This window comes from Vicia villosa, unplaced genomic scaffold, assembly GCF_029867415.1.
Source record: "Vicia villosa cultivar HV-30 ecotype Madison, WI unplaced genomic scaffold, Vvil1.0 ctg.000625F_1_1, whole genome shotgun sequence".
In the NCBI taxonomy this organism is placed as follows: Eukaryota; Viridiplantae; Streptophyta; class Magnoliopsida; order Fabales; family Fabaceae; genus Vicia; species Vicia villosa.
Window position 1 is genome coordinate 650,702 of NW_026705281.1, and position 72,089 is coordinate 722,790.

A 72,089-nucleotide genomic window follows, 5' to 3' on the forward strand; every position below is an offset into this window, starting at 1 on the left:
TGTGGACAAGAACTACCTTTGTATTTCTCAAAGTCAGGGACCTTGAACTTAGCCGGTATTTGTACACTGGGAACCAAACATAGCTCCTGGGCATTCTTTCCAAACAAATCTTTGCCACGAATAGCTTTGACTTCCAGCTGAATCTTGTTAAACTGTTCTTGGAGATCTTCCACAAGATTACGCTGATTTGTGCTATCACCTTGATCATGATAAATCTCATTGCCATCATAAGGAACAGTGTGAACCGTAGGGGTCGGAACTGTCATAGTGGGTTGAGAAAGTGCCATAGTGATTTGGGAAAAAGTTACCCCTGAGTGTGGAATAAATGCTGAACCTTGTGCAGCAGGTGCTTCAGTTGTAGCTGTTTGAACCCCAGAGAAATTATGGCGGAAACCTGTACCAAAACTGAAAGGCGGGCCCCAACCTTCTGGCATAGAGAAAGATGGAATACCGAATGCAACTGTAGAAACTGGAGTAGTGACTTCAGATGTTACCGTTGCTTGACTGTTAGGTGGCGGCGGCTGATTCTGTGCGGCCATTAAAGAGTCAACCAGAGTAGTGAGACTTTCCAACTTTTCCTGAAGGGTGGTCACTGTACCACGGAGCTCAATATTCTCTTGTTCAGAGTGTTCCATTACTCTTCTTCTGCTTGAACGAGTATTGTATCTGTGATCTGATTGCGAGCGCGGTCGAGAAACTTTGAGACGCGACAGCTTGACGATCTAATGGAGAAAGATCCAAAAGATGAGACTCTATACAACAGACTCAATATGCAGAATGATGTATGCAAAAAGAAATTTATGATTTTTCCAATTATTTTAAAGATTATTTCCTTGCAAACATTGGAACACAAACAAATCTTTTATTTATTATTTTTTTTTTTTTGCAATAACTGGAAATGTTACAACATTGGAGCGTAGCTCCTCACAAAAGCAAATAATAAATAAAAAAGCTAAACAAATCCTAAACATCTTCATCAGACGAAGAACCAAATGCATTGTGTAGCTTGAGCTTCATGATTTCTTTCCCATAGTAAGCTTTCAACTCGGCCTTTTCAGCCCTCAGCTTGTCAACAACATTCTTCCAATTGTCAGGCATCGGAGCGTTGCTTGTCGAGGCTTCAGGATTCTTCTTGCTTTCTTTGATGTATCTTCTGATTGCAGCATCTTTCTGACGGATCTTCTCATCTTTACTCATGAGCCAACCATCTTGATAATAGAGAGTTTCTTCGTGATCTTTCACCCTTTTCTTCAATTTTCTATTTTCCTCATCAGTTTTACGAAACTTTTCTTCCCAAGCGTCTTTTTCTAACCTCATCTTGGCTAAAATCTCTTGGTATTCTTCCGTAGTGTCAATGGGAATGTTGGGTAGTCGAGACACCACAGGGAACATGGGTTTTTCATAATCATAAGGCATTTGAAACTCCTTTGCTCTTTTCTTCACCCAGCAGGTATAGGCGTTTGTAGCAATGCAGTTTCTTTCCCCACCTTTTTCTTTTCTTCGAACGTCGTACCAAGCTCTCACCATTCTTGTCTTCAACCTTTGAGGATCCTCCCCTTCTCGGTAAAAGTAGCATTCCACTGCGAGACCCATTGGTTTAACTGAATTTGCATACCCGAGTTGTCGTCGGGCTAGGACCGGATTATAGTTAATTCCTCCTTGTGTGCCAATGAGAGGTACGTTGGCGAACTCTCCACAACTATCAATGGTTTCTGTACCACAGCGAGCCAAGGTATACCAATGAATATCATTATTAGTAAGTGACATAAGTCTTCGAGGCCAACGTAAGCCTTCTCGGTTTTCCGTGAAAGTAGGAGACTTAGGTAAGTGTGAAACAATCCATTTGTACAAAAGAGGTGCACAACATACAATGATTCCACCGCCTTGGCGATTCCTATGATGGATAGAGAAATACGTGTCACCAAGCAAAGTCGGAACAGGATTTCCAATCAGAAAGATCTTTATGGCGTTGATATCAACAAAGTCGTTGACATTGGGAAACAGAATCAACCCATAAATGAGCAAGGCTAATACAGCTTCAAAAGCTATCATGCTACCAGTGTCAATGAAATCAAAGGCTTTCTTTATTAGAAACTGCGAAGTTAAACCCGGAAAGTTTCCTTTAGTAGTCCAATTACTTTCTATTTCAGATTTCTTCAAGTGGATACTTGCTGCAATGGCTGGTGACTTAGGAATGGCTTCCAAACCATTGAAAGGTATTTTGTCAGACACAGGAATACCCAAAAGATCGGCATATTCTTCCAAGGTTGGTACCAACTGATAGTCTGGAAAGGTAAAACACCGGTAGACGGGATCATAAAACTGAACCAGAGTTTTGAGAAGTCCTTCATCAACATGAGTGTTCAAGATAGGCAAAAGCTTTCCATGGCTTTTCCTAAAATCCGAAGGATCTTGTACAGAAGATGCTAACTCTTTCAGCCTTTCCACATTAGGCATTTTGAAATCGTACTTTTTGGTATGCCTTTTTACCCACTCCATAACTTAATCCTATAATGTTTGCAAAGAAAATTCTCTAAATTTTTTTTGGAAAAATCATGCTTTTATGGGAAAAGATGGATTTTTTTTTTGAATGTATGAATGCATGGATGCGTGGATGCCACATATTCAAACATGGTAAAGCAAACATGGTAGTTCAAACATGGTAACGCAAACATGGTACATGGTAATTCAAACATAGTACACATAGGTTCAAAGGTCCAGCGTCACGAGCATGAGGTCAGAGAACCAAACATGGGATAGTACTAGGGTTTATCACCTGCAAAACATGTTCTACTGATACGTCAGAGTCTACATTTTTCTTTCGGATATTACCGGCTTGCACAACTGAACTTGTGAGCTAGAAATATTCTCAAGAAAAACTCGTCTGAGTGTGGTTCTCCGCATGACAACTATCCAAGTCTTCACCTGGATCGTTTCTGCACCACGTCCTAATAAGGCCAGGATGGGTTGGGGTTCTACAGCCAACTCAGCTTCTACAGTTCAATGAAAGCAATAATGTCTTCGCAACTGAACTTGCTAAACATATACTACAAACAAGGAACCTCCACTGAGCGGAAGGATTCTCATGCTGACTTTTTAAGGACTGACTCCTTGTATGCCATACATGACTATACCCTCCACCTAATTCTTATGTGTACTTAATCCGGGTTAGGATTTGTCCATAATGTATCACTTGTAACAGAATCACCCAAGTAACAGAACCAAGGAACCACACATGTAACAAGAATAAAATAAAAACATAACAAATAGAAATAACCCTTTCTTTGGAAACAATAAAAAGTTTTATCCCCAGTGAAGTCGCCATTTTTCTGTCGCGGGCGAAAAATCGTTTTGTTCCTCTTTTTTTGTGGATGAGACACCTGATGCCTTCTTTGGGCTCGAGTGCTCAAAAAAATGATTTTTCTTTTGTACCGACCAAACTTTTTATTATTTCCAAAGTAGGAAAAGGAAAAAAGCTGCAATAACCTAAAAAGTGGGGGAGAGATTCCGGGTAAGAGGGTTGGTTATACGAAGGGAAGGTATTAGCACCCAACGTATCTATAGTACTCTATAGGTTTCTTTGTTTTGTTTATTCCATTCTTGTTGTGGTGGAGGTTCTTGTGAGAAAGAGGTGGGACCTAAGGTGTTTGTTTGATTATGCTCGCAAAGATCATCGCGATCCTCTGCATACATATCCCTTAGAGGGAATCAGAGCATCTGTAGCTCGGGTCTACGGGTGCTAAGGTTTGAATGGTTTTTTTGTTTTGTTTTGCTCGCCAAGGATCGACCTTGTGCCTACGTATTCTCAAAGGGATGTTGAGAAAGTCAGAGCAATCGTAGTTCCCACTTATGCTAGTGGAAGCAAAGGAAAATAGACAAATGTCGTCTAAATGCTAGATGTATCTAATCTATATCATCACATACATCTGTTTGTTTTTTTTTGTTTTGTTTGTTTAACCAGCCTTGTGGCAAAAACTTTCAATGAAGTCAGCCTTGTGACAAAAAGTTTTGATTAATCAGCCAGCCTCGTGGCAAAAGTTTCAATGAAGTCAGCCTTGTGACAAAAACTTTGATTAATCATCCAGTACGGTGGCAAAACGGTTTGATTGATTAGCCAGCCTTGTGGCAAAAGAAGATTGATTGATTAGCCAGACTTGTGGCAAAAAAGTTTGATTGATTGATTGTTTGTGATGATATATAAGAGATACTCCTAGCATAGAGATGAAAAATGTCTAATCTCCTAGGGTATTTGATTTGGATATTGGGGATGCTTATAAGAAGCCCGTGGGTCCTTGTACGAAGCCCAAGAGGAGGCTATCCGAGGGTCCTTGCATTGTAAGCCCAAGAGGAGGCTATGGGAGGGACTATCCAGGGTCCTTGCATTGTAAGCCCAAGAGGAGGCTATGGGAGGGACACTCGTTTGTACAAAGCCCAAGGGGAGGCATGGTATAGTTGGTTTGAGCTCTTAGAGCGATTTCACCAGGAAACCATACTCTATGTCCTAACCTAAACTAGGGAGATTCTTTGCACGAAGCCCAATAGGAGGCTATGGGGAACCTAGTGTTGTACTAAGTTGAACAAGTATATAACACAATCACAAGTATGAACAAGTACGAACAAATATGAACAAGTACATGAACAGATATGAACAGTTATACATATATGACAAAGTGTGTGTATATAATGGAGTTTATGAAGGAAATATACCTGTAAGCATGATCCATTTGTATACAAAGGGTTCGGGACTCACACTCGGGGAGAAGTCCACTTGAGTTTATTCAAAGCTATGTAAACAGGTATTTACAAAAGGGGCTTGGGACTTATACCTACATGGAGGCCCATGGTATATTTTTGGGAAGATTTAAAGAAACCTTCATTTTTGGTTTGTTATTCAAAGTTTAAAAAACGCATTGATTGAGATATGTACAAAAGGCGTACAATGAAATACCTAATTTCATGTACTGGAATGGGTATGTACAAAAGGGGCTTGGGACTTATACCTACGTGGAGGCCCGTGTTTTATTTTTATAAAACATGGTTGATTATTTATTTACAGACGCGTCGTTTGAAAAACTGTTTGAAAGTTATTGTTTTGAAAGAGTTTTCTGTATAAAGAAAAACTGTATAAAAGAAAAAAAAGAGTGGGTCTTATACTCTCTAATATTCGAGAGGCCCCACATCGTTTTGAAAACCAATTGATCAATTAAAAGATTTAATCAAAAGTTTCAAAAAGAAATGGTTTATTGTTTTTGAAAAGAATCGCGAGCGCTCGTTTTAAAACGATTTGAATTTTGAAAGAAGTCAATTTAATCAAAAGATCATCCTCAATTAACACTTAGATAATTAGGATTTGCTTCAAAAAATATTTACAAGTTACTAAGTTTGAAAATCAAATGAAAAATAGTATTTAAAAGTATTAAAATTACTTAAAAACAAGTCATTTTAAAACTATTTAAAAATGTATCAAATAAATATTTTTTGATGATTTTTTTTTGATATTCTTAAAATATATATATTAAATGAGAGGTGTGTAAAAAATGAATGAAAAATGAATTGATTTGGTTAGTTAAATAATTAATTGAAGTTTGTTAAAAAATGAAAGAAAAATAGTTGTAAAAAAAATGGTTTTGGTCCCTAGAGGTGTTGAACCCACGCCCTTGTGTTTACCAGCCAAAACACTTGCCAACCCAGCTGCGCGCGCAGCTTGTCATTATAACAACTTCGTTTAATTATATTTGAAAACTGATATTTGAAATTTATGAACAGAAAATGGCGCCAAGAACACCATCCCCATTTGATTTTGAAAATTCTTGAAACTGAACCAAATTGATCAAGTGAAGGGTCTATCTTGCTCGGTTTTGGACGAGGAACATGATGATAGCATTTAATTTCATTTATTTTCACTCTAAGACTATCAATTTTCTGATGAACACGAAGAACCCTAGAACTGAAATTCAATGTGAAATCGTGTATGATCATGTTATGATGCAATTGATTGAGGGTTAATGATCCTCATAGGTGCAGAAACAAGATGGTATGCTCATATTTCATTTATGATGCGTGCAAGTATGAGTTTGAAGTTCAAGTGCACTTACCTCAAAAACGGCCAAACTGAGAATTGGATTTTGATCTGGAGATGTTACAGATGCTTTGTATCAATCTGAATAGCTTCAATGATGATTATGGAAGGTGTCTGGATGCTTGGAACCATATGAATTCATCTGTGCTAAGCTGTGGTACCCGATCTGCATAACCTTGGAGTGTGAATTGAATCTGAAGATTATGAGGTTACAGATCATATGTGAGTGTTTGGATAGTTCATATGTGATATATGTGAGGTGTTAGAAGTGTTACTTTGGACAGAAATGATCTTAAATGGATTTTGGCATGATAAGGCTTAGATTATGCATATTTGAGAAGTGAGGTAGTGATTTTGAGTTTGAGATGTTTTTGGAGTGTGTGAGTGGATCAAACACATCCCATATGATGTTTGTGGTTTGTGGGAAGCATCACTTTGGTCAGAAATTCAAAGGTTTAGAGGTTGAGCATTTTACCTCTTTGAAACTTAAGAAACTTGCATTCTAAGAAAGAAAGAGAAAGCCTATAATTTGTGTGACTTTGGTGTGAATTGAAGAGTGGAAATGACCTCTATTTATAGGCCATGAGTTCTGAATGCAGATCTTTGCAACTTGCTCAAGAATTGGTGATTTGGCATTTGGAGATAAAGTGGAATCTTTACATTTAATGCAAATGGTTAAAGTAACTAAACCATGGTTATTTTGGCCAAGCTTCTTATCCTCTTCCATTCTGATCTCAAATCAGAAAATATCTCCCAATTATTGCTTCTATGCATCATTGCTTGGATTATAGGTCATGTAGTATAGAAACTTAGTGAAAAATGGTGCAAATCCAAGTGAAAATGATCACTAATGTCAAAATTCAAAACCATGGCTACACTCCATATTTTTTCATGCTCTTGGACATTTTGGAAAGCTCATATTACACACTTCAAAACCCTAGTTGAAATTTTCTTCAAGACCTTTAAGGAAATGGGTGAAAAAGATCCATGAACTTTGAAGAAAATGAAGTTTTAAGTGAAATTTTCAAAAGATACCAACTTTGAAGCTTCATATCTCTTAAATGGTTGATCTTATGGAAAAAAAATTATATGTGTCAAAGTTGTTTATTGGATCAAAATCTACAACTTTCATGTTGGAAGTTTTTTTCAGTTTGTAGGTGAAATTTTGAGTTATTCCCTTTCAAAGTTTGGAAAAAACCATGAAAAACACTTAGAAAAATTTTCTAAGTATGAAAGTCAAACTTTTGACTTTTTGATTCTTGATTGATTTTCTTGATTTTTCTTGATCAAATGACTTCATATATCATATATTGATGATTCAAAACTTCAAAAGTCATGGTTGACCAAAATTCCCCAAAAGTCAATGGCAATCTTGTACAGTTGACTTTTTCAGACGAATCGCGTTTCTGGAGATTTCAAATGAAACAGGCTATCCTCACCATATGGATGGTATGAATGGATCATATTGAAGCATTAGAGGATATTGAGCCATGGTTTGAGTTGTGGCACCATGTCCTGATTAAAAAGTCAATGGTTTAGTGAATTAGGTCAAAAAACCCTAATTGTCGACCTGATGAAATTGATGACTGTGGATCTTGAATTGAGATGTAATTTCCATTGGATATTGTCATAGGGATTATTTGAGGATGATTGAAACCTTTGATTGACTTCCTGGGGTTTTTAGGGTTCCCCAAATGTGATCCCTGATTTTCAGTCCCTGATAGTTCAAAACCCTGATCTGAGGATTTGTCTGATCAATCTTTGTGTAGGAGATGTTATGAGCCAATGGATTAGGTCAAAATGATGTACTTGGGGTATTGAGGTCATGTCCCAAGGCATTAGGTCAAATTCTGAGCAAAAGTCAGGAGTGTGATGTCTTCAGTCAAAACCCTAATTCAGTCGATTCAAAGCTGTTGAGCTTGTTGAAATGAATCTCTGAGGACCAAATGTTGATTATTGATGAAGATGATTCATTTGAGATGAAGGGAGAACAAAACCCTAGTTGATTGTTGCTTGTACTGATGAGTGATTTCCAGATTAAATCCTGCTGAGTCACAAGTAGCAAACACAAACTATGCAATTTGTTAGAGATGCAAATGATGCATATGCAATGATATGAGGTGGTATCTTAGGTCAAAAATTGGGGTATGACACTTAGAACCCAAATAGGACACATCCACCCAAGAGGAATTATTCCCGGTGAAACCTCTTACCCATTTGCTTAGAGCCAAAATAAGTTCAAAGCCACATAGCTTTCTCTTGTGCTATAACAAGGACCCTCGATTAGCCTCCTCTTTGACTTTGTACAAGGACCCACAGGCTTCTTAAAAGCATTCCCAACTTCCTCTTGAGCTTGTATACAAGGACCCATTAGGTTTCTTATAAACATAGGAACAGGTCTTTAGTCACCTTTTAGCCTACCCTGGTGATTTTCTTCTACTCTTCAAACCAGACTTTAAGCAAGCTAAGAATGTTTCAATCTCATATTGGGTTCACCTTTTGGAATGAGAGACATGGAGAATCTCTGTCACCTTTACCTTCCAATCTTCAACATAATTTTCCTTAGCAGAGTCTAGGTTCCATATCTGTCTATCCTTAGTCAGTGTCAGCCTTAATCTTGGGCTTTAAACAAGAAGTCTCAATTAGCTAATCATTCTTCCATCATCAAAATCCCCTAGAAAGGGTTAGCCTCCAACATTCCTTCATTTTAACAAAATTCCCTGGAAAGGGTTAGCTTCCAAAAATTGAACTTTCAAAAGATAAACTCTCCAGCAGAGTAAAACCCCTGGAAAGGGTTAGCCTCCAAAATCAGTCCTCTAAGGTCATAATTCCCTGGAAAGGGTTAGCTTCCAAAAATTCAACTTTTTAAAGATAAATCTCACTTAAGTTCAGTCTCAGTCAATAAAAACGAATTCCCTGGTAGAGTCTACATTAGGTTAATCATCCAGACAAATTCCCCAGTAGAGTCCATCTTCAAACCTGGGTCTTTCATTCATCAATTCCTGTTTAACAAAAGCACAATCCTCAGTAGAGTCAACCTTTAGGATAATCCTCAACAGAGACAAAAACCCCCTCTGAGTCAAAAGATCCCACACTGGTAGATCTTTCTTCATTTTAAAAGTCAGCCTCAACCTTGGACTTTGTACAAGGCACATACTCCTCTTAAAGTCAAAATTGTACTCATAGGTATTCCCCTATCCAGAGTCAGCCACAACCTTGGGCTTTATACAAGGCATATAATGGAGTCTCCCCAGTGAATTCTTCACCATCAAGTAGCCACAACCTTGGGCTTTGTACAAGGCAGATAAAACCACATTTTCCTGTGTCAAAAGATTCCTAACCTTCAAGATCTTTTCCCATAAAGTCATCCATACTCAGTTTCCTCAACAGTCAGCCACAACCTTGGGCTTCATACAAGGCACAAAATAGAGTCTTCCCTAGCAAGAGTCAGCCACAACCTTGGGCTTCATACAAGGCACAAAATAGAGTCTCCCTAGGTAGAGCCAGCCAGAATTATGGGCTTTGTACACAACACTAAATAAACCTCTCAATCATAAAACAAAATAAAACACTTTCTAACTAAAGTCAGCCTCAATTCTGGGCTTCATACAGAACACAAATCATCCAAAAGTCAATTCCCAGTGGAGTTATCTCCCAGAGTCATTAAAAACAATCAAAAGCCTCAAGCTTGGGCATCATACAAGTCAACTAAAATCAAATCTTTCAAACAGTAGATAGACATAGCTTATCTTTATAGGGAGATATTTCTCCTATCTCACCGCAAACAAACAATCATTTCAAACAAATAATCATTTCAAACATTCTCCCATTTAGGACTCGTGAAAGGCATGCTCTGGCTACATCCCAGACTTGTACAACTTTCCCTAATTTGGTCGAGAATTTTTCATTCAAGAGACACGTGACTGTCATACTTGGTCAACCAAGTAGGGTCTCTCTCTTAATGAAACAAACTCAGCTTTTCTGTCACTTTTAAATGTTTGTGGTGGAATAGTAGAAATACCTCTCTGTAAAGATGATTTCATGTCTCTTTACTGTAAACAGAGATTTAATTCAAGCTTCAACCTTGAGCTTTAAGAAAGACACCAAAAATAATTAATTTCCCTAATTAGTTCTTCGAACTACAAAAAGCTCTGACTTCCATTAGGGATATGTAGGCATGAGGTTCACAAGGAATCTCAGGGAGCTAATAAAATACCAAAAATAGTCAGTCTATCTTTCAATTCAATTCAATTCAATTCAATTTTCCTCTCCTAACACAAAGGAGAAACTTTCCCAATAATTAGCAACAAACACAAACACATAGACACAGAGAAGGTTCATGTAGAGTACTACGGATATGTAGGGTGCTTAAAACCTTCCCTATGTATAGCCGACCTCCCGGACTCCAGAATTTCTAGTCTAGGTGAATCCCCACACTTAGCAAACTCCTAGGGTTTATTTGAGATCTTTTTCCCCTTTCTTCCTCGTAGGATAATTAAAAAGTTCGTGTGTTATCGTAGGAAGAGCTGAAATAAAATTCATCCCGCAACGGCCGCATTCTCCTTCCAAATTCCGCGTGAAGAGTCTAGCGTGCCGTCCTCCCAAGTGAAACGAGTAGGTGAAAAAACGACACCACAGGGTCCTAGGGGTAAAAAGAGAAAGGAGGAAAGAGGGATTCATTCTGTACGATCAAAGTTTTGAGAAGAGGCAGAGGAGAGAGCTAGGGCACGAAGAACATGGAGGAATACATAGAGAGAACGTGAAGAGAAATTGAATCCAACCGTGAATTAAGGTGAGGGGGGACTCTTCCTTTTAGTATCTCTTATGTGGTCTTAGGTAATAAGTAGATTGATGTATGGTTTGATTCAATTAGATATTGGAATTGTTAGGTTAGGGTGTTATGATTTGGATTGAATTGATGAAATTATAAGATTGATGGTTATAATGCGTTATTTTTTAGGTATGATGATGTATGATGATAAATTCGATGTTTGTGTACCTGTATATGATGTCTGGAATCGTTTTTGGGTGAAAAGGGTGTGAAATCGCAGGTCAGTCGCAAACCTGAGAATTGGTAAGATCGCAGGTCCGTTGAGCGGAGGACCCGACCTGGTTAGCTTCTGTCTAACGTCGCTAGAGGTCCGCTGAGCGAAGGTCTAAAGGAATTCGCTTCTGCCTTGCGTCGCTAAGCGAACCTTGTTGTGCGGGAATTTTTCTAAAACTTTAAAATGGTGTATCTTTTGATCCGTGAATCTTTTCTTAGTGTCGTTTTGGGCGTTGTGCAAGTAATTAATTGTTTTATATGATGAATGATGAATATGGGCATTAGCCAACTTTATTTCTTTAAAACTCGATTTAATTACTTGATGAGAAGTGAACATTGTGTGCATATGAGATAGGTGTGACAATGTGTTTGATGTGATGATGAATTGGTTGTGATTAATATTATGATTGTGATGAATGCATGACTATTTGAATGATGTTGAAAACATGTACATACTTATTCGGTGATGTGGTGTTGAGATGAGTTGTTCATCGTGATTCGGTGATGTTTTAAGTATGTTATGTGTGTTTCATTCATTCATATGCATTTGATGATGGATCCTGGTGATGTTTGGATCGTTAGTGGACATATTTCCCATTGTGCGTAAATTGTGTCGGTGGTCCGTATCTCGATGAGGCGTAGATCGGTTAGGTGGATTGATTCCACGGTTTATTGGTACCACATGCATAGTGTCAGTTGTGTCATATGCATTTTGTCATAACATGGTTGTATGGATTTGTGTTGTGTGTTGTAATCTATTATTGTGTGAATTGATGAATGATAAATGTGAATCTGAATATGTATAATTGGGTGAACGGTATATTATGATGCTTGTTGCTTATGAATTGCATAATATTTACTAATTGCGAATGAGACTCACCCTTACATGTTGTCATTTTCAGATTGAGGAGTAGCGGCATTAGTGCTCGGTGAGGATGACTCGTAGAGTTTATCCGTTTATGTTGGGTCGTGTCGGTCATGCTCTGATCTTGTAACACTGGGGGATGATAGTTATAGAATTTTATGATATTACTCTATTTTATTTGGTGTTGAATTATATTTCCATTTGGTTATATTGACGATGTTTCTTATTCCGCTGTGATAAACATAATTGTGTTTTGGTAAATCGTTTCCTAATGAAGCATGACTTGACCATGATTAGTTTATTTATTTTAAATAATTGTGGCACCCTTGTGTTTATGTTTTTACTCTGATATATTTATTTAAATTGCCGCGGGGTTTAGAAGGGTGTTACACTTAGAGCCGATTTGCTAAGATTCAATCGGTATAACATCCTTGTTTTCAATTGTATATCATTGCCGATTTTTTATTTGAATCTTGATGACTTTCTTTTAACCTTGAATCGTTACAATGAAATATGGTTAGGATTGATTCCTTTTTGCCTTAGAATATGGAGCATTCTTAATTATGTGATTGTGATATTCAAGTTGGGGAGAATAAAAAGATGTATTGGTGTGGAGAAGAAAAAAATAATTGATTGCTCAAGAGTGAAAAAGAAAAAAAAAGAAGAAAAGAAAAGAAAAAAAGAGAATAAAAGCTAAGAGCTTTGTGTATATCATTAGCAAGTTACTTTGAAAATAAAAGGTTGGCCTCTTGAGCAAGAAAAGAATGAAATTGGTTGGTAAGGATGTGTGGACATAATTGTGAAATTGAATGGTCTCTTAGGTTTTGATACTTTCTTTTCAATGGCCGTGAGATATGACACTTCCTTGTTAACCAAGCCAAGCTACAACCTTAAAAGTCCTTTGAGATTCATGCTTTTACGCTTTTTGTATAATTGTTGTTTAGATGAATGCATAATTAATTCTGGATGTTAGCGTCATTGTTGTGTGAGTGTTAGGATCCTCAATTTTGTTCTCTTACCAGAGAAGTGTGTAGGTTGTGATTCATTCTTGAACTTATTTTGCTTTAGGAATTGTTGACGTAGAATTTGTATATAGGATTGGTATCTTAATCATGGTGTTATTATGGTAATGGTAAGATGTTACTTTTGTGTACTTTTGGAATTTGAACCACCCATTTGTTCTTGGTTAAACTTGTGATCTTGTGGTTGTTTCATGTTCCTTGTAATTTACCATTGTTTTTGTTTGAGGACAAACAATATTTTAAGTTGGGGAGAGTTGTTAGGTGCAAAATTGTGTTAATATTTAGTCTTGTATTCGGTACCTTTCGACTATTTTATCGCGTATTCTTGTGATCCCCGTTTATTTTGAAGTAAATAATAGTAGTTTAGTTAATTAAGCTTTTGTTTTCTGTTAATCTCTTTTCTAGTTGATTTTTTTGTACAGGTTTTCTCTTTTAGGTTGAACTTGAGGTTTGAAAAGATGAAAGAACTGAAAAGAAGAAATGTCAAAGTCACCCTCACGGGCGCGTCGCGAGCAAGTGCGCGCACCGCGCGCTGAAAAGAAATTGTTGGATCAAATTCCAAGGGCTTGCACACACCGCGCGCAAAGGAGCGCGTGATGCGCGCTTTAGGGCGGTTTGATCATTAATGAGGATAGAGCGACGCGGGCAGGAGCGCGCGATGCGCGCTTGACAGAATCTGATTTTTTGTATAAATAGATCAGTTCTGTTTTTGAGAGAGGTTACACTATTTTGAGAGCCAAGGAACCCTAATACCACTGTAGCAACATAGAATCGGATAATCGGAGCATTGATCGTCGAGAAATCACCATTGATGCTTGCTTATCTTCATTCCTTCCTTCTTGTACAAGCTACCATGTTTATGGATAGCTAAAACCTTTTAGTGTCAAGGCTTTGATGTAATCTTCCTTACCTTTTGTATATTTTTCTTGTGAATATTGTGTATGAACAAGTTATTAATCAATATAGATGATCTAGTTTGTTTACTCTTGAATTTCTATGATTTAAATGTTTGTGAAATACAATATTTCAATCTTGATCTAACTCTATCATCTATCAAACATTAAGTCTAGACATGGAATTAATTGTTTATAATCACTTTGTATTGGTTTTTAAATGTTATTTGTATTGTTCAATGGGTTGAGAAATCGTTGCTTGAACAATACGATAAATCTTGCTATAACGTTGCGGAAACGAACGGTATAGACGAACGATACATGAAGTATTGGTTGATAACGAATTCATACGCATGTTCGTAGGAAGACATACAATATTAGGTCGATTAAATCAAGTCTTGATACTTTTCTTTAACCTTAAAACTTTCCAAATTTTAATCTTTGCTACTAAACTTGTGAATGATCTTTTACCAAACCAAACCCAAAGTAACTTTAACTCAAGACAATATAAGCTATAGAACGTCGGTGATATCGCACCAATCCCTGTGGAAATGATAAACTAAAAGTACTCTAATATACTTTCAACAACGTTGCACCGAGTCGGGCTAACAATTAATTGCGTTGTTTATTTTTTTCTGCAATTTACATTCTGCATAATCTCTTGTTTTAGCAGTATTTTGTGCCAGTAATGATGTCATAACATATGTTTTGACATCTGAATTGCAAGTGCCAGAACCTTGAATGAACCTACTTTCTTTCCATAGTACCTTGAATCCACCAAAACTCCCTTTGAAATGAAATGACACTTCTATTTAAAGGTCCTAATATGAGGTCTTCGTTAGGCGCCCCACCCAATTGCACTTAGTCCGCCTACTTTCTTCTTTGTTAAATAATGTCACCTCACCTGCAACTTGCCCTAACCTTTTTATATTGCTAGGAACACCGTCCATCCTCGTCTGGCACCCAAACTCTTTCTTCCTCTTGAAGTAACTTAGTCTTGAAGTCATGAACCGTCTTTGCTCGCTAAGTGTGCTTGTGCTTTAAGCTTAATGAGGATGATCACTTAACCTTAAAGTTGCTTATCCATGCAGTCATTTAATTATTTCATTAAATCTGATCACACTCTATCTCTAATTTTTTAATATTAATTAAATTAAATAATTAATAAATAATTTTAATTAAATCTCTACTCTCCCCGATTAACCGAATAAATCATATATATCAGTCAAATAAAAAAAATAAAAATATATATAAATTTAATAAAAAAGAAATAACTAAATTTAGGTATTACAACATAAGTTGTGAAAGTGTGTTACATTCAAAAAGCAGTCAAGAGATTTCTCTACCAAGTCATTACTTGTTCAACTATTTTACATCCTATTGCTCAAGTTGAAAATGATAGATACATACCAACCTTTTGTGGAGGATATTGAAGCATGAATCGAAGAAAGTTGGATTAAAATTCTTTTGAGTTAATTGAAAGTTAGTTAGTGTAGACTTGTAGTTGCTTATTTCTCATGTAACAATGTAGCAAAGCACATACATCGTAGCCTATCGTGCAAGTCATGTAAAAGCTATATCATGTGACCATATAGCTTATCGTGCAAGTCGTGTAGTTCTAATCAATGATAACTGCACTTCATTAATACTTAATTGTTAGTTCATAATAAATGCCAATATTTTTTCTATTTTTCTTTCTTTCTATATTACACATTTATTACATGTTTATGTGACTATAGATACAAAATTATATTAATGGAAGCTCCTTATTTCAACCTCTCTTTAAAGAGCAGCAGGAATTAAAATAACTTTTTTTTTTAGATTTGAATTCCTTTTATACTTATTATCTGTATTTCTTAATTTCAATTTCTTTTTTCTAAAAAACCAAAAATGAAAGAAATAATAAAAAACAATGTAGAGAAGAGTTAATAAGATTATTCAATATTTTTTTAGTTTAGTAGACTTCTAAACAAACTTTGTCCTGTTTATGATTTTTTTTTTTTTTTATCTAACATTGATTTAGTTGAGTTATATGTTTTCCATTTGATAAATATGTTTACCGAGAGATTGACGCAATAAATATAATAATATTAATATATTTATTCTATCTATCTTTCCCCAAATAAAAATATCTATTGAAAACTTATTTAGTTAAGATTCTTATAAGGAATAATCTTCGATTGCTTCGTGTTTGTTTTTTTCCTCCACTTTAAACTGTATTAGAGTTTGACCTAATTCATCCTTATAAAATTGGTTGGTAAGGTGAGGAGTGTCCTTCTATATACTCTTTCAATGCTATATCTCCAACTAATGTGGGACTTACTTTAGGATCTTCCTAATACACCTCCTCGCGCCTATCACTCTTTTTTTGGGCTTGGTGCGTGGATATTAATGGTGAGCGGCTCATGGTCCGATCGATAGGCTCTGATACCATATTAGAATTTGACCAAACTCATCCTTACAAAACCGGTTGGTAACGTCAGGAGTGTCCCTCTATATATACTCTTTCAATGCTCTCTCTCCAACCAATGTGAGACTTACTTTAAGATCTTCCTAATATTTAAAAACTTGAAGCACGTCATCTTTGATCTTAATCAAATAAACTCATGTCAAATAACTCTGTAAAAGAAAAATTGCTTCTCCATACTTCTTGGAAAACATTGTTAGCCTAACTATTCTATCTTCTTCATTCTTCTACAATCAACAATGACTTCTAACCTTCCTCATGAAAGAATAATGTGCAATAGACTTCCATTGCAAAATGGGCACTAACTTCACTCGAAAAAGACTTCTATGAGTTTGCCTTCTCAAGCCTTAAGGATAAGCAAAAGGTCATATCTCTTAACTTATGGAATCTAATGGTATCCTTAAACTTTTTTTATGGTCGAAAGACTTTGTTCCTTCCAATGTCAACCACACTTCTGCTCGAGTATGGGTCAAAATACATGGGTTATCTCAAGAATGCTGGAGACTAAAAATTATCTTTGCTATTGCGAGTAGTTGATGCACACTAGTTTGCACTGATTCCTCTTCAAGTAAACCTGTTTTTGATAGACCTTTTGGTCACTTCTTGAGAGTACTACTAGACATTTATTTACTTAAGGATCTAAGATATAAAATTCTTGTTGAGAGAGTAGGTTTTGCTTTCTTTGAGGATATAGAGTATGAAAAACTGCCTAAATTATGTAACCATTGCAAAGCATTGGTCACTCCTTAGGGATATGCAAGAAAAGAAATGCAAACTTAGAGGAAGCCAATAAATCCAAAACAATAAATGACACTTAGAAAATTTATATTCTTTTGACAAACAAAGGTAAGAAGCAAAATGAGGGAGAGAAAAACAAGACCAAAATGGAGACATTGCTAAAGAATTTGACACAATCACTTCGGAATTTCTAATATATGTCCTCATAAGGTTTGGCTTCAATTGTAATTTCTATAATTAGATCCAAGCAATTCTTGCCTCAACTTTCCTTTCAGTTTCAATTAATGGAAATGTTCACGGCTTCTTCAATTTTAGTAGAGGGGTCAGGCAAGGAGACCATTTATCTCCTTTGTTGTTTTTGGTCTAAGATCATCTAGAAATTGGCTTCTTGGAAAGGATCCACTCTCTGAATGGCTGGAAGGGTCATGTTAGTTAATATTTTCATACAAAGTATGCTAACGCATATTATTTATTGCTACTTCTTTCTTGTTTCTTTATTGAGGTCCATTGAGAAAGCAATTATAAACTTCATCTATAGTGGAGAAACTAATAAAAAGGAGCTGGTAGTGGTTGGTTGGAAGAAAATGTGCAAGTTCTTGACACATGGAGGTTTAGGACTGAGATCCCTTCTAAGATTGAATGAAGTTGCAAATTTGAAGCTTTGTTGGGATCTGATTACTACAAAGAATACTGGATATCCTTCTAAAAGGCTGGGTCCTCAAGTCATATGGCACTATTAGACATCATATTTTCTCCTCCTTGTGATCCATAACTAAACATGAGCTTTACACTCTTAATCAACATTCCATCTGGTCCTTGAGAAAAAGGAATGCAATTATTTTTTAGCATGATGTTTTGTGTGGTACTCCCTTCATCCTTGAAACAAGCAATGAATTCCTAAAATCTCATGACATCCCCCTATACACCAAAGTTGGACACTTCATTTCCAATGATGATTGGAAGTTCCTAGATGGCTAGAACTCCCTTTTCCCTTCCCTTAAGCATAGACTGCACGACAACCTTATGTGTAACACCAATTAGGAAGACTCTTTCATCCGACCCTGAATCACATGGGGGTCCTCACTTTGAAGGATACTTATAAATTCAAAGCTCCATCAATTAACTATGACTGGGCTAAAATTATCTGGTTCAAGGATATCCCTCCTTCCATATCTACTGTCATTTGGAAACTGGTGATTGATAAGTTGCCTACTGATGATAATCTCGGGTTCAGAGGTTGCTACAGCAGTTCTATGTGTAGCCTTTGCAAGAGGAATATTGAAACCTTTAAGCATTTGTTTTTTGAATGCTCTTTCACGAACAAATTTTGAATATGGTTCTACAACATTATCTACATATCCAACTCGCCTTAGCTTTTGGAAGATTGGTGGATGGCTTGTGGCACTAACATGTCAAGAAAATGTTCCTTAGCTGTAAAAGCTTCAATCACATACATTATAAGCAACCTGTGGAAGGTGAGGAATTTCGATAGGTTTAGAGGCAAACCTCCTAATGTCTTCCACATAAGAAACAAAATCAAAAATCACATTATGTTGAATGGAATAAACTTAACTACTACAACTTCATATCTAGTGGATGATTTTCAAATCATCAAAGCCTTCAAGCTTGTTGTTAGGCCTCCTCGTGCTCCTCAAATCAAAGAGGTCTCGTGGCACCCTCCCATTCTCGATTGGTTAAAATGTAATTGTGATGGAATTTACCATCATGATCCTCTCTCTGCCGGTTGTGTTGGGATCTTTTGAAATAATCATGGGAATCTTGTGCTTTCTTTTGGTGCATGAAAAGGTTGAATGGTCCTTCTCTTACTTGACTGAATTATGTGCAATCATCTTCGCCATAAAGATAACAACGGAAAGAGATTGGTGCAAGCTTTGAAACTGATTCAATTAATGTCGTGCAAGCTTTCCAAAATCAATCTTTGTTGTCATTGTAGTTAAGAAATCATTGGTTTAGTTGCTTAACTTTTTTTGCACATAAACACTTGTTCATTTCACACATTTATAGGAAATGAAACACTTGTGTCGATTACATGGCCAATGTGGGTCTCAGTTGCAACTCTCATCATTTTTTTATTTCATTCCTATTAGCTTTAAGAAGGACTTTGTACAAAATAGGTTAGGTATGTCTTCTTTTAAATTTTTCTCCTATTGATGGCTTCTTAGATGTCCCTTTTTGGTAGTGTTTCTTTTTTACCGTATGAGATTTTATTAAAAAAAATTAAGATTCTTATAAATCAAGTTGATATAAATAATTTAAAAATTAGACAATGAGGTAATTCAAATATATATACTTCCTCCGTTCTATATTATAAGCAAATTTCACTTTTTAGATTTATTGAATAATTAATATATTAAGCAAATTTCACTTTTTAAGTTAAATTTCACTTAAAAGTAAACTTTACTTATAGTATAATATGAGAGGGAGTCTTACTTAAGCTATATGATTCTTGGTTCAAAGTTTAATTCATGACAACAGATTTTTTAATATACTTTATTAATAAATTAATGTAAATAAATTATTTATAATTATAAATTAATATTTAAAAATTATTTAAAAAGTAAACTATATGTGCCAACTTAAGTTTTATTTTATATATTTTATACAAATTAAAAAATATAGTTAATTATATATGAATATAACATCCTTCATTAAGAGACATTAATAAAAAAATTTACATACATTTATTTTTTCCTACTTTTTTAATTAAAAACATTTTTTCCATAAATTAACCAAAATAACTATTTTAATTTTAACTTAAAAAATTAAATTTTAATAAAAAATAATTTCTAAATAAAACTTACTCACCGACATAATTAAAATATTAAAAATAATCTTTTATAGAAATATCAAACATTTAAAACTTTATGAGAATCTAATCCTCAATTTATGATGAAAAGCGAGATGACAAGATCCATTAATAAAGGACAATACTTGCCTACTTACCACGCCAATTTCATTTTCTTTAATTATTAGTTTATTATAAATCTTAATATATTACTCACATGAGACTTGTCAAGATAATAAAAAAAATGGTTTAATTTGGGTTGTTTCATAAATAAAGAAAATCGATTCCAACAACCAAAATTAGAATTTTTTTGTTTTTTTTTTTTTTGAGGAAGGATGGGTTTAGGAACATGGTTCAGACACAAATTCACAGATCCTGTTCTCTTGGTTCTTCGAGGGTACTATGTTTATGAACTCTACTATGTTCTTGTTTTGTCTATTTTAATTTTTTTTTTCTCTAGTGAAACCTTTTTTTGAAGTTGTTTAGTTAATTGTATTTTATGGAAGGTTTTTGTTTATTAATTTCTGTGTTTTTTTTTTTGTTCAGGGGTGCTGAACCGAAGCAGGTATCTTTCTCTGCTGCTCTTGGGATTACTCTTGGAGTGTTTCCTATTTGTGGTAAGTTGTTGATTGATTGGGATTTTAGTTTTGAATATCATTTATCATACTATCTCTTTGGATACCTTTATTGGAGTTTTTTCTATTTGTGGCAAGTTGTAAGAAAAGTTTGTTAAAGTTGGTTGGAAGAAAGTTAGTTTGTTGATGGTATTGAATTTGTTGATTCTATGCGATTTCTATATATATAGAGTCTCTCGTGTATTTCTTAGAATTGCGGCGGGGTCTGACACATTCTTACAAAACTCGTTTGTAAGGTTCGTTTATAAGGTGAAGATTGTCTCTGCTTATAAACATATATATGTTGACCATATATTGTCTGATGGGCGACTCTTAACACACCTCTTCATGCCAACACTATTGAGCTTGGTGTGTGGATATAAATTGTGGGTGGTTTGATGGTGGATACCTAATAACATGTGGCCCAACGGATCTTGAAATAGGCTCTGATACCATCTTAGGATTGTAGTTGCTTTGTCACAGTTGAACTATAACTAACCTATACAATACCTTGAAAAATTTGAGACGGCTCTGGACTCTGGTTATTGGCAAGGAAAAAGTCAAGATATTGTCTCTTTTATGAGTGCTCTATTGAACCTATTAAGTGTATTTGTAGGAACTAGTCCTTGATAATGCTTTGTCAGGATAGTTCAGTAGTTTTACATTTCAATTTGGGTCATCTTTTTTGTTGTGATGATCTATCTAATAAAAATTATATCCAAAATTAAAGACTGTTTTAAAGGATTCTTTTGAAACAGGTGTCACTGTGTTACTCTGCGGTATTGCTATATCGTTACTTGGATCGTTTGTTAACGCTCCCATTCTGTTGCTTGCAAACTTCTTTGCTACTCCTATTGAGTTGAGGTAACTTGATTTAACAAGCTGCTATTGTTTTGCGGTGCGATCCACAATCGACAGCATTGTTCTATGGCTGTTTTCATTAGAAACCTTAACCCCATTGATGTTGAAGTCCTAATTAAATTATTTGTTTGACATATTTTAGTTTGATTATACCGTTTCTGCGCCTCGGTGAATTTATCACTGGCACACCTCATTTCACTTTATCATCTGATGTTTTAAAGAAAGTTCTTACGGGTCAAGCTTCAAAGCAAGTCCTACTAAGCATTGCCAATGCGGTAAGTAGCTGATGCCATAAAATTAATTTGCATGATGCGATAGTGATTGATGTTCTAAGTTTACCTTATGCGTGACGTGATCACAATCACATTTGAAATAATTTGCTTATCGGTATTTTTTGCAGTTATTAGGATGGCTAGCGGGATCGCCTTTAATTTTGGCAAGTCTTTACATATTACTGTTACCGTGCTTCAAGTTTCTAATTCGGAAACTCAGCAGTCCTCCTTCGAGTCCAAGGATGCCGCTCCAACCACTGATAGATATTGGGTCTAAGACAAGGGATGTTTGACAGATAATCACTTCATCTGCATTCATAGGGAGTGATCAGTCATTCACATGTTGTCTTGTTGAATTGTTTCATAGCGAAACAGGATATATATGTTTGCAAAAAGACTAGTCACTCATTCACATGTTGTCTTGTTGGATTGTTTCGAAGCGAAACAATATATATACATATGCAAAAATACTAGTCGCTGACAGTGTAAAATAGTTGTGAACGAATACTTGATATGAATTAGTCACTTCTCTTAAGTGGTTGATTTGTTTGTAAATGTACATAACTGTCTCATGACCAAGAATACATCGTTCTGTTATGTTTATGATTTGCTCTATAGTATGTATTTATTTCTCTGCTTAGTTACAGTTCTTTTTCAAAAAATCTAAAATCAGCTTAAAATAGAAAGCTATTTTGAATAATTTCTTTTGAAAATCAGTTTTAGTCAATGATGATTATATCTTAGTAAACAAACACAATAACTTTCAATTTCATTAAAAAAATCCTTATAAATATAATCTTTAAATTATCAAATGTTGAAATTATTTTTCGTATAATCGGTAAGAAAACAGGCTCAAATCACCAAGATTTAATATTAAGATCAAATGAACAGAAAATTTTAATTTAAATATGTTGATAAATGATACATAACTCTCATATAAGCACAATGCTACAATGTATCAAAGATTTCGCCGTGATGATGATGATGTTGTTGACGGTTTGATCCAATCTTCCACAAAATTACCAAATCGAAGATGCTTGCACTGAGATGAACAAGAATCTCTCGTATCTTCATGTTCCTATTGGTTGTTTCATACGTTTTGCTCTTGAACATCGATGCGCGGGTGAGTGTTGATCCCAACTTCTCCAGAGACATTTTCAATGAAAGTGGTTTCTCGGTGACTGGAAGATACCGAGTCAGAGAATTCCATGGCTGGCGTTTCGTCATTTCTCCGTTGCATCTCCAGTTCTTCGTTGCTTGTGGCCTCCATCAGAGAGTTTCATTTGTCAGTATATCTGCCATGAACGATAAATAATCTAAACACTAGTATACGTAGACGCGTTGATACAAAATGATGGAAATTACTATTATCTACCTGCATATTAGATGTTTCGGTCGATGATTTAGCGGTAGGTAGTAGCGACAGACGGCAGAGAGGGCAGGTGCTGTGGCTAGCAAGCCAAAGATCAATGCAATTCATATGAAATGTATGGCCGCATACCGGAATCTGTTGAAGTCTGTCATCTGGTTGGTAGTCCAGAAGACATACCGAGCATCTGCAACAATCTTTTAAAATGAGGAAAGCGAAAGATAACACAGATTTTGATTTTGATCCAATAACAAAACGAAATAGGGATTAAAAGATAGAATCAAAAACCGAAATTATGAACAAGGGAAATAGCAATAAAAGTGAAGTAAACTCACAGTGTATCTTTGACAGAGAAGCTTTCATTGTACACAATAATAGGCAACATCTCTCTCAACTCTTTCTTCAACCCCAAATCAGACTGCAGAAGTTAAAATTATCAGTTTGAAACTCGTTTGCACTATATAGGACTAATACTTCTGATAGAAGGAGTGTAAGTTACACATAGGGTCTGCTAGGATTGACTTATTTGAGCTTAACTTATACCATAATTTTCGTGACACTGTTTAAAATAGCTTATTAAAACAGCTTATAACATTACTCAAACTTTTTTTTGAGCTTATTTTTACAAGTTCTTAAAGATAACTGATGAAAACAATTAATATCACATATAAAAATAATTTAAATTTATTTTATAATTTGTTAGAAAAATAGCTTATGCAAGCTTTTTCGTAAGTGCTTATTTTGATAAGCACTTGTGCTATAAACTCCAAATAAGCTGTTTATCCAAACAGCCCCATAGTCAATGTCAGACACCATGACACAAATATGCACGATTACATATCGTGTATGTTTGGTTACTATTTTAAAAGCGTCAAAATCAATTCTAAAAGTGTAAAATTGTTTTTGACGTGTTTGGTTAATCTAAAATAAAAGTGAGTCAACACACCTCTACATGAATATATCTAAGGGTTTGTTTGGTTCTGGGGTGAAGAGAATTGGATAAATTCCTTCAATATTGAATAGTAAATTTCAGTGTAAAAATAACGTTATACTCAAAAACTACAAATCATAGCTTCTAAGTATAATGAATTATGAAAAGCATAATCAATTCTACTCGACAATAACCAAACATATCAAAATCAATTCTACGCATTCGGAAGCAATTCTGAGTAATCCAAACATGAAACCAAGCAAACATACACTAAACATAAATCATTTTTCCTTCAATTCAGATTACACTCAAAATCAATTTTTAACACGGTAAAACATAATAGAATCAAATGTAGATTAGGGTAAGAACAACTTACAGTGGAGATATCGTTGTTGTGATTATGATGTTGTAAAACAGAAACAGACCTCATTCTGATAGAAGACCAATCAACCCTCCGAGGTTTCAAATAGAAAACATAGAAAAGAAAAACAAGAATCAAAGTGAAGAAAATAGGCACAGAGAATATGAAAGCCCTATACAGTTTCAACTCAGCTGCTGCTGCAGCATCAGATCTGCTACTACTACTGCTGGAACAACAACCTGAATCGTTATTATCAATGTCTGAATCAGTAGTAGAAGAAGAAGGAGCTTGAGATTTGTTGGTACTAGTTTCCATGTAAGAAAATGAAGTAACTCAATTCAATTTTTGTGTTCATAAACAAGTTCAATGATATTAGTTCTAGAAATTAGAATAGATGTGGAGAGGGGATACCGACAAGACAACAAATAAGGTAAGAACAAATGTTTAATTTCTTTTTTGAAATTATAGTACGTGTAGTGACAATTGTTTTAAAATTAAAAAATATATATTGTATTGAAATAATTTGGGTTTTTTTATTAGATTAAGGGGGATCAACTACCTAACTAAAAATAACACAGGTCACTAAACATCATAAATTACCTTTAATAAAAAAAAATTGTCCTTAGGAAAATCTATTTTTGTAATTTACTAAATCAAAATTTTATTCCCACCAATCACATTTAACCATTCCTCCAAGTGCCACACATGTTTCCCACTTTTCCCTTTCTCCGTCCATCTCATTTGGAAAGACTCATTTTTCCTCAATTTTCTCTTTCTTCCTCCCCCTCTCTCCTGAAACCCTATAAGTTCAGAATATTATCTCCTCCCTTCAACATCCTCCTTTCTCTCACATCAGCTTTGTTCCCTTCGTCGGAGGTGTTGTTTTGCACCGTCGGTCCTGTTGTTATGAGCCGCCAGTCGTCTTAATGTGTGAAGCCATCGAAAGGGTTGTTGTGTGCCGCCTCTCAACTGATTCACCTTCATTGTCTAAGGTAATGTCTTTGTTACTCTGATTTCTTGATTTCATGTATGTTCTCGATTTCTACTTCATTTTTCTGTTAAAGAGATCTTCATTCATCTCCATTGTTGATTTTTTCAGCTGATTTTGCAGCTGATTTTGTTCATATGGAAATGGATAATGAAGAAGTTGGAAGGCTTGTTGCAGATTATTTTGGATATCATAATATGCTCTTAATGGTACTAACACAGGCTATGTGATTTGCTTTCATAGTTTAATGATTTTAATTAAATTTGGGATTGGATTGATTGCTGGGTGTTATATTGTTTTGGGAGCTCAACCGACAAAACAATTCTTAGCTTCAGAGTTCTTGAAGTGGAAATGTGAGATAAGTAATTCATGTTACCAAGGTCTGGTTCGTTAGTTAATTGAGGCTATTATATGGGTATTTTTATAAGTAGGAGAATACAATATAGAGTTGATTATTATTGAATATTATAAATCATTTGTGAATCGATTATGGATAATAATCTTTTGGTTGTCACTGAAGTTGTTTGTTTTTTTTTTGGTTAAATAGGTTGGAATGGAAAGTTCCTTGGACACATTATGTGGACAATCATATGGTGCAAAGGAGTTTTGCATCTTAAACGTAAACATGCAAAAAGCAATGTTAATTCTCATGATCGTCGCAATTCCACTAGCGGTTATTTGGGCAAACACAAGATCCATTCTCATTTTACTTGGTTAAGACCCTAAAATATCTGCATAAGTTATCAGCTATGCTAAGCTAATGGTTTCTTGTCTTTTTGCAAATGATCTTCTACAAAACCTCAATAGAATCTTACAAACACAAAATATTGTATTTCCAATGATGTTTAGCTATGCGGTTACAACATTACTACACCTTCTTGTATGTTAGTTTATGGTATATAAGTCTGAGTTAGATAGTAGAGGGTCTGCCATATCAAATTCTATATCCTATTGCAAAATTGTGAGCGACCCCATTTGTTTTCCTTTTAGAGAGCTCGAGTTGAGAGTTTTCAAAATAAATTCTAAGCAAAATTTTACGGTCTTCTATAATGACTGCATAACATATTATAATAGAACTTATCTAATATTTTGTACCTACTTGGTTTCAACTCATATTTGGTTTATTCGTAAATTGCAACATCGATGTAGATAAAGTTGGAGTGAATGGGGAAGTCGAAGTGGAACTGGAGGAAGCATATATCATCGCAGAGGTAAAATACAGGGAGTCCTCACTAATAATGTATGTGATAGTTAGGGATTTAAGTATGAATGTGGTGAAATAATTTAGGGTTAAATAAGATTTTGGTCCCTCTAAATATTTCAAACTCCGTTTTTAGTCCCTCAAAAAATTTCCTTCAAAGAATGGTCCTCATAAAATTTTCCGTCCATACTTTTGGTCCCTCATGTCTAACACCGTTAACAGAAGCTGACATGGCATGTCACATGGCAATGCCAGGGTGACAAGTTGTTGACGTGTCATGCCACGTGGTCAAGATCAACATCACACTTGAACTCATAAAATTTCGTAGCTAATCGGTCACTAAAATCCTAGCTAATCTGTAGCAAATTTATTTTAAAATTTTTTATTTTAAAAAAATGCTGCATGTTTGTGTTGATAAACCCTAATATATTTATGGGTTAAATATATAAATCCCCCTGTAATGTTAGCGAGTTTTGATTTTAGCTCCTGTAAAAAAATTTTTTGCAATCAGCCCCTTGTAATTTCTAGATTCCCTCAAGGACCCCCCTGACTGCCACATAGCAAAAAAGATTATCTCTTGCTGCCTACGTGGAATATATATATATATATATATATATATATATATATATATATATATATATATATATATATATATATATATATATATATATTTTAAAGAAAATTTATTTATTTTTTAACTTTTTTTTTAAATTTATTTTTTAATAATTTTATTACTGTTTTTATTATGAATACCCCCTATAATATTAGCGAATTTTTATTTACCCCCTCATAATAAAAGCAGTAACAAAATTATTAAAAAAATTAAAAAAATTAAAAAAAATATTTACTCCACATGGAATTATAAAATAATTAAAAAATATAAAAATCCACGTGGACTGCCACGTAGGCAGCAAAAGAGAATCTTTGCTGCAATGTGGCAGTCAGGAGGGTCCCTTGAGGGAATCTAGAAATTACAAGGGGGGATTGCACAAAAAACTTTACCAAGGGTTAAAAACAAAACTCGCTAACATTACAGGGGTTTTATATATTTAACCCTATATTTATTGACAAAATGTCAAATTAACTCCATTTGCATGTCTCTGAAATGCTTATAAGAATAATGAGTCCTCCAATGTTTTGTTGTAAATAAATGTTGCATTCAAAAGAATAAAAAAGAAACACACATTTTGCTTTTAATTTATTTATTAGCACACAAACGTCTTTGTTGATCGTGGAAGTTCTCAGCCATGCATGTGAAACATACAGAGTGAAAGTCATAAATAATGCCACTCCATTGTAGAGTGAATTTGAAATATTTAAAAACAAAATTAAAATAGAGGGAAAATAGTAGAAATGAGGCTAACTCAAAAATCTCAAGCATCTAAAAAAATTGTAAGGGTATTCACTCACTATATGAGTATATAAGCTTAGATATTGTCCCTTTTTCCATCTACTTTGTTTACTTTGGTGTGCTGTCATTTGTCTTTCACACAAAAAAACACATACACTCACTAAACCAACAGTAAGCTGCAACAAATCCAACAACATCATCAAAAAAAATATAATCTAAGGTTTCTACTTTTCTCTTTTTGTTTTCTTAATTTTCTCATAAAAAAATCCATTCTTCTTATTCAACATTGCAGGGGAAAAACCACAAGTTAGAATTCTGATGACCAATTTTTTTCATTAAACTTCGTTTATAATCCAAAAGGAGTAAGACTCACCAATTGAAAGAGGCCTCCGTAGCAGATGCCAACGCCACTCCACCTGCAATAGGCAAAAGGAAACAACCAGCCATGATGTAGGCATCTATAAAAAAGGTTAAGGAATTAAAATTGGAAAAATCAATTAACAGTGTATTGAATTTTGAGTTTATATGATCAAAAAACTCTTATAAGCATTTGATAGATATGCAAATGAAATTAATTTGTCATTTGTCAACAAAGAAATTATGGTTTATCAACATAAACATACTACATTTTTTTAAAACCAAACATTTTAAAATTAGTTTGCTACAAATTAGCTACGATTTTAGCTACAGATTAGCTACGAAATTTTATGGGTTCAAGTGTGATGTTGACCTTGGCCACGTGGCATGACACGTCAGCATCTTGCCACTCTAGCATTGCCACGTGGCATGCCACGTTAGCTTCTGTTAACGATGTTAGACATGAGGGACCAAAAGTGTGGACAGAAAACTTTATGAGGACCATTCTTTGAAGGAAATTTTTTGAGGGACTAAAAACGAAGTTTGAAATATTTAGAGGGACCATAAACTTATTTAACCCAATAATTTATAATTCAAAAATAGAATTATGTGAAATTACCAGACTTATTTTATAATGAGGAGGGTTATTTTATCATGACATTTCATTCGTTTGCTAAGAAGGAGGCTATCCATATGAAGGGCCCATATACGATCCAGAAAATGGTAATGTTACTTTGGGATTGGAAGCCTGATTTCAGTTTAAAGAGGGATATGCTGAGAACTGTACCTTTGTGGATAAAGCTCCCCCAACTTCCTCTCTATATGTGGGGTGCAAGGAGTCTGAGCAAAATAGGCAGTGCTATAGGGAGGCCTCTTGTCACAGATGAATGCACAGCTCAAAAACTGAGGGTGTCCTATACTATAATATTAGTTAAGATGGACATAACCCAAGACATGCCAACTGAAATAACCATACGGGACACAGAAGGGAACAAGATGAAACAACAGATAGAACTTGAATGGAAGCCTGTTTATTGTGCCAAGTGCAAAAAGTATGGGCATAAATGTCAAGACCTGCCTATGAAGCAGTGGCAGCCTAAACCTCAACCACAGAAAAACAAAAACAGCAGGAAACTGATAGCAGTGCACCAAGTGCAGACAAGAGTGCAGCAAAGGAGGCACCAAATGAGAAAGAAAACACAGGGGAATGGACTCAAGTGCGGAATATTTGTGGCTTGTAATCAGATGATTCTTGGTCGGGAGCTCGATTGATCGTGTCTGACACTGCGAGATATTTGTGTCTCACAACCTTCACAACAAAGAGTTGAAAGTTCTCATCTTAGAGCTAATGTATCATCTCATTTACCTAACCAAACATCCTCACAACCTTCACAACAAAGAGCTGAAAGTTCTCATCTTAGAGATAATGTATCATCTCATTTACCTAACTAAACATCATCACTACCATCACAACAAAGACCTGAAAGTTCTAGACATAGAGGCGGTCGAGCATTTACCCATTATTGGCTTGTAGATGCACAAGGTATAATATGTTGAAATTTTGAATCTAGTGGTGTGTTGTATTTTTTATTATATATTTTTTGGTTTTACTAACTTAATATTTTATATCTTGCAGATAAAGAGCATGGTACAATTCAAAAATTGCGTTTGACTTGTAAGGATGTCAATGACATGCCAAGTAATTTGCGTATTATTGTGGAGTTTGATGAAGTTCATTCACCTATTGGAGAGGTTGCCGGTTTGCGTGCGGGAGTATGTGGAATAGTAGCAACGAACATTCTCTTTTTTCCTATAGGTTTTGATAAGTGGTCAGACATACCTGAGGATTATTTTGATGAACAATGGACAACCCTTCTTAAGGTAAATTAATTTTAATTTTATATATTTATTGAGAGCTTGCATATGTAATATTGTATGTGACTAACATTCTTTTTATTTGGAAGCCTCAATTTTGTTATAAGGTACATGAAGATTTAGCTAAAAGGTATATTGATGCTTCGATTGGAAAAAGTGGAAGGAATATAGGGGTAATCTTTGGAAAGCTAAATATAACCCACTTTTGAGCAAAAGTGAAATCATCAAAAATAGACCTGAGGACGTCCCTCTAGACCATTGGGCGTTATTTGTTGAGTATCGCTCAAGACCGGAAACAGTGGTATGCTATTTTCATTTTTTCATTGTATATTGAATAGCTTTATATACTTAATATTTTTGTTATGTTAAGTAATAAGTTTTCACTTTTAGGATCTTTGTAAGAGAAACCAATAAATAAGGAAGAAACAACTCTTTTCTCATACGTGTGGTGCTAAGTCTTTGGCAAGGAGAAGACATGAGCTTGTATTTTTAAAACTATCTTTATCTAAACTATTACTAATGTCATTGGTGTATAATTTAGACACACTAAGCAATTATTAGATGAATGGAAAGCTGTTTGAAAGTGTTTTGATTTATATGCTGATAATTAGTACCGATAGTTATTATTAAGTAACAATTAGCAAGTGGAAGGCAACCCTTATTTCTAAAGGTTTAGGAGGTGTTTTTATGCCTTTATAAGGTCTATATTTTTTGGAACTATCATAAACAAAAAGGTAACTAAGATGAATGTTGGGATACATATTAGTGTATTGGTGTTGGCTGAAAAACATGTTGGTCATAGAAAACTATTATTAGTCATTGTTTATAAAAATTGATCTTGAAAAACTATTTCTAGTATCCACTTTATGTCAATGATAGTATATGCCCCTATTTGAACTTAACATGATTAATAGTTTATGCATATGGAAATGATTGAATATTACTAATGACATTGCATTTTAATTTTTTAGACTATTGAGACCGGTAAGATCATTGGTCGAGGTCTAATATGGAATATGACCCACAAAAAGAATGATGGAAGCTATCTGAGTCATTGGTTTGTATTTTATGTAGGAAAAAATTGACAGTCATTTAAATCAAAACCCTGAGACTTCTTATGAAATTTCTTCAAATGATGCTGTTGGAAAGGTATTAGGAAGAGAGCATGCTGGCCGTGTTCGAGCAATTGGCATGGGAGTGGTTCCTACCACTGCTTTTAAACATACCAATGTAAGACTTAGTGGTATGGATCTTGGTTCTTCAAGTGGTAGTACTTCAAATGGTAATTCTTCATTAGTGGAACAAAGACTTGCATCTGTGACTGCTCTATTGAAAGCCGTTGTTTGCTACATTAGTAATAAAGAAGGAGGTACACTCCCTGCAGAGTTAGCTGCCGTACTTGCAAATCAAACACAACAGGTATATTATTGATTTCTCGATTTTTGGCTGTTTAGTAGTAAGAGGACTTTCAATTGGTATGTTAAAATTGTTGATTCTCTTGCATTTAATAGAGACATAAAAGTATCCAAATAGATCTGAAAATTATGACTTCATTGATCTTTAACTTTCTAAGTTTCCACTTCTGCACTCTCTCATCTGAGGGTAAGCTTCTGAGTTATCTTTTTCCTGCATTTAAGTAACATTGTTAGTTTTCTATTTGGATATAAGGAAATTGATATTAGTGGTATACATAGTGAAAAATTTTGTCAATTTTCGTTGTTATTTATTATTTCAGTAAATTAAAATTAATTAAGTAAGACTTTATCTAATCACATGGCTCACCTTTGGGTTAGAACCCTTACGCAAGTTGACCATCTATCTATGAGTTCTGTCTAAAAAGGAAACTAGTCAAATCAAATTATTCAGGTTAATATATTTTAGTAACATATAAACCTTCCTTAGTATAGTCAAAAAAGAATAAATAATCTTCCTTAATTAGCAGTTACCACCTCCAACAAGGTTTGAAATAGATCTATAAAAGGCCATATTTTATATTCATATGATATAAATATAGTAAGAATTTTTGTATGGTTTATCAAATACTATACTAGTCTTCAGATAGTACTACTAGTTTTTAGATCAACTTTTTGTCTTGTTAATAAATTATTATTATCCACTGATCCAATAATTGATGTGTATGATAACCTTTCTTTTCATAGTTGATATAGGTTATTATTAATTTTCATTTCCTCATACATACACACACACACACATATATATATATATATATATATATATATATATATATATATATATATATATATATATATATATATATATATATATATATTATCTTATCTTATCATCTATAGCTTAGCTTTAGCACTTTAATACTTCTAAAAGTTAACCTTTGTTCTTCCAATGTTGTTTGTAGAATTTCCACTAGTTCTGCTTGTAAAACTAGTCGCTCTAGCTGATTGCAAATAAAAGAGATAATAGTGAATGAATGCAGCATTTTCCATTTCAAATATGATTTTTGTTTGTGATTAGTGATGTTACTATATATACCAAATAAATTTATTTGTTTTGACTATATTGAAGTATATTGGGTTTTATTTTATATTTTAATTTGACAGATTAATCACATCAACTCTTAGCATTTTCTTTACACGGGATATTGGTTATATGTAATAATAATTGTTATGTTTTTCGTAGGCTTCTGAAGCAAGAAGTGAACCTTCATCACCTGACATAAGAAGATCATCAGATGCAAGCAATACACATGAGGAAAATCACCAGAGTCCTTCAAGGGACATATGATGCACTTTTATGTTCTAAAACTTTTTAACTTTGAGAACAACTTGAAGATGAGGAATACAAAAATTGTTTGTTATTTTTATGTTATAATATTTTGAGAATAGATTATCATACTTATATCAAACATATAAAGTTCCTATGCACTTTTCTAAATTTTAAGCAATTGCACCGCTTTATATATTCAATATTTTGTACATTTTTATGTTTTTTAATTTCTTTTCAAAAATGCATATATGTAAATTTATAATAGGTATTTTTATTTGTTTTTAGTGTTGGTGTTGATTTGTGCCAAAATTTTTTTTTTTTTTAGAATATTTCAAAAATATATTTATCAAATTAATTTAACAATATTTGCTCTGCCTGGTATTGGAAATAATAATTTTATAAATGTAAATTACAATGGTTTTATAAATGTATATTACGACGGTTTCCTAAATTAATTTGTAAATATTAGCATATTCATAAATGAATATCACGGCGATTTTATAAATGCATATTATGGCAGTTTAACTAATGTATATTACGACGATTTTCTAAATATGTATTACGACGGTTTTAAAAATAAATATGAAATTGGTAATGTAAATTACGGCAGTTGAAACTGTCATTATGTTCAACCGTAAAACGCCACTTTAAACTGTGAAAGTTACGGCGGTTTGCACGGCCTTTAGTACTAAACCGCCACTACTTTCCTTGCAGCAGCCAAATTTACGTCGTTTTAAAAAAGGTCGTATTATTAAATTACGACGGTTGAAACCGCCATAATTTTCTTGAAACAACTGCCGCACTTTACGCGTTTTTTTGTAGTGCTCCTCTTTTCTTCTCTTTACTTTGCTCTAATGTTGGGGTTTGTTTGTAAGTATACTTTTTTTTATATGTATATTGCTTATTCATGGTGTTGTGTGATTCTTGCTTTACAAATTATGATTGGTGATTGCTTACTCTATTTGGATTTGAGTTGCTATAGACATGTACAACTTAGATTCAGATTTAGTTTGAACACCTATTGGGTTTTAACTCTAGAGATAGATTAAGGCTTAATAATCATGTGTGTATCGACTCTTAATGCCTTCGTGTTGTTTTAGTTGCGCGAGACATCCCTGACAAAGAATGAAACAATTGATTTCTCACTCTGTGTTAGAGATAACCTCTGTGTGAGTGGTATCATGTGCTGATTCTGACAAATGATTTAGGATGAGTACGACTGGGTAAGTAGTTTAAGTATTTATAGTGTATATGAAATTCAATCCTGAGAGTTCTATCATTTCCAAAGAATGAAATTCTTTGATGTTCATAAGTTTAAATCCCACATTTTACTTTAAACCCATTTTATCCCAAACTTAAGAACGCGAGACTGGTCGAACGGTGATTCAATAATCACGAATCCCTGTGGAGACGATATGATAAATCTAAATAAATACTTATTTTATGTTGCCGTTTTACCGCTTCAACATCCTACACTATGTATCAATGTTCCCTAGTGAAAAACTCCTCCCAACAAAGTATTGGTACGAGGATTTTTTGCATTGAAAAGGTTACCTCTGTTGTGAATTTTAGAGACTACTCCTACAAAAGCTCTTCTCAACATTATCATCAAGAGGCACAAGGAGCTAGACAAAAATATCAACATTCTAGCTCGTATGCTCTCACATAATGGATCTGAATTGCCTCCTGGAGTATTCAATGATGATGATGATGATGAGGGTTCAGAATAATTATTGCTTAGTTGTTTTTGTCTATCTATTGCTTTTTTTTTATTTTTTCTCCGTTGTTGTATTAGAATTCCTCGTTCTTAATTAATGTAGTATTTGGATTATTATATGCTTTTTTACTTACTATAACGTAATATACATGCTTGAATATCTTTCCATATGTGTTTATTGTTTTTCCCATCATTTTGATAAGGCCAAAGGGGAAGAAGTATACTTTATAGAGGAGTAAAGTATACCCTATATTTGTCAAGGGGAGTTTAACCACTCTAATTTGTTATCTTTTTTTTTCTTGTTTGTCCACCTCCCAGAGAGACGCATTGCCATCATTAAAAATTAGGAGAACGTAGAGCTATGTGCTTCCAGGTATAATGACTATAAGAATCTGTTGACCTATTTGGTTTTGATGGCGACAATATTATGAAGTAAAGTCTTCATCTAATGTGATAACCTAATTATTGTGCTTGAAGATCAAGATGTCCAAGCCTATCCCAAAATTACAACACCTAATGTTATGCGTCGTTCACTGGAACTCTTGATGATCTCAATCAAGAAATCTATCTCTGATAAAGGTATCTATCAAGAAGCCTTATAAACCATCATCAAATTGAAGATGTCAAGTCTCAGATGAAGTTTTGAATCATGGTTGTATCAAGCAATGGATCTTGAATCTTTCGATTTATGAAATAGAGGAAATGTGAAAGTTTTCCTTGTCCGTGTCGAGTGATTTTTGTCTTTAAATATATAAGATTAGCTCTTGGATTACTAGGGAAAATTATACATACACTTTGGAATGATAAAAAATCTGTCTGGCTTTGTTAAAATCACTAGAAAACCTTTATGTGCCTAGCTAATGGATTAGAGACTCATTCTAACCAATTAAGAAGGTTTTTACATGGCATAATCGACTAGCCCATTAAGGTTAATAAATTATTCTTATAACCCTAATAATCTATAAGAGGATGCCATAATCGATAAGTGATGATGCCATTTAAGAACCTTTCATTTTTTAATCACATAATCGATTATGTGATATTCATAATTGATTATATATGAGTATTAAAAATCCCATGAGTTCTTTCCATTTTGAGCCACATTTTGTGTTATAAATAAAGAGCTAACACTAGAACAAAAATTTTGAATACTATTTCACACTCTCCACTTTCTTCTTTTTCTTTAGTTCTTCTTAACTTTTTTCTTAGTACTTTGAGAGTGAAATTTACATGTAAGGTATTTGGATCTGGTGTGGGGGCAATTTTTTAATATCTATTGTGAGATTTTTTTGGTTAGTTCTAAGTTAAGCCAAAGTAAAAAGCTCTTGTTTGGTTTGTGAGATCTGTTAAAATCTAGAGTTTGGTTCGTGAGCTTCACCAATTGTAAGGGCTTTCGTTCGTTTTAAAAGATTGTCAATTATAATCTTCAGTTTGGTTCATGAGCTAAGTCTTGTTAAAGAGCTCTCATTTGGTTTTGAATTAGCCTTGTATAAAATATCATGTTTGGTTTGGAGGATAGCCTGTATAAAATTCCAAGTTCTATTGTAAGAATGTTTGTGTGCATAACATGTGAAAAGATCACTCATATAGTGGAACTCTAAAGATGTAATTCTTGGGGATAGGACGTAGGCCAACATATTAGGCCGAACTTCTATAAATTGCTGGTACTTTCTTCTTATCGCTTATCTTTTTTTTTTTATTTCTTATTTAATTATGTTGTTTTCAAATCTAACTCTGGTTTTATTCTACTAATTTATTCCGCAGCTTAATCTTTTCAAAATTATATTAAACAATTTATTTTACAAAATAATTTTTAATTGAACATCATTTTATCAATGCAACATAATTCACCTCCTTTTTGTGTTTCGAGGTATTTGTCTAACATTTTAGTGTTAATGCATTATAGGTGGCCCAAGTCTTTGAATCCTTTAAATCATCATTTTGCTAAAATAATAAGACTCAAGATGACTCATTTTAAAGCAGTAATTGCATTTATATACATCGCAAATAGTTTTCTTTTTATAGCAAACACTCATAAAAGATTTAACATTATTATCCGCTTTATTATAAGAAGTTAAAGTTGATTTAATTCATCTATGATTCTTTCATTTTCATCTTCTAGAAATTTCACGTAATTCTTATAATCTACAATGTATTTTTTTAATTAATTATTATTTTACACATTCTAACACTTGAAAAACGTATATTTGTTTATAGAAAAGACTGGTTACCTCATCATCATATTTATATAAGTAGTTTTAAAAAAAGAGGAGTACATCAAACATTTTTCAAATATTGAATACAGTAGTACATACATGAATTACTCTTTCTAATTTTGTGCCCCAATTGCTATTATATATGTTTATAAATGAACTAGAATTATTTGAGTACAGTTTGTTACAGCAATTTAGAAATTAATAATCTGTTAGTGTCAAGATTCATACAACCAACCAACACATCAAAATGATAAAACTCTTATTCATATAATTTGCAGTACTATAAAGCACCATTTTCTTTTATTCTATATTACATGCATTCTCATTATTGTCATAACAATATATAGCATATTCTAAGAATAGGATTGAAATTAAGACACCAAGAATCTAAAATCCTTTTCTTAATTAGCATATTTTCTTAATTAGACTATACTATATAGATAGATTGCTTCTCATATGGAAGCTTGTAAACCAGTTACTTCTCTACTTACGGCTTATAAGTTGAAGGTTTGTCAACCTGTGACTTGTAGGCCGGTGTATTTTCGCCTAGTGGCTTCTCCACCAAAGGCGTGTGCACGTCGTGTAACTTCTCCCTCGGTGGTCCATACGGGATCGGGCCATAAGTAGCAGGAGGACGACGCTGAGGGGGATACCCGTACCCGTAATCTGCAAGCCCCTGAGGGATGGAAAAAAGAGTTACAAGGAGTAACATTACTAGAAACTTAAAGGAAGCCATGTTAGAGATTATTGAGTTTGGTACATAAAACACAAGAGGGGTAAGCCTCTTTTATAGTACAAATCTTGGTCTTTACGAGTCCACACATAGATGCATATAACTCTATCTTGAATAGGGAATGATTTGGCACTTTCATTGTACAAAAAAAATATATGTGGTTACTGTTAGTTTAAATAAAAATCATGTGAAAATTTTATGTAATTTTGTGGTTACTGTTTTTTTAAATAAAAATCATTTCAATAAAATTCAACTATGGTTACTGTTTTTCCACAATGATTTATGTAGTTTTGTTTTCATATGATTGTCATGAATTTTCAATCGTTTTCGGTATGTGAAAATTTTGGAGTGGTTTAATTTTAAGGAAAACTTATTTTTCATGATAAAATATATTATTGTCGGTGATAACAATGTGAAATTCTTGAAGTGGTTTATCTTCAAATGAATATTCTTCATGAAAGAGTATGATAATTTTTTTAAACTATGATTGTCGGTGAAGACAATGTGAAAATTATTGAATTGATGTAGGTTCAAGTGACTATACTCTTTATGGTAGAGTATGATTGTCGGTGAAGACAATGAAAGTTGATGTATTATTTTCAAGGGATAATAGGTATTTACCCCCTACCATATAGGCGAGATTCGATTTACCCCCTATTAATATATTTTTTTGGATTACCCCCTTGAAATATGAAAAGTTCTATGATTTACCCCCCTAGGACCCCCTGTAAACTTGTTTTTTTGATTTACCCCCCTGATTTTTCACTGTTTTTTATACGTTTAGGGGTACCCTAAAAATACAGAGGAGTAATCCAAAAAAAATATTAATAGGGGGGTAAATCGAATCTCGCTATATGACAAGGGGGTAAATACCTATTATCCCTATTTTCAATCATGGTGGAGATTGATGAGATTGGTTTAAAATATACATGTTGATCCTCTTTATGATAAAGTATGATTGTCGGTGAAGACAATAAAAGTTTACGTATTATTTTCAATCAGGGTGGAGATTTTTGGGTTTAGTTGAAAATATATATGTTGAAGAAGTCCTACATCGCTTAGCTTTGTGAAGGAAGAGGCAGTCGAAGACTATATAAAAGATTCAAGTTCTTCGTTACAAGATTCACCAGTCAAAAACACTTTAACCTTGTATTTGACTTTCTTTGTTCTCTTATACTCTTGCATTAAAGTGTTGTGAGATGCAGTTAAATATTTGTTTTGAATGATGTGGGTGTACCGGGCCTGAGTTATTTGAGAATATATTATATGTTGTAATAATTTTCATATAATGTTATTTTTTTGTTGTTTATTGACAACGGTCATAATTTTTTCTCCGATATTAAATTTCAACGTTAATTTCTTATGCTATTATTTATTTATTTATTTTTTTTTTTTTTATTTTCCCAACAAAACTTTGAATACTTTCAATGTTTTCTACTACGGACATAACTTTTTTGATTTTCTATTAAAAGGATGATACTACGTGGAAATGGGAAAATCTAAAATCAATGTAAAAACTTGTCGCATTGTAAGGAAAATGTTACCATGATGAAACCTGTCCCCTCCAATCCTCATATAGTTGAAACGTCGCAACCATATGATAACAAAGTCACATAAATCAATGTGGAAAATCAACAGTAACTACAAGATTTTTTGTGCATAAGATAGTTCCAAATCATATCCAACTATGAGTAGGCTCACAAAGACCAAGACTAGTATAAATGAAACTAGACACTCTTGTGTTTTATGTACAAACCTCAAAAGTCACTTACATGGCTTCCTTTAACTTCTTAGTGTTACATGTTTCCTTATGAGGAAACAACTTATTTCTAAAATATATGCTCACTATTAAAAAAAAAAGTTTATTTACCCCAAGATATTTATACGCTAGGAAATTATAAGATCAAATTATATGAAATAAAAATGGTTTTTTAGTTAACATAAATATATTTTATGGATGTTTTTTTTTCAAAAATGAGAAATTTTTTATTATTCTATAGCAATTGTTAGATATGTGATTCATTTGAAAATATTTTTACTATTTAAAAACATTGTTAATCCAAAAAAAATGAGAAAACAATAGACAAATAGATAAGGGTAATAAATTCACTACTACAAATATACTTATTTTACCTCGAACGCGAAAGGGGAGTTTACTTCGGTTATTGAGACAAGGTAACAAGAAAATATGCTTCACTGTTCCTCGGTTCTAAAAACCTGAGGGGAGGGGATAGGTGATAAGGCTATTTATTGGTTCGATCTCAAAAATATTTTTTTATTTTTATTTTCAAAACTATGTTATGTGTACCACATATCTATTGGTTTTTTTTAGTAATCGAGAAAAATATGCCTCTATTTACCTTAGAATTTGTTAATAATTGAGGGGTATAACTATTTGTTTTGTTTTAAATCCAATTTTGACTGACGTGAATCATTACTTTTATACAGACTATCAAATTTATACTGTTTACAAAATCAAATATATAATACTTACAATACTTATAATGAAATTTGGGATACACAAACCCTCTACCCAAGCTAATGTCACTCACGAGTTCAAAATGAAGGCACTCTAGAGTATGTAAAACATCTATGAAAACATAATTGTGACATCACAGAAATCGATCTAACACAAACATTGACACATACAAGCAACATACCTATATTATCATCACATCATTACAACATCAATACAGTCCCAAAACCTAGCACTAGTATAAAAATGTTAATTTACACCCGTTTTTTATTAAATTTACACCCATTATTTTTAATAAAAATCGGGTGTATGTCCACCGGATGAGAAATGTCTAACGCATTTACACCCATTATTTTTAACAAAAATCGGGTGTAATTGGGCGTAATTACGTTTTTAATTACACCCTATTTTAATAAAAATCGGGTGTAATTGGGCGTAATTACGTTTTTAATTACACCGTGTTTTAATAAAAATCGGGTGTAATTGGGCATAATTACGTTTTTAATTACACCCTGTTTTAGTAAAAATCGGGTGTAATTGAACGTAATTACGTTTTAATTACACCCTGTTTTAATAAAAATTGGGTGTAATTGGGCGTAATTACATTTTAATTACACCCTGTTTTAATAAAAATTGGGTGTAATTGGGCGTAATTACATTTTAATTACACCCTGTTTTAATTAAAATCGGGTGTAGATACGTTCTTAATTACACCCTATTTTAATAATAATCGGGTGTAAATGCACCATTTATGAATGAACAATTATATTATATTTAAATCTATTTACACCCTATTTCATATACACCATTTAGTTATATTTCATTTTTAGTCATAATATTGCAAATACTATAAAATCATACACATAAAAATCATATTTAACTAAGTCAAAATATTTTTAATATTAACCAAAAGTATACAAAATCATGTGCATTCATAATATTTCAAGTACTATAAAATCATACACATAAAAATTATACTTTAACCAAGTCATAACACTTTCTTCATATATAATTTTACGCCATGCTTGACGGTTAGCTTCGGTTGTTCTCTAGTCCAATTGAATCCAACCGCTTTCCACATGTACCATTGGATTCATCCATGGCCAAAATACCACGCCCTGGAGAAGCAATTGCTTTCCACAATTCAATCCGGAGGAAGACCTTCTACATTCGTGTACACCGACTTCATCTTCTCAAGCAAAGTCAAAGTAGTTATCGGGTTACCTTTTTCTTCATATTCACCAAAACTAGATGATTTTCAGTTCCACCGGAAACAAGTTCATAGCCTTTCTCACTCAGAGCCTGCAATATATTCAGTGTTAATTAATACACAACGGATTAATCTCTTTGGTCCAACAAGGAGACTGGCTCTTGTGTTGATTGACTCCAATATCTATGAGAAGAGACTGCTGAGTTATCCTTTCTAATATGTACCTGTGCAAATAATCCATAAACACAAACTCACCTTTTTCATTTCTTGTCATACTTTGCTTTTAACTACACTATGCACACATGTACGATCAATGTAGTGGCCAAATTGTTAGTTATTTTATTCCATTCACTCACTAAAAACTGCCATATTCTCATGCAGTTTCATATTGATGTGAATGGGGTTCAGTTGAGTTCTCAGTGGATATTGGCCATAAGTGAGAGTGTATCTTAAACGTGGATATTGGCCATAAGTGAGAGTGTATCTTAAACTTATCTAGTTTCAGTCTTCCACTAGTTATTTGAAATAATTTAATTAAAAACACAATTATATATATATTTGACTAAATAGAATTTTCATTCCTTAGGCAACTAAATAGTTTAATCATGTAATACTGTTTTCAATATTTCAACTATAGTTTACCTATGTAATACTGACTAAATATTGCTTAGACCAGTAACTTATATTTACTCATCTGCTACTAAAGCTTCCATAGTGTTGCCATTGCCACATTAGCAAGCCAGATATATGTACAATATCTATAGGATTAGAGAAAGCCCAAAATTAAGTCCCATTATGAGTGCGTAGCAACTTTCGAATGAAGATGAACATTAAGAGATGTGACAAGCTTTTAATACAAATACGTCTCGAACGAACGAGTTTGTAACACAAATAGGTTTGTGGATACAGAAGAAATGCCATAGACACACAAGGGTTGGTAAATGGGCACAATAGGATGACAGTATTTTGACTGAAATCATAGAGGAATAAAACCTGAGAAATAGACAATTGTTTGAGATAGTTTGATAATTTAAAAATGACAGCCAGTGTGGAATTATAAATCTATCACTGTATCAACCATTTTTTAGTATTAAAATAGTTTCAGATTCAATCATTTTCTCTTCACTACAAATTATAAAAAAAAGTTGTCGTCACATAGAGCTTTCTTCAATTCAAGACATGGCAGCTTTGTCCTAGGGTAACAATCTTACACCTAAATGGGTTCTTCTAATCATGTGTAATGGTCTAAAGCTGTTGAGAAGTGGTGCAATAGTCAAGGTTCGAAAGATCATCTCTACACTAAACTTGAAAATGTGAAATCTGATTAAAAAAAATAGCAGGGAAAAGGTTGATGCATTGTTTTCAAGGTCTAAAGATGAATAGTCGGCGTTTCATTCCATCCAATAGCACTAAATCATACCAACTAAACATTTGCAATGTCATTGAAATTAACATATAATATTTGAATCACACAGCCCATGGTGGTAGAGTTATACAAACCAAATAAAATGACACGTTCCATTTTTCCATAGTTCTCATGTCACTTTTATACGCCATTTGAGTCAAAACTATGTATATAATTCACATAAAGTCTGCTCAGCTTAGTTTCATAACACAACATTCCCTATAATAATGATAATAAGCATAACAAAAGAAATATAAATAGCATATAGTGGCGTAGTAGTGTTCTCATTCACATATTTCCTCATTCATACTGTAACTCAAACTCAAATGGATCCTGAACATTATTTTCCATCTCCTTCACTCTGCTCAACCAGGTACCTTATCATTTCAATACTTGTTTCTTCCTAAATCTTTATATAATATGTGTTTAGTTAATTTACTTGTATATATAATGAATGAAGGTGGTGGTCGAAGGAGAATATGACGGTGGTGACCGGCGGAAACAAGGGCATAGGGTTTGCTCTTGTAAAACATCTTGCAGAGTTGGGACTGACTGTAGTTTTAACTGTCAGATACAGCGAAGACCAAAATTATAATAAGATTTTGAATTCTGATGAAAAGCTAAAAGCTGTTGAAAACAGAAACAGTCAGATACTGGAGAAAGCCGAATCAACAATGGCCCTCTCAAAATATAAAGAAAACCACACCTATGATTTAAAATGTGCAAGAACAAAGAGATAATATCCTTCCATCCCGTCTAATGATTCCAACAAGTCAACTAGATTGACCAAGCAATAAAGATTTCCTTCCTTAACAGTTAACATAACCCTTGAAATCCCACAACACCAGTTGGCAAAAAGTACATTCGCTTATGATTTATATCCGTGAAAACAAGTTATTTATAGAACACTATGGTATCATTATGCATTAGTTCACCGGTCTAGTTTTGTTGCTTCTCGAAGTCACAATCAAATTCACATTAGGACGCAAATACAAAGAGGAACCATACATATGCTTAGAAGTCTCATAATTTAATAACATATTAGCAAGCATATATTTTTTATCACACAAATCTCAAATATATACAGGAATAGTTTGGAAAGCTTACTGGTAAGTGCTTGACGATATGCCTGAACAACTGCTCTTGCCAAGATTCCCCCTCCCATCACAATCAAGTTTGCGAGAATCTTTGCAGCCTGCATAAATAAACCAGGAACATTTTCAGACAATCTATTATACAAAGACAATTTGAAGATAAAAATATTACAAAACATATTTGTAGTCATAAGATAACTGAGTTAAGAAAGAAACTAAAAAAGCATAAAAAATGGCCTCCAAAAAACAGCAAAAAAATAGTGAATTGAATCCAACTTAACCACAAAATAATCTGGTTTAAAAAAAAAATAACTGAAAAAATATGGTTGCTGCATCATTTTTCAGTGGTTTATGCGGAGCATGCCTACGTGAGTAGTAGAGCTAAAATCTCAAACCCTCAAGTCTAAAATAATGAGTTAAATGGATTGACTCATCGGATGACGGATTCAACCCGTTAAGTGACCCTTCATAATCATAAGTACAGGTTTCCTATTTTGTAGTGACAACATCACTTTGTATATCCTGGTCAATATGCTACTAAACATTAATAAGATCTTGGTGAATAGCATAAATCAGAAGTAAACAAAGAAACCCGTAAAGTAAGTTTCATACATTAGCAGCCACTATCCTTAGAGAAGGAAGAAATACTGGAAAAATCAGAGGCGTCGGAATGCTGAAGTTAGCAAAATTATACTGAAGCAAACATAAGAAAATCAAAACTGAAGAAAAAAAAGAAAGAATCCGGTTGGGACATTTCATCGAACACCTTGCGACGAGGACAAATCTACATTTTTCTTCCGGTAAGTGCTCATCCAATTTAGCTTTATGATGATGTATACTTTTAATTTTGTTTCAAAACAAAATTTGCACCGAAATCGAATCACAATCAAACTGTAGTAGAACCCGTAATTGAATCAAAACCGTAAAAATGCAAGAATTCCAAAACGCAACCAATTCTGAACATAAAACGTAATTCAAATTCTGAACTGAAACAAAAGTCAATTTGAAATCAAAACAAACCTGTACCAAAAATTTGGCTCGAATGCAAAATATTAACCGCGAAAAAGCTATGGTCGAATCCAAACTCAGCACTGAAAATTTTGTCAGGTTTCTTCATCGTGCATGTCGTCACTGCTACCCACATTCATCGACCTGTGCAATGTCCTTATGAAATGAGCAAATGGTCGAGCGACGAGAGGTAGAGAGAATGACTGTGTGATGAGAAGAGCGATGAAGAAAATTTCATGATTGAGGGTTCAGAGAGGTTGTGAGTGCGATGAGCGATGAAGATTTGGGTTTCGGAGAGGTTACGGATGCAATGAGAGAATGAGTGTTTTGATCGAAGAAAATATTGTGGTAAATGGTAATTATTAGAATGTTGAGATTATTTTATTTCCAGAATACTAACTAATAAATTTACACCCATTAATGTTCACTTAATGGGTAGATTAATTTTTTAAGTTATTTAAATTTACACCCGTTTTAAGTTTAACGGGAGTAAATAGAAATTTAGTTATAATAATATTTTTAATTTACACCCGTTTTAAGTTTAACGGGAGTAAATAGAGATTTAGTTATAATAATATTTTTAATTTACACCCATTTTTAAAAAATAGGGTGTATATTATTACGTGATAAATTTAAAATAATATTTTATTTATAAAATTGCCACCGTATTTCTTATTTACACCCATTTTTAGTATATCGGGTGTAAATTTTAAAATTATATTACTATTTTTGCACTAGTGTAGCGAGAATACAACCGATATAATAACAACATAAGCTCAAAGAAAAATATGTAATTGTACGAAACGAGATCTGGATTGTTATCAAAGTGTCCTTGCCATAAAAAATTGTTACTGCTTAGAGGTTTGTCAAAGTGCCGCTCCTTGTAAGCTTCTACTTGCGCTTGTTGTATGTAATGTGCGTATCAGAAACTATTGACTGAAGTATGGCGCAGTTGGCGTAAAGATAGTGGCGGCCGGAAGAGATGAAGGAGGTGAGCAAATGGATCGGTGGATGTTGTTGATCAGGAATAAGGTGAAAGCAAGCGGAATGGTGGAGCGGAAGTTGTGGATCAATTTATGTAGGATGTGAGATATTGGATCGAACTCTAGTATGGTCGAAGGGTAGCTTCTTGGTTCGACAGGATTAAGCATGAAGTCGAAGGTTGTTCACATGCTTGTGTCGAAGATGCTAGGGTCGTTAGCATGTTAAATTAGGTTTTAGTGTTTAAACCCTAATTTGTTAAGTTAGCTTGTTTATTAAGTTGGCTTGTGTAATGGGCCTTGCTGAAAAAGCCCATTAGTTAGTATGTTAGGTTTTATTATAAATAGCATACTAGTCTCTCATCATTGCTAAGCTGAAAATCCTAATTTAGGGTGAGAGAGGTTATTTTTTATTCTTGTAAACTTGTAATCTTGTTTTAAGAGAAAGTAAAAGAATAACAGTTATAACCAATTCTTGTGTTCCTCTTCTTCCTTGTCCTTTATTCATCCCTTGCATTATACTTTGTTCGTGGCATTGAATTCACAACAAATTGGTGCAGTGAGCGTGGAGAAGATGCCTTCAACAAAGTATGAGATTGAAAAGTTCACCGGAGTGAATGATTTCGATCTGTGGCGCTTGAAGATGAAAGCCCTACTGGTTCAGCAGGGTTGTTTGGAAGCGTTGAAGGGAGAGGCAGCCATGAATGCATAATTGACGGCAGCGGAGAAGACGAATATGATCGAGAAAGCACACAGCGCAATTTTGTTGAGCCTTGGTGATAAGGTTCTCCGACAGGTATCAAAGGAGACGACGGCATCAGGGTTATGGGTGAAACTTGAAAGTTTGTATATGACCAAATCGCTGGTAAATCGACTCTACCTGAAGCAAGCTTTGTATTCATTCAAGATGATTGAAGACAAAGTATTGGCTGAGCAGTTGGATATGTTCAACAAGCTAATTCTTGATCTTGAAAATATTGATGTGAAGATCAATGATGAAGATCAAGCGCTACTACTATTGTGTTCTTTGCCTCGATCACATGCTCACTTCAAAGAAACTCTCTTGTATGGAAGGGAGTCCCTGACGTTTGAAGAAGTTCAATCAGCCTTGTACTCTAAAGACTTGAATGAATGAAAGGAGCATAAACCTTCGACTGTTGACGAAGGTTTGGCCGTTAAAGGAAAACTCTTACGAAAGGATGGTAAGTTCGACAAGAAGAAAGGCAAAAGCCAGTCGAAGTCTTACAGTGGCGAAGCATCTGGCATTCGATGCTACCATTGTAAGAAGGAGGGTCACACTAGAAAGGTGTGCCCTGAACGCCTGAAATATCATGGAGGTAAGGATAATGGCAACGCTGCCATTGTTCAAGATGATTTCGAATCATCTGATGTTCTTGTGGTTTCAAGCAGTGACTCTAAGAAGGAGTGGATTATGGATTCAGGTTGCACTTGGCACATGACTCCAAACAAAGACTTGTTCGAGGAATTATGTGATCAAGATGGTGGATCAGTATTGCTGGGAAACAACAAGGCTTGCAAGATTGCAGGTGTTGGATCTGTGAGATTCAAGCTCCATGATGAGTCAATAAGGTTGTTGACTGAAGTCAGGTATGTTCCTGATTTGAAGAGAAATCTGCTTTCTCTTGGTGAATTCGACAAGAAAGGATATGTTTTCCAAGGAGAGAAAAGTATCCTAAGAGTCATGAAGGCTTCGAAGGAAGTCTTGAGAGGCGTGAAGAAACAAGGCTTGTATACCCTTGAGGCTGAAGTTGTAAGTGGTTCGACAAATGTTGCATCCACGAAACCTTTGTCGAAGACAGAAATCTGGCACATGAGATTGGGCCATGTCAGTGAAAGGGGTCTGGTCGAATTAGGGAAACAAAATCTGCTTGGTGGAGACAAAGTCGAAAAGCTGAAGTTTTGTGAACCCTGTGTACTTGGAAAATCTTGCAGAGTGAAGTTCAACAAAGGCAAACAAAGAACACATGGATCCCTTGATTACATCCATGCTGATCTTTGGGGGCCTGCAAGGTGTGCATCACATTCAGGAGCAAGGTATTTTCTATCCATAGTAGATGATTATTCCAGAAAATTATGGGTATTCATCCAGAAGACTAAGGATGAAACTTTTGAGAACTTCAAAAGTTGGAAGACTCTGGTTGAAAATCAGACTGGCAGGAAGGTCAAGAGGTTGAGAACCGACAATGGCCTTGAATTTTGCAATGAGGCATTCGACAGTTTTTGTGCTGCCTCTGGTATTGCAAGGCACAGAACTACTGCAGGCACTCCACAGCAAAATGGTTTGGCTGAAAGATTTAATCGAACTATTTTGGAGAGAGTCAGATGCATGTTGACTAGTGCGGGGTTAAAGAAGGTGTTCTGGGCCGAGGCTGTTTCGACAGTAACATATCTGATAAACAGATGTCCTTCGACAACGTTAGATATGAAGACACCTGAAGAAGTTTGGTCGGGACATCCACCAGATCTCGACAAACTGAGAGTATTTGGCTGCGTAGCCTATGCTCACATTAGGCAAGACAAGGTCGAACCTAGAGCTCTGAAATGCATGTTCATGGGATACCCAGAAGGAGTCTAAGCTTATAGGCTATGGTGCCTAGAGCCAGGTCACAGGAGGTGTATCACCAGTCGAGATGTTGTTTTCAATGAAGCTGAAATGGCTTTTAAGAAAACTGATGATGTTGGTAGAAGTACAGAAACATCTGACGAAGAGCTGGAACAGGTAGAGATTCCTGTTGAGGTGGAGCATGTTGATGCTGAATTGCATATCCCAGATGAAGTCGAAGAAGAAGCAGAAGATGCTGAAGTTGAGGAAACTGACTATGACTACCTATTGTCGAGAGATAGGTCGAGAAGAGTCATCAAGCCACCTCAGAGACTTGGATATGCAGATCTTATAACTTATGCCTTAATCTCTGCAAGTGAGGTTCTAGACGAAGAACCTAGAGACTATAAGGAAGTTATGAGGAGTCGAAATAAGACTGAATGGCTGAAGGCCATGAATGATGAGATGAAATCTCTTCATGATAATCATACTTGGGAACTGATCAAGAAACCTGCTAGGGCAAGGTTAGTCAGCTGTAAATGGATTTTCAAAGTTAAGGAAGGAATTGAAGGAGTGACGTCAAAAAGATACAAGGCAAGGTTAGTTGCAAGGGGTTTCACTCAGAAAGAAGGTGTCGACTTCAATGATGTGTTTTCTCCTGTTGTGAAGCATAGGTCCATTCGAATGTTACTTGCCATGGTAGCACAGTTCGATCTTGAACTGGAACAGATGGATGTGAAGACTGCGTTCTTGTATGGTGATCTAGATGAAACGATCCTGATGAGGCAACCTGAAGGGTATGTTGAAAAGGGGAAGGAAGATTATGTGTGCAAGTTAAAGAGATCATTGTATGGGCTGAAACAATCTCCTCGACAGTGGAATAGGAGATTCGACAAGTTCATGGCACACATAAGTTTCATTAGAAGTCAATTCGACCACTGCGTTTACTTCAGATTTCGACCTGGTAATTCATTTGTTATTTTGTTGCTTTATGTGGATGATATTCTCATAGCAAGCAACAATGTTGAAGATGTGACGAGGGTGAAGGCTGAACTCAATAAGGAGTTCGATATGAAGGATCTGGGAGCTGCTTCCAGAATTCTTGGAATTGACATTCGAAGAGATAGAAAGAAGTCTAAGTTATGTTTATCTCAAGAGGCATACCTACGGAAGATTCTTGAAAAGTTTGGTATGTCGAATTCGAAGCCAGTTGTGACTCCAACAAACCCTCAATTCAAGCTGAGTATTGATCAGTGTCCCAGTACTGATGTCGAAAGAGCCTATATGAATAGCATCCCATATGCTAATATAGTTGGTTCTTTGATGTATGCTATGGTCTGTACTAGACCCGACATAGCATACGCAGTAAGTCTTGTAAGCAGGTACATGGCAAATCCTGGAAAGGCTCACTGGCAAGCATTGAAGTGGATTTTAAGGTACATAAATGGGTCTCTGAAAAGAGTCTTAATTTATGGTGGAGCCTTGGGTGAAGATAGTAAAGCAGTAATCGAAGGATATGTCGACTCTGATTATGCAGGTTGTATGGATTCCAGAAAATCTATTTCTGGATATGTTTTCACTATGTTTGGCACAGCAATTAGTTGGAAAGCAACACTTCAGAAGGTTGTTTCTCTATCAACCACTGAAGCGGAATATATTGCCTTAACTGAAGCTGTGAAAGAAGCATTGTGGCTTGAAGGTTTTGCGAAGGAGCTGAAACTTCAAGGTCGAGGTATCACTGTTAAATGTGATAGTCAAAGTGCAATACACCTGTCGAAGAATTCAGCCTATCATGAGCGAACTAAGCACATTGATGTGAGGCTGCATTTCGTCAGAGGAGTAATCGAGCGTGGAGAAGTCCAAGTGCTGAAGGTTTCGACTGAAGACAATGCTGCTGATATGATCACCAAGACATTGCCGAGTTGCAAGTTTTTCCACTGTATGCAGTTGATAAAGCTGCATGAAGAAAGCTAGTTTGTTCCCTTGATGTTGTAGAGTTAGATCCAAGGTGGAGATTTGTGAGATATTGGATCGAACTCTAGTATGGTCGAAGGGTAGCTTCTTGGTTCGACAGAATTAAGCATGAAGTCGAAGGTTGTTCACATGCTTGTGTCGAAGATGCTAGGGTCGTTAGCATGTTAAATTAGGTTTTAGTGTTTAAACCCTAATTTGTTAAGTTAGCTTGTTTATTAAGTTGGCTTGTGTAATGGGCCTTGCTGAAAAAGCTCATTAGTTAGTATGTTAGGTTTTATTATAAATAGCATACTAGTCTCTCATCATTGCTAAGCTGAAAATCCTAATTTAGGGTGAGAGAGGTTATTTGTTATTCTTGTAAACTTGTAATCTTGTTTTAAGAGAAAGTAAAAGAATAGCAGTTATAACCAATTCTTGTGTTCCTCTTCTTCCTTGTCCTTTATTCATCCCTTGCATTATACTTTGTTCGTGGCATTGAATTCACAACATAGGAGTTATATTGGAGGTCGATACTTGATAGCCTATGATGTCAATTGCATTTTGTTTTTTCTTTTTTCTATCTCTTTTTATTTGAAACTTTGAGTGAGAGATAAATCAAGCAAGGTGTGTAAGAATTTGAGCAAGAAGAAAATGCGTATTTTTCTTTCTTTTTGAATTTTCTGAAATTTGTTTCACTTTAATTGGAGATTCGAAATGGGAGAGAGGATACAGAAAATTGAAAGGTGATTGCGCATTGGTGGATCCCCCATATCACAATAACAACTTGCTATATATAGTTCCAACTAGGGTGTCAATTTAGGGTGTGTTTGGTTCAAATGAGGGGGAGGGGAGGGGAGGGATTTTAGTGGAGGGGAGAGAAGGGGAGGGGAGGGGAGGGGATTTTTTTAATCAGATGGGTGTTTGGTTCAAACGAGGGGAGGGGAGGGGAAGTGAGGGATTTTAATTAAAAATATGTTTGGTTCAGGAGGGGAGGGGAGGGGTTTTATTAATAATTTACATTTTTATCCTTATTATCTTATATAAGTGATACAATATGATATTCAAATGTGAAAAATCTATACATATTTTTTTGTTAGTAAAATTTCTAATATTGACTGACTAAAAAGTAGGGCTGGCAATGAACCAAACTAACTCGAAAATAGTTCGAAACTCGATTCGGAAATTAAATCATTGAACTAGGTTCATGAACCAAATGAGCTGAGTATGAGCTAAAAACTAAGTTCGTTAACTAAATGAGCTGAACTTGAACTATACATAGTTCGACTCGTTAGGTTCATGAGCCAACTCGATTATATATGAGATAGATTATATTGTCTTTAAGAGTAGGTTTAAAGATTTGCTCTAAATCTTAGTATCATATTTTATTTTAATCTAATAGTTATAATTGATAATTTATATTCTCAATTGAGAAAAATATTTCTACAAATAAAATTAACATCGTATAAATTCCAATCTTATAACTTTTAAATCCGTGAAATAAGCGAGTTGAACCTAACAAGAGTAATCTAACGAGTTGAACCGAGATGTTCGTGAACTTCTAACACGTCGAGTTTGAGCTGAAAAAAAGTTCGTGATAAACTCGAACTCGAACTGAAACTCGGTCAATTCTTAACGAGTCGAGTTTGAGCTGAAAAAAAAGTTCGTCTTAAACTCGAACTCGAACTCGAACTCGGCCAATTCTTAACGAGTCAAAACTGAGCTGAGGCGAGTTCGACTCGACTCGACTCATTTCCAGCCCTACTAAAAAGTTATAATTTACTACATAACGTTAAAAAATTGAGTTCACTTAATTTGAATAAAATATTCAAAAACAAATTAAACTATATGTTGATAACAACTTTGAAATCATAAAGAATTATTTAACGTATAAAATACATAAAATAATTTATTATTAAATATAAATGGTTTAAATTTTTTAATAAAATAAATAAATAAATTAAAATGAAAATTTTAAAATTTGATATAAAAGAAAATATGATAGGATACATAACAAAATTAGAAAAAAATATAAATAAACATAAAAGAGTTATAAAAAAATCAAAAAGTGAAATGATTATGCTTTATATTTTAAGGACAAAAATTTCAAAATAATTTGAAGGTGGAGAATAATTATAATAAGTTGATAGAAGAAATCAAGAAAAATCACACAGAACAGAGCAATAATACAAAAGAAAATGAATAATTTTAAAATATTAAAATTAAACTGAAGATATTATAGTAATTATAATAATTTTTAAAATATTAAAATTGAGATTCCCTCCCCTCCCCTCCAAATCCCTCCGATTTGGAGGAACGCAAAAAGTGTGTTTTGGAGGGGTTTTACTCCCCTCCCCTTCCCTCCCCTCCCCTCATAAAATTTGAACCAAACACATTTAATTAAAAATATTCCCTCCCCTCCCCTCCCCTCCATCTACCCCGAACCAAACACACCCTTAATGTATAAGACCCAAATGCCCTTTGTTGAATTCATTATTTTAGAAAATTAACTCAAATTAAATGGATGAATAACTAAATGGACGAAAATATTTTTTTAATAATTTTTTTAAAATAATAAAAGAAACAGAAATAAACTAAATTGAATAAAACTCGAACATGTGAAAATCTGGAAAAAGAAACGATTTTATTGTGGAGTACCTGCAGTAGTTCTGTGCTTTGCAATGCCAGAGTCAGCACAAAAGCTGTCGAACGCTTCATTGCAAAATTTAAGGCCATTATCGGTTCTCAACCTCTTGACCTTCCTGCCAGTCTTATTTTCTACCAGAGTCTTCCAACTTTTGAAATTCTCAAAAGTTTCATCCTTAGTCTTCTCGATGAATACCCATAACTTTTTGGGATAATCATCAACTATGGATAGAAAGTACCTTGCTCCTGAATACGATGGACACCTTGCAGGCCCCCAAAGATCAGCATGGATGTAATCAACGGATCCATGTGTTCTTTGTTTGCCTTTGTTGAACTTCACTCTGCAAGATTTTCCAAATACACAAGGTTCACAAAATTTTAGCTTTTCGAATTTGTCTCCACCAAGCAGATTTTGTTTCCCTAATTCGACCAGACCCCTTTCACTGACATGGCCCAATCTCATGTGCCAGATTTCTGTCTTCGACAAAGGTTTCGTGGATGCAACATTTGTCGACCCACTTACAACTTCAGCCTCAAGGGTATACAGGCCTTGTTTCTTCACGCCTCTCAAGACTTCCTTCGACCCCTTCATGACTCTTAGGATACTTTTCACTCATTGGAAAACATATCCTTTCTTGTTGAATTCATCAAGAGAAAGCAGATTTCTCTTCAAATCAGGAACATACCTGACTTCAGTCAATAACCTTATTGACTCATCATGGAGCTTGAATCTCACAGATCCAACACCTGCTATCTTGAAAGCTTTGTTGTTTTCCAGCAATACTGATCCACCATCTTGATCACATAATTCCACGAACAAGTCTTTGTTTGGAGTCATGTGCCAAGTGCAACCTGAGTCCATAATCCACTCTCTTCTCGAGTCACTGCTTTAAACCACCAAAACATCAGATGATTCGAAATCATCTTGAACAATGGTTGCATTGCCATTATCCTTACCTCCATGATCTTTCAGGCGTTTAAGGCACACCTTTCTTGTGTGACCCTCCTTCTTACAATGATAGCATCGAATGCCAGATGCTACGCCACTGTAAGACTTTGACTGACTTTTACCCTTCTTTTTATCGAACTTACCATCCTTACGCAAGAATTTTCCTTTAACGGCCAAACCTTCACCAACAGTCGAAGATTTATGCTCCTTTCGTTCGTTCAAGTCCTTAGAATACAGGGCTGATTGAACTTCTTCAAAGGTCAGGGACTCCCTTCCATACAGGAGAGTTTCTTTGAAGTGAGCATGTGATCGAGGCAAAGCGCACAATAGTAACAACGCTTAATCTTCTTCATCGATCTTCACATCAATATTTTCAAGATCAAGAATCAGCTTGTTGAACATATCCAACTTCTCAGCCAACACTTTATCTTCAATCATCTTGAATGAATACAAAGCTTGCTTCACGTAGAGTCAATTTACCAGCGATTTGGTCATGTACAAACTTTCAAGTTTTACCCATAACCCTTATGCCGTCGTTTCCTTTGATACCTGCCGGAGAACCTTATCACCAAGGCTCAACAGAATTGCGCTGTGTGCTTTCTCGATCATAGTCGTCTTCCTCGCTGCCGTTAATGCAGCATTCATGGCTGCCTCTCCCTTCAACGCTTTCAAGCAACTCTGCTGAACCAGTAGGGTTTTCATCTTCAAGCGCCACAGACCGAAATCATCCATTCCGGTGAACTTTTCAATCTCATACTTTGTTGAAGGCATCTTCTCCATGCTCACGGCACCAATTTGTTGTGAAAAACGATGTCAAGAACAAAATATAATAGTGAATTAGGGAAGAGAAGAACACAAGAATTGGTTATAACTGCTATTCTTTAACTTTCTCTTAGAAAACAAGATTACAAGTTTACAAGAATAACAAATAACCTCTCTCACTCTAAATTAGGATTTGCTGTGTTGCAATGATGAGAGACTAGTATGCTATTTATAATAAAACCTTGCATACTAACTAATGGGCTTTTTCCACAAGACCCATTACACAAGCCAACTTAATAAACAAACTAACTTAACAAATTAGGGTTTAAACACTAAACCTAATTTAACATGCTAACAACCCTAGCATCTTTGACACAAGCATGTGAACAACCTTCGACTTCATGCTTAATCCTGTCGAACCAAGAAGTTACCCTTCGACCATACTAGAGTTCGATCCAATATCTCACAGGAACTATGAAGAAGTAATTCTTTAGGATAAGAAGTATGCCAAGTAGTTAGGCCAAACTTCTATAAATCTCTTATTAATTATTCATATCTCTCTTTTTTTCATTGCTTATTTATTTATGTTGTTTTCAAATGTAACTCTGAAAGATAAGGTTGTTTGGAAGGATGATGTGGACCTTGCTTTTACGGTAAAGGGTTGTTATAAGTTTCTTTCTTCTTCTTTTGTTTCTTTTGGTCCGGTGAATTTTTTGATAAGGTGTATGGTCTTATTTGGAAGATGCATGTTTCCCTCAAGATAAAAGCTTTTGGATGGCGGTGTTTTATCGAGAAACTTCCTACTAGAGACTCGCTTGTTTGTCGAGGTATTATTTCTAATATTAGTGATATTTCTTGTGTTCTTTGTAGATTTGTTCCCGAATCATCGTATCATTCTTTGCTTTTATGTTATGTTGCCGGTTTAGTTTGGAAGGAAGTGGCCGATTGGATTGATTTTGTTAGTTTTGAAACGGTTAATCTTTTGGATAGTTTCTTAAGATGGAGTCGCTTTTGTAAATCCAAGAGGGTTAGAAAAGGGAAAGCAGGTTGTGTTTGGCTAGCAACTATTTGGAGTTTATGGATTCTAAGAAATGAGATCATTTTTAGAGAGGAGGATTGGAATGTCTTGGATGTTGTTTGGAACATCAAAGCTTTGCTTTGGAGGTGGTACATTATAGGTAATATTGCACAAACCAATTGTAACTTCTATGAGTTTTGTAAAAACTCTTTGTTTTATTTCTCTTAGGACTCATTTGGTGTGTAATTTTTCCTTTCCCGAGCAGTATCTCGGTGCTTTTGTAATTGGTTTCGAGAATTTCCATTCTCCTTCAATGAATCTTGCTTATAAAAAAAAATCTAACTCTCATTTTGTTCTACTTATTCATATCGCTACTTAATCTTTTCAAAATTGTTTTATCATTTGCTTTTACAAAAAAAAAATTAATTGGACATAATTTTATCAACTCAACATAACTCATATTACTCTTGTGTTTAAAATCACTTCTCCAACACCTTAATATTAAATACAGTACATACATGAATTACTCTTTCTAGTTTAATGTCTAATAATTGTCTACTCTCGTACTGAAGTTTTGTGCATCAATTGCTATTATATAATTTGAGAAATGAACTAGAATTATTTGAGTACAGTTTGTTACAGCAATTTAGAGCATATTTTCTTAATTAGAATATGCTATATAGATACGTTGCTTCTCATATGGAAGCTTGTAAATCAGTTACTTCTCAACTTACGGCTTATAAGTTGAAGGTTTGTCACCCTGTGCCTTGTAGACCGGTGTAGTTTCGCCTTGCTTCTTCACTGAAGGCGTGTGCACGGCCTGTACCTTCTCCCTCGGTGGTCCATACGGGATCGAGCCATAAGCAGGAGGAAGCTCATGAGAGGCATACCCGTTCCCGTAATCTGCAAGCCCCTGAGGGATGGAAATAAGAGCAACAAGGAGTAACAGTACTAGAAACTTAAAGGAAGCCATGTTAGAGTTTTTGAGTTTGGTACATATAACACAAGAGGGATAGGCTTCTTTTATACTGATCATGGTCTTTGCGAGTCCACACATAGATGCATATAACTCTATCTTGAATAGGGAATGATTTGGCACTTTCATTGTACAAAAAAATATATGTGGTTACTGTTTTTTTAAATAAAAATCATTTAATAAAATCCAACTATGGTTACTGTTTTTCCACAATGATTTATGTAATTTTGTTTTCATATGATTGTCATCAATTTTCAATTTCGTTGTCGGCATGTGAAAATTTTGGAGTGCTTTAATTTCAAAGAAAATTTATTTTTCATGATAAAATATATTATTCTCGGTGATGATAATGTGAAATTCTTGAAGTGGTTTATCTTTAAAGGAAATATATTTTTCATGAAAGAGCATGATAATTTTTTAAAACTATGATTGTCGGTGAAGACAATGTGAAAATTATTGAATTGATGTAGGTTCAAGTGACTATACTCTTTATGGTGGAGTATGATTGTCGGTGAAGACAATAAAAGTTGATGTATTATTTTTTAATCATGGTGGAGATTGATGAGATTGGTTTAAAATATACATGTTGATACTCTTTATTGTGGAGTATGATTGTCGGTGAAGACAATGAAAGTTTACGTATTATTTTCAATGAGGGTGGAGATTTTTGGGTTTGGTTGAAAATATATATTGAAGAAATCTCACATCGCTTAGTTTTGTGAAGGAAGAAGGAGTCCAAGGCTATATAAAATATTCAAGTTCTTCGTTACAAGATGCACCAGTCAAAAAAACTTTAAACTTGTTGTTGATTTTCTTTGTTCTCTTATGCTCTTGTATTAGAGTATTGTGAGATATAGTTAAATATTTGTTTTGAATGATGCAGGTGTATGGGGGGCCTAAATTTTTTTTATAAGCAAAGATTGGATTAAAAAGCACTAGAGGTGCTTAACCCAAAATACAAATAAGATAAAAAGGTTGTGACAACACCCACAACCAAACAACCCAACCAAATTTCACATAAAAAAAAACTCTCGAGTCTAGGAATCAATCTTTCTTAGCAATTTTTATATAATATTATTCTCTGATTTTTTATTGACGGCGTGGTTTTTTCTCTGGTTTTGAAATTTCAACGTTAATCCCAGCCATAACTTTTTGGATTTTCTATTATACAATGAGGTATTGAGATGGAGAAAAACATTTATTTCTATTATATAATGAGGTATTGAGATGGAGAAAAACATTTATTATTTGAGCTAAAAGGATGATACTACGTGGGAATGGGAAAATCATAAATCAACGTGAAAACTTGTCGCATTGTATGGAAAATGTTACCAAGATGAAACATGTTCCCTCCAATCCTCATATAGTTGAAACGTCGCAACCATACGATAGCAAAGTCACATAAATCAATGTAGAAAATCAACAGTAACTACAAGATTTTGTGCATAAGATAGTTCCAAATCATATCCAACTATGAGTAGACTCACAAAGACCAAGACTAGTATAAATGAAACTAGTCACTCTTGTGTTTTATGTACCAACCTCAAAAGTTGTGAAACTACAATTCACACACCATATAAACACAATGAGAAGCTTGCATTGATAGAAGAAAGAGATGACCTTTTGTATTTCACAACTAGTTAACATCAATACTGGTGTCAAGTATATATAGCATACAGAGTTAGTTATATTCTAACTAACCTCTATAACTAAACTGTAACTACCTAACTGATTATGAATGTAACAGCCACTAGGATACAAAGAGTTCTCATTCTATATCATGCTTAACATCCCCCCTCAAGCTGGAATAGATATTCAACATTCCAAGCTTGCTTTGAAGATTGTTAAAAGGTCCTACATGCAGAGATTTTGTCAAGATGTCTGCCACTTGATCTTTTGAAGCAATCGGAAGTAGATGAAGAATGCCAGCCTGCACTTTATCTCTTACCACATGACAATCAATCTCGATATGTTTCGTTCTTTCATGAAACACGGGATTGGCTGCTATATGAAGAGCAGATTTGTTATCACAGTAGATTACAAATGGAGCAGGATGCTTAATTTGAAAATCTTGTAGCAGGTACAAGATCCATTGACCTTCGCATGTAGCTTGTGCCAATGCCCGATATTCTGCCTCAGATGACGACCTGGATACAACAGCTTGTTTCTTGCTCTTCCAGCTTATCAAAGAATCTCCAAGGAAGAAGCAAAAACCAGTTGTTGATCCTCTCGTATCGGGACATGCTCCCCAGTCAGAATCTGAGAATCCTTTAAGTGTGAGAGCTGATGATGAGCTAAAGAACAGACCATTACCAGGATTTCCTTTAAGATATCTCAACAGATGGATACCAGCTAACATATGTTCATCAGTAGGATTGCTCAAGAACTGACTCAGCTTGCTAACTGTGTATGAGATTTCAGGTCTGGAGTGTGTGAGATAGAGTAATCTACCAACCAACCTCCTGTATTCAGTGGGATCAGAGAGACATTTACCAAATCCTTGATGCAACTGGACATGAGGCTGCATAGGAGTATTGTAAGGTTTCGCTCCAGTTAGACCTGCATCTTGCAACAAATCTAATGTATATTTTCTTTGGCAAAGAGTAATTCCTTCTTTTGACCTGCTTATTTCAAAGCCAAGAAAATATTTTAGACTGCCAAGATCCTTGATGCTGAACTTGTTATGTAAGAGGGTCTTAATACTAGTTATCTCATCAATATCAGTCCCCCCTAAGACCAGATCATCCACATAAACAAGGATTACTGTGAATCGAAGTCCATTGGATTTGGTAAACAAGGAATAGTCTGACTTGGATTGAATGTAGCCAGATTGGAGAAGAGTTGTAGTAAGCTTAGTGTTCCACTGTCTGCTTGCCTGCTTCAACCCATAGAGGGATTTTTGGAGTTTGCAAACAAGATTGGGATGAGGTAATGTCAAGCCAGGTGGAGGTTGCATATACACTTCTTCATTGAGTTCACCATGCAAGAAGGCTGTGTTAACATCAAGTTGAAACACAGGCCATTGACAAGCAGCAGCAATAGCTAAGAACACACGTATAGTGGTCATTTTAACAACCGGACTGAAGGTGTCCATGTAATCCAAGCCTTCAGTCTGGGTGAAACCCTTGGCCACTAAACGAGCTTTGTACCTCTCTATAGAGCCATCAGCATGTTGTTTAAGTTTAAAAACCCATCGACATCCAATAGCTCTTTTATGCGGAGGTAATGGAACTAATGTCCAAGTATTGGTCTGTGTGAGGGCCTGTAACTCAGATTGGATAGCATCACTCCAGTGTTTATTAGTAATAGCTTCCTCATATGTGTGAGGCTCAGGAATAGAAGATAAGTGAAGAATGAATTGGTTATGTGCAGGAGAAAGATTATGATAGGAAAGAAAATGGGATAAGGGATACTTACTTTGAGAAGAAGATTGAGTGGCAGCTGAATTGTGGAGTGGGATTGTATTCTCAATCAGGTTACAATGGTAATCTTGGAGGTAAGTGGGAGGCTTGCTGTTTCTGACAGACTTTCTTAATGCAGTAGCAGGATTAGGGTTAGAAATAGGTATGTTAGGATTAGATGATGTGTCAGAAACAGGTAAAGGTTCAGCAATAGGTGTATCAAGAGAAACATTATCAGAGCTGCCAGGAATAGGGGAAGAATTATGCTGATGTGCAGTAGTGTTATCAATGTAAGGAAAATCAAAAAAATCATGAGAAGGATGATGGAATTGGGTTGAAGTTGAGGATGATGAAGGTAAAGATTGTTTATAGGGAAAGATGGATTCAAAAAATATAACATCTCTGGACAGAAAAAGTTCCTTTGAATGTAAATCAAATAGTATATGACCTTTGACTCCAAGTTTAAATCCTAAATATAGGCATTTTCTGGATCTAGAGTCAAGCTTCTTTCTATGTGCTTGCAATGTTGCAGCAAAACATAGAGAACCAAATACTCTAAGAGAATCTATGTTGGGAAGGCAGTTATAGAGAATTTGAAAAGGTGATTTTTGGTGTAGAAAAGGTGTGGGAAGTCTGTTAATGATATGGATAGCATGACTTACTGCATAAGACCAAAAAATTTTGGGAAGGTGGGCTTGAAATAGCAAGGCTCTAGTGATGGCAAGAATGTGTTGGTGCTTCCTCTCAACTATCCCATTTTGTTGAGGAGTACCAACACATGAAGTGTGATGAATAATACCATTATTTTTATAGTAATCATGCAGTAAGAACTCATTGCCATTGTCAGATCTAATACACTTAATGGCTTTATTGTGTTGTGTTAGAGCCATAGACACAAAGGCTTTTATCAGATTGGCAGTTTCAGACTTTTGCTTCATAAGGAAAATCCAAGTAAAACGACTCTTATCATCTACAACAGTTAGAAAGTACTTATGACCATTCATTGAAGGGATAGAAAGAGGACCCCAAATGTCCATGTGAACTAGATCAAAAGGTTCACTGGACTGATTAGCACTATCAGGAAAAGGCAACCTCTTTTGTTTAGCATAAAAACATATGTCACACGGTTTATCATAGGAATCAACAGTTATAAAGGGAAAATTTTTCTTTATTTCAATTAACTTGGCATTGGAAGGGTGCCCAAGTCTCAAATGCCAAATGTTACAATCAGTTTCCTGTCTAGGAAGTACAGAATTAATAGCTAAAGTGGTATTATGTAAGGATGATGGCATAGAATCAATGGGAGAAGGTGAGATGAGGGGAATGGCAACAGGTGGTTGATTGAGAATATACAATCCTCCTCGTAACTCAGCTGCACCAATCATCTTCCTCGAGCAAGTGGTCTGTATGAAACATGTAGAGTTATCAAATATCAATTGGCAATCCAAATTAGAAGTAAGTTTAGGTACAGAAATGAGGTTAAAGGTGAAATGTGGCATATACAAAACATTGGTCAACACAAAATTTTCATCAAAAAGAATGGTGCCAGCAAGATGTGTTGACACCAATGCGCCATTTGGTAATTTCACAGTTATTTCAGGAATTCTCTTTAGACATGAGAACAATCTTCTAGAAAAGCAAACATGATCAGTAGCCCCCGTGTCAAGTATAAAAGTATCAGTTGTGTTTTGTGTGGGAAAAGTGCAGATAATACCTGAGTTGGTCTTGGCTTGAGTGACAAGATGATTAACACTGTGAGAATTAGAAGATTGTTGCAGTAAGGCTAGAAGGGCTTTGTGTTGAGCAGGTGTGAAACTAATGCTTCCAGATGCAGTCTCATTAGGCTGTTCAGTAGCAGGTTCATGTTGAGTTTCATCCTCAACCTCATGGTCAGCTGATACATTGTTAATGTGGCTTTGTTGCTGCCAGTGAGGAGGATAACCATGCTTTTTGAAGCATGTATCAATTGTGTGATTGGTCATACCACAGTGAGTGCATACTCTCATACCTCTGCCACGACCATTGTTGGACCTGCCCCCTCTTGAACCTCGACCTCGAGTAAAACTATTCCCTCTGCCTTGAGACTGATTAGCAGGAAAAACTAAAATCTTGGACTCATCAACTGGGACAATTAACTGTCTTTCTTGCTGGACCAGTAAAGAATATACTTTGCAGATATTGGGAAGAGGATCCATCAACATGATTTGGGATCTAACTGCAGAATATGTATCATTCAACCCTTTAAGGAATCGAATTACCTGATCAGAATCACGATAGCTACGTATCTTATCAATAGCTAGGCAAGTGGTGGCACATTCACAAACAGGTAGCGGGCGAAAATTGTCCAATTCTTGCCACAACATTTTCAATTTAGTGTAATAAGATGAGATTGAAGAATCACCTTGCCGAAGGGTGCAAATTTCTTCCTGAATCTCTGAGATTCTGAATACATCACCATGATAGAAGCGATCTTTGAGTTCTTTCCATATGCTTGAAGCTGTCTCCATCCATAGCACGCTTTGAGAAATTTCTGATTCCACAGAATTGTTCAGCCAAGACATAATCATCGTGTTGCAACGATCCCAAGCAAGAGAGTCACGATCTTCATCAGGTGGTCGAGGTAAGGCACCATTGATGAAGTGAAGTTTGTTTTTGGACCGCAATGCCATTGTCATTGATCTAGACCAAGAATGATAATTGCTGGCATTCAAAAGAGGAGAAACAAGAACGAGAGCCGGATTCTCGTTGGGATGCATGAAGTAAGGATTAAGAGTGTCATTTTGATACCCTTTGTTACCATGGTTGATCGGAGAGGAAGAAGAGCCATCAGAAGACATGATGCAAAAGAAGAAGAGGAAAGAAGATCGGGAAGAAGAAAGGAACTGAGTTGTGAATAAGATCGCAGCGGAAAAGAAGCAATAATGGGGTAGCCACAGGTCGATGATACCATGTGAAACTACAATTCACACACCATATAAACACAATGAGAAGCTTGCATTGATAGAAGAAAGAGATGACCTTTTGTATTTCACAACTAGTTAACATCAATACTGGTGTCAAGTATATATAGCATACAGAGTTAGTTATATTCTAACTAACCTCTATAACTAAACTGTAACTACCTAACTGATTATGAATGTAACAGCCACTAGGATACAAAGAGTTCTCATTCTATATCATGCTTAACAAAAGTCACTTACATGGCTTCCTTTAACTTCTTAGTGTTACATGTTTCCTTATGAGGAAACAACTTATTTCTAAAATATATGCTCACTGTTAATAATAAAACATGCTTATTAAGTGATAATATATATATATATATATATATATATATATATATATATATATATATATATATATATATATATATATATATATATATATATATATGAAAAAGCTTGTAAATACAAAGACCGAAATGTCACATGATAATATCAAAGAAACATTTCATCATCCCAAACTTTTGTAAAGAAAATAAATGCAAATTGATGGTGCTAAAATTTGAAGGGTGTCACTCCTTATCCTATCACCACAGTTGTTAGTTTGGACCATGGTAAAAAGTGTTTTAATAATTAACAAAAAATAAAGGCGCCTATATTTTAGTGGAATAAATGATCGAAGTAAGAAGATGTTGCGAAATTTACATTTTGGAGTAGTAATAGCACACATACATTATGACGTATGTTTGATAATAATTTGATCATGTCTTGAGTTTCGTAACCCCAATTGAGGTGGGACAATAAAAAATAGATAACTATTTCTAAGACATGAATTCGATTTTCACAAGAAACATACAATGAACTTTAGAATTTGTGAGCATCATATGCCATTAGTTATCATCCTAAACATGTTACTACGAGATGTTAAAAAGCTAACGCAAACAAATAAGATAAATCGCAATACCAAAACATATTTAAGAGTATAGAAACATATAAGAACAAGAATTCAATAACACATAAAAGATAAATAATGAACGATGTGAGAAAAGAGGTTACGAGCAATGAAGCTTTTAAAGATGGACGATGTTGGTGTTATTTTCAAAGAATAATAAACGACTTGTTCCTCTAACTCTCACAATAAACGACATGTTCTCGCGCACTTTTTTTTTTTTGAATTAAAGGTAAGATACATTAACTCAAAAACAGTTATATACAAAGGTGATCAAGCTGATCCAACCCCCCAAACAACCCAAGACCTATAACATCAAAGAAGCTATGTGATGTTTAATCCTTTTGAATTTCCATCCTCTATACACTATACACTCTATAATGCTATTAATAGTATTACTATAAGTATCATTTCTAAAAACTATCTCATTCCTATGCTGCCAAACACCATATATTGTCTCAGCAAAAGTCATTTTCAGCACCTTGGCTCTCCAACTTTTCTTCATAGAGGATTTCAACACACAGTCAAGCTCCTCATCCCAACCTTTCGATTGGTGTTCCACTTCCAGCCACTGCAAAACACCTTTCCAAATGTCATAGTTAATCCTGCATTTAAAGAGCAAATGTTCAACAGTTTCAGTATCATGATTACAAAGGCTACACCTGTCTTCATTAATCAGTTGAAATCTCTTCAATCACTCCTTGGTATGAAGTTTCCCATGGCATGTCATCCATGTGGTATGCAAAGCCCTAGGTCTCGCAGCATTATTTCTGAATAAGTGTTGCCAAATCACTTGATTCGTCCCTTCAGCATAGCAACATACATTGTGCTCATTTTGAATCTGCCAGTAATCACCATATTCTCCCAAACTTGAGGGTATTGCAACACTACCTCTCTAAGACTCATAATTCTTTTCAGAATCCATGAACTTGTTTTTCCTGCTACCGCTTCCATGATATCCTGGCCCTTTATAAAGTATTCATGAACCCATTTAACCCACAGATTTTCAGCCCTAGTGCATATGTTCCATAAGCATTTGAGCATGGTGATGTTGTTCCAAATAGTGAGGTTATAAATTCCTAGGCCCCCTTGATCTCTGGGCTTACACATAGTACTCCAAGCAACTGGACTATTTCCATTAACCTCAGTGCTTCCAGCCCAAATTTAGCACTTCTTTACTCTAAAAAAAACTCTCTTTTCTCACAAAAAAGACATCTCGAATTTTGGGTGAGGATATTGATAAGCTTTGCTAGATTTTTGGATAGTGATAGAAGATGAGAAAATGCAGACTTTAGTGAGGTAAGAATATTGTAAAAATTTGGCCCTTAAGTCTTCAATGCATCATGCATGACGACAAATGTATCACCAAAATGGAAATCCAAAAGGAAGGTAAATATGAAAGTAAAAAAATGACTAGCACCAAATAGGAAGATTCCTTGGTTAATGTTGAAAATTAACCATGGTAAATCCTCTAATAAATATTTGATCATGATTAAAGATTTTGACATTTTGCCTTTGAATTTGAATTTTTATATTTTTGCTAGAAAATACTAAAACCCTAAATACATGATTTTTTTTATTAATAACATTTTTGTCCACTTCCATATAGGCGACTTCTGCTTTGTCACCTTGTAATTTTTTTATAGAAAACACTAAGACTCTAAAGGTTGGTTTTACAAAAAAAAAATTATAGAGGGGAAAAGCAGAAGTCGGCTATATGGCAGGGGCAGAAATGCTATTAACCCCTCCTTTTTGTAAGATTATCATGATGAGATTAAAAGCGAATGATAAATGTGGTGGTAAATGAAAACTGAAAGACTAAATTAAAATATGTTTGTATTTCAAGGTTAATAGAGAGAATTTAACAAACAATAAAAAATTGAGAAATTGATTTAAATCGCTTAGACAAAACTAGGGTACTATAGTTAGGTTTAAGTGATTGTCAGTTAAAATCTCGAGTTCGGTTTGTGAGCTAAGTCTTGTATAAAATCTCTCTTTTGATTTGGAATTACTTAATAAAAAAAAGCTCTTGTTTGGTTTAGAGGATTGCCAATATAAAACTCTAAGTTCTATTGTTAGAAAATTTGTTGGTATAACACATGAAAAGATCTGTCATATAGTGGAACTATGAAGAAGTAATTCTTTAGGATAAGACGTAGGCCAGGTGGTTAGGCCAAACATTTATAAATCTCTTATTGATTCTTCGTATCTCTTATTTTGTTCATTGCTTATTTATTTATTTATGTTATTTTCAAATCTAACTTTCATTTTGTTCTACTTAATCTTTTCAAAATTGTTTTAAGGATTTACTTTTACAAAAAAAAAAAAAATTCACTAGTGCAAATAGAACAATATAATTTTAAAATTTACACCTGATATACTAAAAACGGGTGTAAATAAGAAACGCGGTGGCAATTATATAAATAAAATGTTATTTTAAGTATTATTAGGTGACAATGTACACCATAAATTTTAAAAACAGGTTTAAATTAAAAATATTATTATAATTAAATCTCTATTACTCCCTTAAAACTAAAAATGGGTGTAAATTTTTATAGACTAAAAAAATTATTTAATTATATAATTTAAAATATTTAATTGTGTAACATACTAAGTATCAACAAATAAGTTAAACATTATTAACAAATTAAAGGGTGAATATTAATGGATCTAATCTAATCATTAGAGTGGATAAAATTTAATAGCATTGTGGGATTCATCGCACAACGTTCTTTTTGGCATAGTTCATCGAAACTCTTCGCTCACTTCTTCGCATAATATTCACCCATCGCTCACTTCACAGTTCACCATCTGCACAGCTATATGACTCTGTTGTGATTAATCAACTCAATATCTTGTTTAGAATTTTGAGATTTTATGTGTGTTGTTTAATTTGTTTTGTATGTGTGATTGATTATGAATATGGGATTTATAATTGTGATTGTAGGTGATTTTACAAACGGTATTTTTAGGTTATTCTATTGTTCAGATTGGTATTCCTTTTAGAAGCGGTGATAATATCAGGTTCTATAAGGTATTATGAATTGTGGTTTGTAACTGTTTGGCCAAGTGCAAGCTTCATATAACACGCTTCATTTGTTCTATATAATAGCTTATCACCTTCAAATTTTGTTTTAGCACTTTTTAAACTTCTCGGTGATGTTGACATTTTTTCTATGATATGGTTTGGTTCTGTTAGAATGTAGGATATTTTAACATAATATGAATACATAATGAAGCTGTGATGTTTTTCAGGTTTTAGAACAGAGAATAGGTTGATGAGCCATATCAGTTGTCGTTGGTTTAGACAGAGTATATTTCATACTTTTTTTAGTTTGTAAAAAAATGGGAAAATTGGTTTGAAATATACACCGCCCATTCTCAATCCAGCAACTACTTATGTGGTTAATTGCATGAATGCAGAAACAAAGGTATTTACACTTGTACTGTCCTAATCTTATGTCAAATGCTGACTTCTCCATTGCAGCTGCAGAGATCAATTCAGAAACCAAGATCAAATCGAAAAAGGTAGGAATGACAACAAAACAACTTCTGGCAAGAAAAATTGCATTTATAGACAAAAAATGTCTTAAGGGGTTTAACCCCACGCAAGGAACCATTCATAATAACTTACTAAATGCCAGGTATCATCAGTCAAGTAATCAGTCAGACTTGTCATAATGCGCAAAAATATGTGGGGAGAGTATAAACTGCAGGTTTTCACAGGAAAGCTCGAATTCACCTTTTCAAGTAAATGCCTATTGAAGATAATAGGAAGTTCTCGCACCAGGCCCTATTGAAGACTTGATAGCTCATCGTGAACATAGGTAATGTAAGATGAAACTTAACTTTCCTTTCCAATATCTGTAGATCAAATGTTCTTCCTAACCATTTTGTACATATATTTCAGGTATCGAATCTATGGATCATCTCTGCTTGCAGCCATATGGCTAAATCTTGCATTCCTACTTCCTAATTTTATGTTTTCAGTTACTAAGTGTATCGCATGTGCTTTTTTTGACCTTGGGATTTAATAGTATAATTAAGAAATATTGGGTAAATCAATGATAAACTAGCATGCATTGATTATCGATTCTTTATTACTACATATTAGAATTGAGTTTGTCAAACATTGAGTCAGAGAACCAGGTTCTTTGCCAGCAGGCTTTAGTAGAATAAAAAAACGAACATCTCTTGGAAGATATTTTCTTCGGCTAGAGTAATATTACCGAGTCGTTTCCAGCCTCAAGAATCAAATAGGAAATCTAGAATCCGAAAATGAAGTTCTTTGGAGCCAGGCATCAATAGCGGGTGTAGAGCAGAAAGTTCATCCAGAAAAAATAGAAACCGATAAGGAAATTGTTGTTGAACCTCATAATCAACCAAGAGCCATTGCAGATAACGCGACAGCACAAATCAAGGTAAATTTAAATTGATCTTTTCCAGAGTTGATTCATTATGTGACAATTTTATCCTAATACTAATACTGCATTTATACTAATACTGCATTTGTTTCATAATGAGTATAGCATTGTTTAAGGTTCAATATACATTATCATTCATCTCCGATGGAGACAACACAATGTGCTAACTTGTTTTTATGTTACACAAGCATGGTTCATATGGGGTACAAAGCAAGTAGATTGGATAATATAGTGGAACAAGTGACTCTAGCTCTAAAACAGGATGCATCACAAGATTTTAAAGAGCGGCTTCAAGAGACACTGATAGGCTCTAAAAGAGAATACTATCAAAACCCTAAGAAAGCTTTAAAATTTTACACTAGAGAAAAGATAAACAAAACTAATAAAATTAAACGTCATAGATTTCTTTGATTGATTCCAAATGTCTCTATGAGACTACATTATATAACATTCTTAATGGATAATAATAACATAAAAGCCCAAACACTACTAAAAGCCCAATAATCATACTAATAATATAAGTTCTATTATTATCCTTCTAACAATAACAATACAATACTACTAATATAAATCGTATAATACCCTTCTATTAGACAGAGTTTGTAATTTGTCTTTGCAGGTTTATTCCATTTATCTATTAGTCTATCTCCAGAATTGTAGTTGTCAAAATTTCATTAGAATGTCTGGTATAGGCAAGATGTTGTAACTTATTGAAGTTTAAGATAGAGCATGCCTTTGTTTACTCTTTATATTGTAATCTTTAGTGAGTTAAACTTCGGTTCTCGCGCACTTGTGGTGAATTTGGTTATTGATTTTCCAATGTCTAATTTTCATTGTTTAACTTTATTAATCTTTCGAATTTTTTGTTTGTTTCATATAACTTAGATGGGTGACTGAGTCTTTGTTATTATTTGATTTGTAGTATCTCAAAAATGCCAACGGGAGGTGGTGGAATCAGTATTACTGTTTTGTGATTCAATTTCAAACCTACTGTTATAAGTTTAATTTTTGAAGTTTTATGAAATACGAAGATACGAAGAAATGTGATAATTAAAATAGGGTGTAATGTAGCATATGAAATAGGGTGTAAATGGAATTAAATAAAATATAATTTGTTATTCATAAAGGGTGTAAATTATATTTAAAAAGGGTGTACCTAAAACCGTATTTACACCCTATTTTTATTAAAATAGGGTGTAACTAAGAACGTATTTACATCCGATTTTTATTAAAATAGGGAGTAATTAAGAACGTACTTACACCCGATTTTTTAATAAAATAGGGTGTAATTAAGAATGTATTTACACCCAATTTTTAATAAAATAGGTTGTAATTAAAAATGTATTTACATCCAATTTTTAATTAAATAGGGTGTAATTAAGAATGTATTTGCACCCGATTTTTAATAAAATAGGGTGTAATTAAGAACGTATTTACATCCGATTTTTTAAAAAAATGGGTGTAACATAGTAAATTCGTTAGATATTTCTCACCCGGTGAATATGCACCAGTTTTTTATTTAAAAAACGGATGTAAATTAACCGTTTTTACTAATGATTGGACATAATTTTATCAACTCAACATAACTCATTATTCTTGTGTTTGAAATCACTCACCCAACACTTTAGTGTTAATGGATTTTAGGTGACTCAAGTTTTTGAATCCTTTAGACCACTTTAAATTACTCATTTTACTAAAATAAGGCTCAAGATGACTACTTTTAAAGCAGCAATTGCATTTATAAATAGGACAATTTATTTTCTTTTTATGACAAACACTCATAAAAAATTTAACATTATTATTCGATTGATAACATAAAACCTGCTTTATTATATAAAACTCTTTGATTAACTAAAATCTTATCAATGTTATCCCTCCCCATAGTGAACTTACTTAAAATTTCATCAAATTCTCAATTTCAACCTTATAAAATCACAGGTTTAACATTTTAAAAAGATTTCACATGATTCCTACAATCTACAATTTTTTTTATTTTATCATTTTTTATACACTTTCTAACAATTAAATTAATGTATGTCTTATAAGAAAGAGTAATTACATATAGGGCTATTATAAAAAACTATGAACCGACCGTCGAACCGAATTGTGTTGAAGTTAAAATAACCAAACTATTATGTTTCGTTAGTGAATAAAACTATATTGCACAACCAATTCTAAAATCGAACAAAAATTATAATTGAACTGAACCAAAACTGAAAGTGGAAAATAGAAAAAACAAGTTTTAAAATTTTTTTAAAAAAAAATTAAAAAATAGTTTAATGGTTCGGTTCTTCAATAAACGGTTTGTTTTGGGAAAAATTAACTTTTAACGGTTCTGTACGGTTCGGAATTTCAAAACGGTATACCAAACCAATTATTATGGTTCGATTCAGTTCTAAGTAAATTGGAACAGTTCGGTTTAGTTCGAATTCATTTTTATTATACTTCAGTTCGGTTTGGTTTGATTTTCACATTAAACCATCCTATGAACAACCATAGTTACGTATCATTATCTTTTATAGGTAGTTTTATAAAAAGAAGCCTACATCCACCAAATTTTATGTCTAATTGTCTAATTGTCTTTCAAATTTTATATAATTGTCTAATTGTCTAATTTTATGTCTTTTACAGTATATACATGAATTACTCTTTCAAATTTTATGTCTAATTGTTTACTCTCGTACTGAAGTTTTGTGCACCAATTGCTATTATATAATTTGAGAAATGAACTAGAATTATTTGAGTTCAGTTTGTTACAGCAATTTAGAGTATCAAGATTCAGTCAAACAACACATAAAAATCATAAAACTCTTATTCATATAATTTGGAGTACTATAAAGCACCATTTTCTTTTGTTCTATATTACACTCTCATTATTGTCATAACAATATATTGCATATTCTAAGAAAAGGATTGAAATTAAGACCCCAAGATTCTTAATTCCTTTTCTTAATTAGCATATTTTCTTAATAGGCATATGCTATATAGATAAGTTGCTTCTCATATGGAAGCTTGTAAACCAGTTACTTCTCGACTTACGGCTTATAAGTTGAAGGTTTCTCAACCTGTGGCTTGTAGACCGGTGTATTTTCGCCTTGCTTCTTCACTGAAGGCGTGTGCACGGCCTGTAACTTCTCCCTCGGTGGTCCATACGGGATCGAGCCATAGATAGGAGGATCATTCCTAGGGGGGTACCCGTACCCGTACCTGTCCCTATAATCTGCAAGTCCCTGAGGGATGGAAGTCAGAGCAATAAGGAGTAACATTACTAGAAACTTAAAGGAAGCCATGTTAGAGATTTGTGAGTTTGGTACATAAAACACAAGAGTGAAAAGGTTCTTTTATAGTACAAATCTTGGTCTTTACGAGTCCACTCGTAGATGCATATAATTCTATCTTGAATAGGGAATGATTTGGCACGTTCATTGTACCAAAAAGAAAAATTATATGGTTACTGTTTTCTTATAGAAAAATATAAGATATAATAGATAAAAATCATGTGGTTACTGTTTTTTAAAACTCTTTTCATAAACGAGACACTTATCCAATTTTCAATACGAACATACTTCCACATGTGAAGATCGAATATCTTCCACTCGAATGCGATGATGGCCAAAATCATGTCTTATCTTGATTTACTCATCCATTCTTGTAGTGATCTCATATCCATGTGCGCGTAGTATTTCCATTTGAAAGCGATCAAGTACCTCTCGCTAAAATCAACCAACAAACTTTCGTGGTTCATCGCCCGAACTACGATTGCTCTGACTTTCCCATTGCACTAGAGAATACGTAGGCACAAGATACAAACGTCTTGGCGAGCATAATAATAAAAAA

At 34.3% G+C, this 72,089-nt stretch overlaps 2 protein-coding genes and 1 pseudogene across 2 annotated transcripts; 2 read left to right on the forward strand and 1 right to left on the reverse strand.

The window, feature by feature from the left end:
* Positions 1 to 20,136: 20,136 nt before the first annotated feature.
* LOC131629970 (uncharacterized) lies at positions 20,137 to 22,267 on the forward strand. Its single transcript, XM_058900771.1, has 5 exons — positions 20,137 to 20,311; positions 20,461 to 20,531; positions 21,287 to 21,392; positions 21,532 to 21,664; positions 21,790 to 22,267. The coding sequence occupies exons 1-5, from the start codon at positions 20,250 to 20,252 to the stop codon at positions 21,952 to 21,954; spliced, it is 537 nt and encodes a 178-aa protein (XP_058756754.1). The 5' UTR covers positions 20,137 to 20,249; the 3' UTR covers positions 21,955 to 22,267.
* Positions 22,268 to 22,547: 280 nt separating this feature from the next.
* LOC131629969 (RING-H2 finger protein ATL7-like) lies at positions 22,548 to 24,740 on the reverse strand. Its single transcript, XM_058900770.1, has 4 exons — positions 24,338 to 24,740; positions 23,366 to 23,448; positions 23,037 to 23,217; positions 22,548 to 22,925 (listed from the first exon to the last, which is right to left on the reverse strand). Exons 1-4 carry the CDS (start codon positions 24,635 to 24,637, stop codon positions 22,752 to 22,754), a joined length of 738 nt encoding a protein of 245 aa, XP_058756753.1. The 5' UTR covers positions 24,638 to 24,740; the 3' UTR covers positions 22,548 to 22,751.
* A 4,199-nt stretch (positions 24,741 to 28,939) lies between these two features.
* On the forward strand, positions 28,940 to 31,603 carry LOC131629964 (uncharacterized; annotated as a pseudogene).
* Positions 31,604 to 72,089: the final 40,486 nt, after the last annotated feature.

Bases quoted from the DNA above. Each gene is read 5' to 3' on its own strand.
- LOC131629969 (XM_058900770.1), bottom strand. From the start codon at position 24,637: ATGGAAACTAGTACCAACAAATCTCAAGCTCCTTCTTCTTCTACTACT. The intron at 23,449-24,337 runs GTAAGTTGTTCT...TAACTTCTGCAG, and splicing joins ACAACAACGATATCTCCACT to TCTGATTTGGGGTTGAAGAA. The intron at 22,926-23,036 runs GTAGATAATAGT...TCTCTGATGGAG, and splicing joins CCGAAACATCTAATATGCAG to GCCACAAGCAACGAAGAACT.
- LOC131629970 (XM_058900771.1), top strand. From the start codon at position 20,250: ATGGGTTTAGGAACATGGTTCAGACACAAATTCACAGATCCTGTTCTC. The intron at 20,312-20,460 runs GTACTATGTTTA...TTTTTTGTTCAG, and splicing joins GTTCTCTTGGTTCTTCGAGG to GGGTGCTGAACCGAAGCAGG. The intron at 20,532-21,286 runs GTAAGTTGTTGA...CTTTTGAAACAG, and splicing joins TGGAGTGTTTCCTATTTGTG to GTGTCACTGTGTTACTCTGC.